At 42.4% G+C, this 54,050-nt stretch overlaps 1 protein-coding gene across 3 annotated transcripts; it reads right to left on the reverse strand.

The window, feature by feature from the left end:
• Positions 1-10,147: 10,147 nt before the first annotated feature.
• On the reverse strand, positions 10,148-41,702 carry GMEB1 (glucocorticoid modulatory element binding protein 1). 3 transcript variants are annotated; one of them, XM_082673587.1, is made up of 10 exons: positions 41,659-41,702; positions 34,794-34,951; positions 27,689-27,771; positions 26,793-26,917; positions 25,645-25,748; positions 23,337-23,494; positions 21,324-21,455; positions 19,844-19,981; positions 15,948-16,070; positions 10,148-13,399 (listed from the first exon to the last, which is right to left on the reverse strand). In XM_082673587.1, exons 2-10 carry the CDS (start codon positions 34,919-34,921, stop codon positions 12,699-12,701), a joined length of 1,692 nt encoding a protein of 563 aa, XP_082529713.1. In that variant the 5' UTR covers positions 34,922-34,951; positions 41,659-41,702; the 3' UTR covers positions 10,148-12,698. The 3 variants fall into 3 exon arrangements, with proteins under 3 accessions (XP_082529713.1, XP_082529714.1, XP_082529715.1); XM_082673588.1 differs by lacking the exon at positions 41,659-41,702 and adding an exon at positions 37,172-37,280; XM_082673589.1 differs by lacking the exons at positions 34,794-34,951; positions 41,659-41,702 and adding an exon at positions 29,558-29,763.
• Between the last annotated feature and the right edge of the window lie 12,348 nt (positions 41,703-54,050).

Here is a 54,050-nt window from a genome sequence, read left to right on the forward strand (position 1 = left end):
GGCGGCCAGGGTCGCACCACGAGGTTTTGACTAACAGCTGGAGGGAAGGGAGTAGCTCTAGCTTGTGGGAACCCACAAAAGCTGGGTTTTCAGTGAAGAAGCGAACCCCGAAGGCTGAGAGGCCTTAAAATAAACCTGCTTCCCACTTGCAGATGGCACCCCACCCCCATATGGGGGGGAACACGAACAGGAGTCACAGAGCCCTCAGGGAAAGTTCAAGGGGGCCCTGCCCTGAGAAAGACACCCCCTCACCTGGTTATCCTCCTCTGTTAGCAGGCTACAGAAAGAGGGCCCAGAGAACAAAAATATCCAGAAAACATCCGGTCCCCTGAGAAAGAGATTCACCCTTCGGCGTTGCCGGGAGGAGAATCCACAATTCTTTTTTAGGGATGTCGCTGGCCCCCATGATAATCTGTTTAACTGTGGACTTTATTTCCAAGAAAAACACACTTCACACATCCACACAAAATTTTACATGTTCCTTCAACGAGTCCTTACTGGGGAAGAAAGGAAATAAATGCTATTTGAATACCTGCTGTAGACTAGGCTTTGTTGTTAGGTGCTTTCAAACATATTAAAGGCTTTCAGCATCTTCAATGTAGCTGTCAGCCAATCCGTTTTATAACTGAGGAAACAGAGAGGTTAAGTCATGTGCCCAAGGTCACAAAGCTATTAAGTAGTGAGGTTTGCCTGACACTGAGAGGAACATAATAGTGTCCCTCCACCTCCAAGAGAAATCCTGTATTCAGGAACCAGAATCCTGAGGCGATCTAAAAGATGGATGGGCAGAAGCATTTTTAATCAGAGGCAAACCTGACTCCTGCAGGGATATTTGATCCCAGGACAGTCCATCTCCTAATAGCTTTTGTTATTGCAAATAGTAGTAAACAGATAAATAATGCACTCAAGTGTCAACTTGATACCATCCCCTCCCTGGATACAGGAGGCTTGGGTGGACTCAGTAGTAAAATAAATAACACAGCATCTTGGATTTTGCATCATAATTTTGCTTAAAGTGCTCAACGCATTTTTTCTGCCCATAATCACATTTATGGTTGGAATGAATAAGGTCAGGCACCAAATGTGATAGACTTCTGGCAGAGTCCAGGTTCAGAGCGTAGATCCCACCAAGGGAAGAGAAGAAACATAGTAATCCTTTTTTTTTTTTTTAATATAAGTTAACCAGTTAACCCCATGGCCCAGATTTATGTGTAAACTGTAAGCAGTTGCCTACACTTACCCTTGAAGGCGGCAGTGGTATGGTGAAAAAAGGATTAGACCAGGAGTCATAATCGGGGAGGGGGAGTGACGAAACACTGGCCTCTCCAACAGATTGGCGACATTAGGTAAATTACTAAACCTTTCAGAGATTCCCTCATTTGATAAAGGGGATAATAAAATCTACCTAACAGGTTTGCTACAAAGATAAAGTTCAAAAAAATTAAAAAAAAACATTAAAGTAAATCTGGTACATTGTAAACTTCTTTCCTATAATCCCATTAAGGGATGATAGTGAAAATTCCCTCCTTCCAATATTTTTATAGTGCCTGAAATTTTGATTAGTTCCTTTGAGATTACTTTCTGTCCTACAGGATTTCCCAGTTAAAACACAGACATCCTGGGGGAAGGGTAGTCTCTAAACCTGGATTAGTTCACTAGATTGGCTTTAATAGGCCCCTGAACAGAACACACAAGACTGATAACATTTAATCACTGGGAAGAGGGAGAGGAAGTCTGGAGTGTGGGATATCATCTTAGGGGGCAGACCGCTCATGGTTTGAGAAAAGAATACCATATCAGAAATGAGTTTGGGTTCTAGTTCACCTCTGCCACTAGGTGCATAAAGCACTCAATCCCTCTTCTAACAAGCATTTATTGAAGGCCAGGCAATGTGCTAGAGAGAAAGTCTTAAGAGTTCACTTCTGGGTTTCCCTGGTGGTAAAGTGGTTAAGAATCTGCCTGCCAATGCAGGGGACACAGGTTTAAGCCCTGGTCCAGGAAGATCCCACATGCCATGGAGCAACTAAGCCCGTGTGCCACAACTACTGAGCCCACGTGCCACAACTACTAAAGCCTGTGCACCTAGAGCCCGTGCTCCACAACAAGAGAATCCACTGCAATAAGTCCACACACCGTAATGAAGAGTAGCCCCCGCTTGCCGCAACTAGAGAAAGCTGGCACACAGCAATGAAGATCCAACACAGCCAAAAATTAATTTATTTATTAAAAAAAAAAAGTTATTCACTCACAGTTGTTACAGTGCAATGAGAAAGCACAGACGGACCTCACTTAGTCAGAGGACCAAGAAGTTTTCCCTGAAGTCCTGAGCTTCAGCTAGAACCTGAAAGATGACCAGAAATTGACCAGACAAGGAGGGAAGGGATGTGAGAGACAATATGTGCAAAGGCCCCAGGCGGGGAAGGATCTTGGTACTGGTGAAGAACTGAAAAAAAGGCCAACGTGACTGGTGCATAATGAGAGAGAGGGTGGCACCAGATGAGACTCAAGAATTGGGCAGAAAAGAGAAAAATAGGGCCTTTAGTTGTTAGCTACAAACGATGATCAGTTAGTAAAGGGTTAATAGAAGCACAGCATTCTCAGATTTATGTTTTAGGTTCACTCTGATTGCAGTGTGGGAGGTAGATTCAGGGAGAAAAGAGTAGACTAGGAGTTAGAAGAATATTGCAGCAAGTCCAGGCAAAAGATAATGGTCTATTATAGTGATGATGAAGACAGAGTGAAGTGGACAAAATGGACATTTTAGGAGGCAAAATGAGAGGTCTTAGTGATTGATTGGATTGTGGGGAGGGCATTAAAGGAGGAGATATCAACATAATATCTAGTAGTTTGATTTGAGCGAGTCAGTGGGTAAGGTGCCATTTTCTAATGTGGAGAATCCTAGAGGAGATTTTGTGATCATCAATTTATCTTTGGACATGTTGGGTTTCAGAAGAACATAAAACATCAGATAGGAATGTTCTGTAGACAATTAAAAGGTTTGGGCTTAGAGAGTAACATCAAGCTGGAAATACAAACCTTAGAGTCTCTGGTATGGGGATGTTAGTTGAAGCCAAAGGAGTCCCTGGGATTTCCTCAGAAGAGAAGGAGGGTGGGACTTCCCTGGCGGTCCAGTGGTTAAGACTCCACGTTTCCATTCCACTGTGATCCCTGGTTAGTGATGCAGCCAAGCAAAACAAAACAAAACAAAAAGAAGAGAAGGAGGAGAGGAACAGGCCCAGCACCAAACCAGAGATGGAAGGGGAGACACGGAGAGTAAATCCCTTCCTAATCACAGTCTATTTCCAAGACTGTAAAATAGGGAAGTTGGACCAAAATAACTTCTGAGGTTCCTTCTAGTTCAACCATTTTAGAATTCTGGAAGGTAGAAACCAAGCGGATCCTTCTGGATATATGAAGGGGGCAGTGGGGATAAAGTGAAAAGAAGCAGGAAAGGAGGACAGATTTTACGTACTCTTCAGAATTTTGCTATGGCCTGGGCTGGGCCCTAGAGCTCTGGTTCTCAAACTTTTCCAGCCTTCAGCAACAGCAGACCTCGCTGCCCAAGTCACTCCCTTAGTAAGGCAGGAATAGAAGGGACCTCCTTTGAGAAATGTTTATATACTTTACACAACTGACAGTGTAAAAACCTATTTTTAAAGATTTCTGCTGGTTCTCTGTAGTCCACACAGTTTTCAAAGCTTGTCACTCCCTAGCCCTGTATATTTCTCACCATGCACTCCATGCTCCAGCCACATTGCATTTTTCTCAAATACACATTTTGTTCTGGAACCCATGACTTTGCACATGCAGTTCTTTCTGCCTCAAATGTCCTTGCCATCCCCCCTCCCCAATTCCTATCTGTCCTTCGAGACCCTGATCAATGAAACCATATTTTTTTCCCTCAAGCAGAAAGAAAGTGTTCTATTCTTTGTTCACCCATAATATCGGTCACATTTCCTTATGGTAACTTAGTGTATTAAAACTATCTGTTTGGGGCTTCCCTGGTGGCGCAGTGGTTGAGAGTCCGCCTGCCGATGCAGGGGACACGGGTTCGTGCCCCGGTCGGGGAAGATCCCACATAACACGGAGCGGCTGGGCCTGTGAGCCATGGCCGCTGAGCCTGCGCATCCAGAGCCTGTGCTCCGCAACGGGAGAGGCCACAGCAGTGAGAGGCCCGCGCAAAAAAAAAAAAAAAAAAAACACAACTATCTGTTTGGGCTTCCCAGGTGGCCCAGTGGTTAAGAATCCACCTGCCAATGCAGGGGACACGGGTTCGAGTCTGGTCCGGGAAGATCCCACATGCCACAGAGCAACTAAACTAGACCCATGCACCACAACTACTGAAAGCCGCGTTCCTAGAGACTGTGCTCCGCAACAAAAGAAGCCACCGGAGAAGCCTGCGCACCACAACAAAGAGTAGCCCCTGCTTGCTGCAACTAGAGAAAGCCCTCATGCAGCAACGAAGACCCAACACAGCCAAAAATAAATTTATAAAAAAAAAAGTTTACATCAATATTTTCCCTTTAGAAGTCTTGGACTCAGTTGAAAATCTAATGAGAATAATGAAACTTCTCAGAAAAAGGAACATACACCCAAATTTTTGCCTACAATCTCATTAAGCACTCCCTTCCCCAAGCCCATCCATCCCACGGACTCCAGATTAAGAGAACCAACTCTCAATTTATATATTGCCTCTTTAATAAATCTATGACTGCTTAGACGACAAAGAACTTTTTTATTATTAATCTTTATAATCCAACTCTAAGTAAATGTTTGTTGAATTAATTTATCTCATTCATTTTCAAAATTCTCCCTAGTAATGTCAATCCGCATTTTATTAATGAAAACCTGGTGGGGTTAAAAAGTCAAATGTGCAGATTTAACTAGCTTAATTGAATGTTAAAGGAAAGGCACTGTGGAGATCCCAAGATAAACTGATGGTTGGCTTTTAACTTGCAGGTGTGTTTTATGACTTGCTGAATGGAGTTTTGAAAAGAGCAACGTGAGAACAAAGCTAAAGGAAGAAAAGACCTACAGCTGGACCAGGTGGCCGAAGGACACTAGGAATCCGCAGCTGTGTATATACAAGGGACCCTGTTGGAGATGTCGTCAAGGGCAGAAAAGAACAAGAACCAAGAAAGAGCCAGCAGGAAAGGAGCCTTGAAGTTTCAACTTAGAGTCTAGAGGTGAAAGCTGAAATTTTCACCAGTCCCCCAAGATATAAGAAAAGTAATGATAATGTAATGAGCTTTTCATAAAGCCAAATTTTCTCAATGCAGAAGACTGTTCTTTATTCTGAGATTATTTCCCTCCTAACTTTTTTGATGTGAAAATGCCCTTTCTTCCCAAATGATGCCAGTAAAAATTAGCCATTTTTTAAAATATCCTTATTTGGTAAAATGTAATGCAGAGAACCCCATGTTGGTTCCTAAGACCTTTTTTTTTTTTTAATCTCTTTTATTGATCCATGGGATCTAAAAGTCTGAGCAGCACTGTGCTAGGAAACAGCTTACAGTCTCAATCTAAGACAATAGGCCAGAGAGAAAAATGGAGTGTAAACAAGATTTCTGGAGATAGTGCCAAGGGGAAATGAAGCCAGGGAGCCCCAGAAAGCGCTGGTTCAATTTTAAGTCTGTGCCAAGAAAAAATAGTTAAACCAGTGAATGTGCATCTAAACTATTTGTGACAATGTTTTATAGATAAATCCTTCCCTTTCGGTCCTTGGGTGGCAGCTACAGAATGTGAGAGGCAAGAATATGAGAAGCCCTGTCCAGTTTGCTCAGAAAGGCTAACCAGAATGTCTCAGTCATGGAAATGTTAACTTAGCATTTCTGAGGCATAGTGATTCCATTTTTGTTCCTGGAGCAGGGGAATATCTTTTTGCTCAGTGGGCAAAGGTTTTACAATATTATCAATGTTCTATGGAATAGGTTCCCTGTGTAACAAAGCACATGGGGTTGGGCTCTACACAGTAGGAGCTTAGCGAACAAATGAAGGAGTTCTAACCAGGGACCCTGACATCAATGTCATCTCAAACAAGACAAGACCACTTTTAACAAAGTGATAAATCAGTACTTCCTGTGACTGATGGACAGGACAGATGATCTGGGTTCTAAAATCCTTTCTCAGGTAACTGGAAGTTCCCTCCCTCCACCACTCCCTCTGCAGTACTGTGGAGAGATGGTGAACTGGACTGTAAACAAAACAACCTAAGTAGCGACTAAACATGCTATCAGCAAAACATCATCCTAATAAAATGGTTTGTTGAAAGTTTCCTTTTAGGTATTAAGCTTCTCTAGTACATTTAAAGACTCTGTTTAATAAATTTGATCCGTATACAACGTTTCAAATGTAGCTATGGTTTAGAGTAGAATATAAGTGTTAGTTTCCTCATTGTAAAATGAAGTAAATAATGCTTTTCACCACATAGGATTGTCCTGAGGATCAAATGGATTAACATATGTAAAGTGCTTAGAAAAATGCTTGGTACATAGTTACCCTTCAATAAGTATTGGTTATTATTGTTCTTCTTATTATTCATGCATCAAATATCTATCCAGTTTCCACTACATGCCAGGCACTGTTCCAGGGACTGTAGAAACAGCAGTGACTAAGAGACGAGAATGGTCCCTGCTCTCACGGAGCTTCGATTCTACTTGGGGGAGAAAAAAATACATGTATGTCAGGTGATAAGTAAAAGAAAGAAAAAATAAAGCAGGGTAAAGGAAAATAGGAAGCATAGTGCAGGAGGAAGTTGCCACTTTTCATAGGGTGGGTGGTCAGGGAGGTCCTCTCTGATAAGGTAACATGTGGATAGAGACCTGAAGGAAATGAGGTAATAAGCTTTGCAGTTATCTGGGGGGAAGAGTGTGCTTGAGATTATTGAATGAAAAAAATAAGCTACCAAAAATAAGTAGATCTGGGTTTGTAATAGGGAGTGACAGTACGTGAAGAAGCCATGGCCCACCTAAGACAGGCCTCAGTTCCAGTCAGGAACTGTGAGGAAATGTGGACCCAGTGTTGTCAGATCTTCTGGGCTTTGTGGGGTTTTTTTTTGTTGTTGTTTTAAGAAAAACTTTATCTTGAATTTTTCATGTGAACTGTCATAGGCATAATGCATATATATGTTCGTCAAAAGACACGTACAAGAATGTTCAGAGGTGGGCATTCCCTGGCAGTCCAGTGGTTAGGGTTTGTTGTTTTCACTGCCAAGGGCCCAGGTTCAACCCCTGGTCGGGGAACTAAGATCCTGCAAGCTGCACAGTGTGGCCCAAAAAAAAAAAAAAAAAAAAAAAAAAAAATGTTCAGAGGCATTATTTATAATAGCCCCAAACTGTAAGCTACCCAGCTGTGGCATAGTAAATAATAACAGTCTCTACACAGCAATGGGAAGCAATCAACTACACTTCACACAACATTATGGGTGAATCTTACAACATAATGTTGAGAGGAAAAAAGCCAGTCCCTAAAGAGTTCAAAATAGGTAAAACTAAGATATGATGTTAGAGAGCTAGATAGAGGTTACCCTGTCTGGGTGAGGTGCTGGTGACTTTTTTTTTTTCCCCTTGATCTGAAAGCTGATTTCATGGGTATGTTCAGTTTATCAAATTGTACAGTGATTTGTGCACTTTCCTGTATGCATTTATACTTCAATAAAAAGTTAAAATAAAACTAAAATGTGGGCCAAAGTAAATCTTAAGGCTGAATCAGAGCTGTGGGCTTCCAATTTGCTCTACAATACGTAGATTTCTTTAGAGAAAACAGCAGAGAAGTTTTTTTTTAAAAAAACTTATACTTTGAGGGGACTTCCCTGGTGGTCCAGTGGTTAAGACTACGTGCTCCCAATGCAGGGGGCCCGGGTTCGACCCCTGGTCGGGGAACTAAGATCCCACGTACCACAACTAGAGAAGCCCATGTGCCGCATCAAAGACCCAGCACAGCCTAAATTAATTAATTAATTAAAAAAAAACTTATACTTTGAAATGCAGGTAACATCCCCCACACCCCCTCTTACAGAAGCTCCTACAAAGCCCAATGAGGAACCCATCTTTCCTTCTGGGTCATTACCCAGCCTCACATTTTCCTTTATATGTGATCCAATACTAATGTCCGCTCTTGTTCTCAAACTAGAGAAATCAACCCATATATACCATATTATAAGCCCAATACTAGTAAAGGTACAGAATTGGAAACTATAGATACAGGAGGAGAACCCAGGGGCAATTTCAAAGTAGGATGTGGCCTACTTTAGGTTGAGAGAGCACCAGGAGTCTTCAGGTTGGGAGGCTCATAAGACATAACAGAAGAGGTAGTAGGAATCATACTGGGCTGAAATAATTTATCCAGGAAACAGGCATGTCTTAGCCTGGGCCATGGACCATAGGTAGAGAATCAATCAGGTGTAAAAGATAGGTTTTACAATCTGTGTGTTCTGGGGAACTTACAAGCACATCTCAAAGGTGCTTCAATTCAGGTGATGGATGAAGAAGGCTGTTCTAGGCAGTGAAGACTGCAGTCTATGGATGTATGCTGAGGTTTGGGTCTTGGGGGTTTCTTGGGAAGAAGTGATTGTCTCAAGAGTTGAGTTACTGACATAGCAGAAAGGCAGTTACTAACATGGCAGAATTTGGGAACTAAGTCACATTTGGTTCCCCAAAGCAAGGGCTAGAGAGGCAGGAGTACGATAAGGATGTTCAAGGAAAGTAGAACCTTCTAGGGGAAGTGAAATTGCATAGCTCAGGACTAAGAAAGGTGTTCCAGGATTGGGAAGGAAACCTAGAAATGACTGAATAAAGGCTAAGAAGAGAAATTCCAGGGGCAGAGAGTTCCAATCTAGCAGAACTGATCCCTTGTTTAGGGCAACCACCTTGGTTGTCATTGTAGTACATTACAAACTACACAAGAATATCCCAGGGAGGAGGCATCCAAGGTGTGAGGGATCTGTGATCAATTGTACTAGGTTAAGTTGACTGAAAATGCAGGGGCTAGCCTAGAATCTGAATTTTTGTCTCAGAGAGGACTATTTCCTCAGGAGTATTACCCAAAGTGAATCACAAACTCGTGCGTATTTTGAGAATTCAACCTTTTCTTTGTCCTTGCTACCGCCTTGATAGTGGTGGACCAATTATAACTCAATGAACTAGTGGTTCCATATTTCATGCTTGATTTTACTATCTTTATCATCAAGTGTTACCAGTACTTCCCACCATACAGACTTACCTTTAATGCTTTCATGAAATGGATTAAAATGCCACCACTAAAGGGTGTCTCAGACCACCTAAACTGAATATTAATTTCCAAGGTATTTGGATTAACTCTGGTCCTCCTTCCCAAATATGGACAGAAGCATGAAAGAAACTTCATATGAAGTAGCTTTAAATCTTAAATATTCAAATCTATTGTCCCTTTTTTACTTCAGAACGCCAGGGAGTTTTTGTTTTGTTTTAATTTGGGGAGGGGGGCAGGGATGGAACCTGGAAATTGAAAAGGGGAAGAGAACAGGAAAGCGGGGGTCAGACAGGGACATGGCCAAGGCAAGAGTTGACTCTGAGGCCTTTGTGGAAACCAGATGACAGGAAGGTTTGGGGCATTTACCTGCCCTGGATTCATCTGATGGAAGCTCAGAGAAACTGACACATGACTGGGCTTTCACCAGTGCGTTGCTCTCAGAAGAGACTGCCTGAGCTGCTGACTCTGCCTAGCTCTGGAGACAGAAGCAACAAGAGACTTAGGATTTTTTTCCCCTCTTGTATAAATAAGTGCAACTACTTGAAAATGGAATGCAAAACAAGTAGCCAAAAATGGTCTCTCCTAAATCAGGTTAGGTATACATCTTCTCCAGGAAGTACTCCAATATTTGCTGACCCCTGCCTCCAAGCTGGGTTAGATGCTTGACCCCTTGTTCTCTCTTCTCCCAGCCAATAGCTCTACCACTGCACTTACCCCAATATGATGATTTCAGTATCTCACTAGAGAAAGGCTTAACCATTTTGTAACTTTGGTAGCCTTCTGAAACCTACGGACCAACTCTCGGAACAATGTTCATCAACGCATGAAATAAAATACATAGCATTACAAAGGAAACCAATTATTATATTGAAATATAGTTCTTAACTCCAGACAACCTCTGGAGAATGAATCCCTTGAGTGCATGGACTGAGCCTTCATCTCTGTACTGCCAGTGCCTAGCACAAAGCCTGGCACATAGATGGTACTTACAAATGTTTATTTAATGAATGAACAGAAAGATTAGATGGCTACTGCCAACTCAGCCTGAGGAATGATTCATTGTAACTGCTTGTGTATATACCAGTGTCTTGCATGTGCCTCACCCTGTCTGAGATGTAGACCAGGGTTGTGAGGAAACCCACACTCAAGAATGGGTGCATAGCATCTAGCAATAATGACAGGCTACTGGAAGACCAGGAAAACAACAAAGCTCATGGATTTCCACCAGCTGGAATATCCAGGTAGTGAAAGTAAACAGGCTCTGTCTTTAGGAGGTGATCTCTTAACTTTGGAGGCATGACGCTCACACTACTTTAAAACTACCAACAGCTCTGATGGAGGAAAGAAAGGAACCTGAGCTAGTGGGTAGGTGTTCTCCAGGGCTCCTCCTCTGTCCTGATTTGAGCCTCTTGTCTCTGGGAAAGATAAAAGTGTCCCTAAAAACCGCAATAGAGATGACTTGTGCCTTTCTAGGTTCAAGTAGTAGTTTTAGGCTTAGGCAGAAATTTTGTTTTTGTTTATGTACCAACAGACAACCTAAAGAAGCAAGAAATAAAAGCCACTTCCTTCACTAAAGATATATAAAGGGCCAAAGGTTTGTTCTAAACTGATTGCTATGTCTATTAGATATTTTGAAAAGATAAATAAAACCCCAATTTTAAAGCTGAAAACCACAACAGTATGGGGTTCAGAAATCTCACCCATAAGGCTTTTAAGATTGACCCTTTCAAGTTAGAGGGCTTCTCCAGCTATACACAGCTATCTGAGGGATGGCAGGATGCAGTTTTCACTTGCTTAACAACAGGGTTTCCAACATCTGTTGGAAGAAACATAGCTTCAGGTGGGTGCCTTCAAAAAAAAAAAGGAAACTACAGGTTAAAGTTTTGTATTTAATTAAAAAAAAAAAACTCTCCCACTCCTAAAGTGTATGCTTTCTTTTTTGACCTATTTTTCTTTTAAATTGTCTGCAGTTTCCCTATATTTTTCCTAGTGCAGTAAACAATGCAATCAAAGAAACAAAAAACAGACTCCACTCTTGCCCCAGACACTGAAGATGGTCAAAGAGAAGGAATCACAGCATGGAAAATGGGCCCATCTCTAAATATACAAAAACATTAAAAAAAAAAGAAGAAAACAAAATAGCCCCCCAAAAGATATTATTATTACATTCCTGGTACATTTCCTATAATATAATGTTGCAGACAATGCTTCTTTCCCAGGGAGTCCAGCTCGCTCAGGAGGAGACATCTAGTCGGTGCCTCGGGATAGGGTGGGGTGTTGCCAAACCTAAGGTTTTTTTATGAGCTCAATATCTCACAGAAACATCTGTGGTATAAATGGTATATATGAATCTAAAAGGGGATGAAGGCAGGCAGGCACCTGTCACTGTTCTCTGAATCAGCCAAAAATCTGAAGAGCGTGGGATCCAGGAGACAGATGCCATTAACCACTGAGGAACAGAGGGTAGAACAGAGGAAGCACCAAATGAATGGCTGCTTTTGGTTCCAAAGCCAAAAAAGGGCCCCACAAAAAAAGGGCAGCTGGTCTGGAAGAGGAACTCTCCTGCTCCTGGAGTCATGCAATAAAAATGATGGCCTTGGAGCCCCACCCCGAGAACAGCCACAGTCCAAGAACCAGAGCAATTTACACCACATCACACAGTTTGCAAATGAATGGACTAGGAGGGTAAGTGTTTTGACAAAGTGGGGGGCAAGGTGAACCTGAACCCCAAAGCACAGCTGTGACGTCTCTGGATTTCTATTTCTGCCAAGCCACAGGCCTCTGACGCCACTTGCTCGGTGGAAATGTACCCTTCTTCTTAACACTGGCCTTGCCTCAAAATGGCAGCCATGGTAGTAACCCTCAGAGATATTAAGAGGCATCAGTTGCACTTCTGGAAGTAAGATAATTTCCTTGCCCCATCCTGGCCAAAGCACTTCCCTTTTTAAGCCGCTGCTGGTATGCCACCTTCCCCTCCAAGCAGAGTGCAACTTACTTTTGTTTCAGACTTTTGCATTGGCCTCTGAGGGCCCCTTCCAGGATACAGAGTAAAGTATCCTTCTGCATCCACGTGTGAGTGGATTGCCTTCCAGGGTCAGATTTGTGTTCCCTGGTTTGGTCAATGCACCTTTATGAGAATAAAACCACATGCATACACAGACAGACTAGCCTGGAAAGGGCTTTCTGGATAGGGTTTCTGGTTATCTTGATGCCTCCCCCAAAAGAAATCACTTTCTTGGTGTAAGAGGATTAGGACATTGAGTGACCTACTCTCAACTTTCGGAAGGGCAGCTTGTTTTGTCCATTTTTCAATGAGGGGGTGGAAGGGACCCAACCTGTTCAGTTACAACAACAAGGTTTTGTTTTTTAAAAAAAAGGATCCTATGTGGAAATGAGTGGGACAATGATAAAAATAAACAAATAATTAAAATTCCAAACCAAAACATATCTCCTGGCCCCGAGACCCCCAGTTAATCCTCTAAGACCACAATCTCCACATTGTGAACTTGATGCTGGTGTTCTTCCATCTCAGCCACGACTTTCTCCTCAGTCCTCAGTTCTGTCTCCAAAATGACTGCTTTGCCCTCAGTATCCTCAGCCTCTGGGTCTGGGGCTGGGTCAATCTCAATGATGGTCTGCCCATCCTCTGAGGTGCTTTCAACAGCCTGGATGGCTGAGGTCAGGCCAGACTCCATGGCCACCAACTCCACAGGGCTCACCATGGTGGTCATGTTGCCCAGGGTACTCCCATCCTGCATGGCGGTGGAGCTTAGCAGCGCCAGGCTAGATGAAGGGTGGATGGTCACTGTGTCTGGTGAGCTGCTCTTGGCAGATGAGACCACTGTGGCATAACGGAAGAGCTGAGGGCCAGAAGGAAGTGCGTGGACAGTCACAGGACTGGAGCCCTGGCTGAGGGTGGCCACTGGAATATTGCCCATGGAAAATGACTGACCCACGGGGGTGATGGTGATGGGTGAGATGACTGTGAACTGAGGCTGCTGGACAGGAGGAGAAGGGCTCAGGACGGTGGTAGAGGCTGGCCGCTGGAGCCGGGGCCTTTTGGGAGGCTTAGGAGTGCTCACAGGCATCAATACCACATTTTGAACCGTCTGGGATTTCAGCCTGTGATCCTGAGCTTGCTTCTTCTGCTCTTCCAACTGGCGTTCCAAGTCTATGGAAAAAAGACAGACTTTGTGTGGAGAGAAGTATAATCTTGGGAACAGTAAACTGGGAGTGAGGAGACCTGGGGTCTTGCCCTGGTTTTGCTACTATGTAGCCTCAGGCAAGTCATTTCATTGTTTTCAAGAAGAAACTAGACTGGATGGTCTTTAAAATCCCTCCAGTTACTACATGTCATTGTGTGATTATAGACAGGTCAATAATTCAGAATCTTTTCGTGCTGTGATCCTACTATAGCTCAACTCTAGAAGCTCCTGTGGCATTTTGTTACCTGTCACCAAAATGCAAACCAAAGAAGTCTCCAGTTGGTCTACCAGCTTATATATGCCCTGCCTGGCTCTACAGATGAAAATAATATCTGCATAATCCCTTTGCAACTGCCATGGACCCACAAAGGAGCTACAATGGCCACTCTGAAAAGCAGTGATTCCCAAACTGTCCTTCAAGGCAGGATCACTTGCTGGTGACCCAGATGGCTTTAGTCTACCATTAGCCCCCAGAGAAGTCTACAGAAAGTTATAGAGGAAGTCCCTAAGAATTACAGAACTGAAGGAGGTCTTAAGAGTTCTAACACATTCATTTTGACATAGATCCAGAGAGATAAAGCGACTTCCTTACGGTTACAGAGCATGTTACAGAGCGTCAACTTGGTGGCTTTTCCACCCCAATACATCTATCACTATCCCTCTCCCAAGGGTCCAATCCAACCTTGATGACCACTGGTGAGTCTGGTTCTACACCAGAACTTCTCTATTGCTTAGCACCTGATAAGCATCCAATAAATAACCAGTCACACCTGTAGAGCACCTTGCTCACTGTGGAACACCCAGAGCAAGCCAACTCCTTGTTTGGAATAAAAGGAGTAGGGAGTGATAAAGAACACATTCAAAAACTTTAAAACATTGCCTTTTACGGTTATAAGATAATGCATTTTTTCCAACTTTAGTAGTAATCAAAGAAATGTGAACCTAAACAAGATACCAAATCTATAATTTTTAAAAAGTTAAATCAGGGTGTATTGTAAAAAACAATGCCCATTGTTGGTGAGCTCAAACTTGTGATGTAAATTGGTATAATCTTCTTGAAAATTTGACAATAGGTCACAAGACTCCATAAACAAATTATCAATACCATTTAACCTCAAGCTTAAATGGTATTGATATTGTGAAGTAGTTTAAGAGAACATAAGAAGAAAAGTTATATTCATACAAGTTCACTGCAACAAAATAAGCTACTGAAGAAAATTTAAATTCATCCTTAAAAGAATGTCTAGGTAAAATACTGTGTAGCAACTTGGAAAAATATTAGTATGTCACAGTGAAAAAAGCAGAAAACACAACTTTATGTACACTGTGGTTATAACTAAAATGATATGGACAAGGGACCAGAAGCCTACATTTCTAACAAAAACCATTTTTCAGATGGTGTAAAGTTTCAAGGTGGAAGACAGCATTGGACTATAAATAAGAAGACAGAGTTCTACTCTGGGCTTCACTGTCAAGGAGTGATGTGGTCCCAGGCAAATCATTTATCCTCTCTGTGCCTCTACTGGGTTATCTGTAAAATAAGGAAACAGCCTATAATATTCCTAGAAAGATCAAATGAAAAAGGGCATCTCTGAGAACACCTGGTAAACCGAATTTAAAATATAAACTGGGCATAAAAATAAGTTTAAAACAACCTAAATTGTTCTTCTCTTACCAAATGATCTTTCTTGCCTCTCGTCTTCATGACCGACTATTATAATATATTCTATGTCATTTAAGACTGATAATCCATACCTCCAACTTGTTTTGCATCTTTCACTGCCTTACCTCCTCCAAAAGCTTCTCTTGATTCTTTTCTGGGTAAAAATGATAACTCCCTTTGTTCCACCACTATACCTGCTATATGCCTCTGTTACAAAACTGACTACTTTTTGCACTTATTTCTAAGTCTGCTTTCCCTTCAGTTCCTTGAAAGCCCTCAAGAGACTGAGGCTACCTTATTCAACATTTTATTTCTAAAACCTAGCTTGGAGACCAGCACAAAGTACTTATTAAAAAGAGTTAAATTATCCATGTGCTCATAATTTCTGATTACCAGAAATAATGAAAGTGCTAAATGTATATCAAAAGACTCAGTATTAATAATGTAAAAAAGACAAAGGCCAATTTTTTTCTTCTGCCACTTATATTACTGGACTAATGGAGCGATCTAGCAGACATCTTAATCCTCCAAAGATATAGAAGGAGGATCATGTTGCTGGCTTTCTTTTCTTTTCCTTTGTGCTTCCTCTGCTTCCCACCACTCCACCTCACCTAGGACTATGTACAAAGAAAAAGCCAAATCTGATACTATGTGAGTTGAAAGAAAGAAAGAGAGAGAGAGAGACAGAAAGAGAGATAGAGAGAGAAGGAAGAAAGGACAGAGGAAGGGAGGAAGGAAGGAAAGAAAGAAGAAGCAAGCCAATCCAGTCCCAACAGAAGTCAACAAAGGAATGGCAAGACTCAAGGATATTAGTATAATATCACCTAAGAAAAGAGAGAAGTTACACATACCTGTCAGAGTATAGAGAAACTGCTCTTCTCCCTGCTCTACTTGGTTCCTTCTGTTGTCTAAAACCTTCTTGACTGTGTCCATTAGGCCAAATGTATGTGCTACATTGTTGAGAACAGCAGCATCTATTTAAAACAAAAGACATGTCTGTCCAGTTAAAACAGAAATGTTCCACCAACTCCCTATTGTGCTGCTTATAAATATTAAACAATCCCGGGCTTCCCTGGTGGCGCAGTGGCTGTGAGTCCGCCTGCCGATGCAGGGGACACGGGTTCGTGCCCCGGTCCGGGAAGATCCCACATGCTGCGGAGCGGCTGGGCCCGTAAGCCATGGCCGCTGAGCCTGTGCGTCCAGAGCCTGTGCTCCACAACGGGAGAGGCCACAACAGTGAAAGGCCCATGTACAGCAAAAAAAAAAAAAAAAAATAGGGGAAAAAAAAAAAACCAATCCAGAAATTAGAATACTAATAGCATTTTCAAAATATTTTAACAAAGATTTATCACATGTGTAACTAATTATTATTTAATTGTTATATCTTTATACATGTTTCCATATAAATAAATACAAAAATAAGGAAAAAAATCTTGCATCTGGTTATAGGTTCTGACTTGTCTTAGAAAATATGGTCATTCTACTAGACAGAGCTAAGTTTGAACCTTGGTTTTGATGTTGCCTATCTGTGTGACCTTGGGTAAGTCATTTCCGTCCTTAGTTTTCTCATCTGAAACAAATGCGACTAATAATACTTACTCTGCAAGATAGATATGAAGATTAGAAACATCATATTTTAAGTGCCAAACATGGGAAATGACATGCAATATTATTAATAGTATTATCTCTGTTCCCCTTTATTATTATTATTTTTTTTGGGGGGGGCTGCACCACGCGGCATGTAAGATCTTAGTTCTCTGACCAGGGATTGAACCCGTGCCCCCTGCAGTGGAAGCACGGAGCCCTAACCACTGGACCTCCAGGGGAAGTCCCTCTGTTCCCCTTTAAACAAAACTTCTTGAAAGAGCTGTCAGTAACTGGTCATTACTTCCTTAACTCAGACCACTTTTCCACCTACAACTCTCTTCTACAGTTGTCTCATCCAGTTCCATGGTTTTGAATATCATGGACATGCTAAGAATTTCCACATGTAGATCTCCAGCCCAGACCTCTTTCCTGCATTACAGATTAATACTTCTGTTGAGCCAAATGACTTCTCCATTTGAAGCCCTCATAAGCATCTCAACTAAACAAGTCAAAAACCAATTCTGATTTCTTCTCCCAGTGGTCTTCATCTCAGGAAATTTTACCACCGCTCACAGCTCAGACCAAAAATATATGAGTCATCCTGGATTTCTTTCTTTTTCACCCTACATCCAATCCATCAGCAAGACTTGTCAGTTCCACATTCAAAATATAAGCCCAATATGATCCCTTCTTCCCAGGTCTACCACTACCCACTCTAATCCACGCTACCATCATCTCTTGCCTGGACTAATTCCTTCAAGAGTTTCCCAACTGGTCTTCTTGTTTCTACTCTTGCCCCATATAATCTATTCTCCCCACAGCAACCACAGTGATCTTTTAAAAATATAAATAAATCTGAGGGACTTCCCTGGTGGTGCAGTGGTTAAGAATCCGTCTGCCAATGCAGGGGACAGGTTCGATTCCTGGTCTGGGAAGATCCCACATGCTGCGGAGCAACTAAGCCTGTGCGCCTAGAGCCTGTGCTCCGCAACAAGAGAAGCCACCACAATGAGAAGCCCACACACTGCAACGAAGAGTAGCCCCTGCTCGCCGCAAACTAGAGAAACCCCACGTGCAGCAACGAAGACCCAACACAGCCAAAAATAAATAAATAAAATAAAAATTTTTTAAATTAGTTAAGACTGTCATGGGGTCATTAGAAATTGTCAAACGTGATAACTCAATTACAAACAAGTGAAGAAATAATCTTGAAAATATTAATGAGTTTGCTTCCATTAAAGATATAAAAATTAGGGCTTCCCTGGTGGCGCAGTGGTTGAGAGTCCGCCTGCTGATGCAGGGGACACGGGTTCGTGCCCCAGTCCCAAAGAGCCCACATGCCGCGGAGCGGCTGGGCCCATGAGCCATGGCCGCTGAGCCTGCACGTCCGGAGCCTGTGCTCCGCAACGGGAGAGGCCACAACAGTGAGAGGCCCACGTACCAAAAAAAAAAAAAAAAAAAAGATATAAAAATTTAAAAACTATATTAAAAATATATAAATATATCTGATCACTTTACTCCCCTGCTCAAAATCACTATGATGGCTTACCATCACCTTAAAATAAAACCCAAAGTTCTGACCAAAGCTTATTTAAACTGTCCCCTCTGCTCCTGTGCAACCTCATCACCTACCACTCTCTCCATTACTTAGTCCACTGGAGCCACGTCAGTGCTTCTCTAATTCTTTGAACCCACCAGGTTCATTGTAACTTCAAGATCTTTGTTCCCTCTGCCTGGAATGCAGACAATCGTTCTGGAGGCTTTAAACTAACAGAATATGAGAACTGTCTAAAACCAGGTGGATTTCTCCAATTTTCAGACTCTATATATCTACTTTGTATCTATATCGAGACAGAGAGAGAGAGAGAGATTGCTTTCTGGCACCATTTACAAGGCAAAAATTACCTGTGGAAAAAGCAATGCCAGACCTGAGTTCAAAACCTAGTTATGCTAAAAATAGAGCTACCATATATGATCCAGTAATCCCACTCCTGGGCATATATCCAGAAAAGATGAAAACTCTAACTTGAAAAGATACACGCACTCCAGTGTTCATAGCAGCAATTTACAATTTACAGTAACCAAGACATGGAAGCAACCTAAGTGTCCATCAATCAGATGAATGGACAGAGAAGATGTGGTATACATATCCAAAGGAATATTACTTAGCTACAAAAACAGAATGAAATATTGCCATTTGCAGCAAGGTGGATGGACCTAGAGAATAACATACTAAGTAAGAGAAAGACAAATTACACTTACATGTGGAAGCAAAAAATAATACAAATGAATTTATTTACAAAACAGAAACAGACTCACAGACATAGAAAAAAAACTTATGGTTACCAAAGGGGAAGTGAGGAAGGGATAAATTAGGAGTATGGGATTAACAGATACACACTACTATGTATAAAATACATAAGCAACAAGGATCTACTGTATAGCACAGGGAACTATATTCAATATCTTCTAATAACCTATAATGGAAAATAATTTGAAAAAATACACATAGGAGCTTCCCTGGTGGCACAGTAGTTAAGAATCCGCCTGAAATTGCAGGGGACACGGGTTCAAGCCCTGGTCCGGGAAGATCCCACATGCTGCGGAGCAACTAAGCCCGTGTGCCACGACTGCTGAGCCTGCGCTCTAGAGCCCATGAGCCAAAACTACTGAAGCCCACGTGCCACAACTACTGAAGCCCACACGCCTAGAGCCTATGCTCCGCAACAAGAGAAGCCACCACAATGAGAAGTCCGCGCACCACAACAAAGAGTAGCCCCACTCGCCGCAACTAGAGAATGCCCGCGTGCAGCAACGAAGACCCAACACAGCCAAAAATAAAATAAATTAAATAAAAATAAATTTAAACACACACACACACACACATACACACACACACACACACACATATATAACTGAATCACTTCGCTGTACACCTGAAACTAACACAATATTGTAAATCAACTATACCTCAATAAAAAAAAAAAAATTTTACAATTCAAAATAAAAAGCCCTAGTTACGAACTTTGGATAGTAACTTTTTATGAGCCTTAGTTTCCTATTCTGTAAAATGAGGATAATAATACCTATACCTCAGTGTTTCATGAGGCTAACATGATCTGCCTACAATGACCGCTATTGTTGGGATTAGTGTGTTTACCTGTGACCTGGAAGGGAGCCTGGATAAGCCGCTGCTGAACTCCCCTGAGTAGCTCCTCTATTTCCTTCTGTATATTGCAGACAACCTCTTCCATCAGTCCTACATCAGCTATTCCTTTCCAGAACATCAAAGTGTCCTCTGGCAAAAGAGGGATAAGACAGAGGGTAAACAAGGGACACTACATATACTTAAGCATATCTCTTCAATGTTAAATTCAAAATTATTTTGATTCAAAATGATTTTTTTTTTCCGTGCTGCGCAGCTTGTAGGATCTCAGTTCCGTGACCAGAGATTGAAAACGGGCCACAACAGTGAAAGCCCAGAATCCTAACCACTAGGCAACCAAGGAACCCCCCTCAAAATGATTTCTTATTGGGCTATTTCTGGGAAAAGAAAAAAAGCCTTTGGAACATTAGCTGCCTCCCTGAGTTGGTATCTAATTATTTGAACTCTGCAGCAAAATAGGGACTTGTGATAATTGCCTCAATTTGTCATGCCTCTGGCTACAGGGAACAGGTATCTTCCACCAATAAAAATATTAAATTAAATATTTAATAAATACTAAAGCATTTATTTAAATAATTTAATTTAAAATTAAATAATACATAATATTTTAAATGTTAAGTAATAAAGAAATTAAATTAAGTTAAAGATATACTCCCTCTAATCCTATACTTAAAAAACCAAAATAAAGGGACTTCCCTGGTGGTCCAGTGGGTAAGACTCCACGCTCCCAATGCAGGGGGGTTTGGGTTTAATCCTGGTCGGGGAACTAGATCCCGCATGCATGCCGCAACTAAGAGTTCACATGCTGCAACTAAGAAGTCCACATGCTGCAACGAAGATCCCACGTGCCGCAACTAAGACCCGGCGCAGCCAAAATAAATAAATATTTAAAAAAAAAACCCAAAAAACAATAAAACAGTTGAATAGGTGGGGTTATAAGCTCCCTGGGGGCAGAAGCTATGTCTTTTCATCTATCTAGATCTAGCAACAGTACCAGCTAAAAACAGGCAGCAATAAATATTTGTTAAATAAATTAATGAATGAAGGATGATGTGAAGCTTCTCCTGTCCCCTCTAAGTGAATCATCATTAATCACCATCCTCTACACCACCTGCTACCTAATTTTTTCTTCTAACATCTTGCAGCTTGGTTTCTCTAACAAATGGGCCAAAGTTGGAGTCAGTGTGACAGGATAAAAAGCATGGACTTCAGAGTTAAACAGATGAATTCAGTTAAACAGCTGAATTACTGGTCTTAGGCAGGGTGCTGACCCTTTCTGAGTCTCAATTGCTTCATAAAATCTGACTTTACAGGGCTATTGCTTGGATTAAAATAAGGTGTTTGCAGCTGTAATTAGTATTAATATGCATAAGAAAAACCAGCACAAGTAATGAAGAGGCCTTCTCTGTCCATAATCGTAATGGTGATAAGAGTCACAAAACCTTACAAGAAATCTGAGCCCCATAGAAAGTACCTGAAATTTCCTCTGAGTCTTTCTTCATGCCCTCCTCTGTGGCCATGCTGACAGCAGCAGTGAGAGCCGAGTTCCATTCCAGCCCTGCCTCTTCCATGCTCTCTTCTGAGATGGCAATCTGTGTGATGCTACCTAAAAGCAGTCCATTAGAGGGAAGGCCCGTGAATTTTATGAAAAAGTCACAACTATCCTCTATCTCAGACAGCCAAAGAGATCCTGTTATTTAACTTTCTAACCTTTTGCCTGCATGTCCCTATATTTAAAAACTAGAATCCTAGGTAATCCAGGATGAATATTGGATTTCCTAAATAAAACCTGCCTTGCAAAAGAAAATGTTTTCTTCTTACTCTGAATAGAAAGTGAAAGATAGGGGCTTCCCTGGTGGCGCAGTGGTTGAGAGTCCGCCTGCTGATGCAGGGGACGCGGGTTCGTGCCCCAGTCCGGGAAGATCCCACATGCCGCGGAGCGGCTGGGCCCGTGAGCCATGGCCGCTGAGCCTGCGCGTCTGGAGCCTGTGCTCCGCAACGGGAGAGGCCACAACAGTGAGAGGCCTGCATACCGCAAAAAAAAATAAATAAATAAAAATAAATAAATAAATAAAAAAAGAAAGTGAAAGATAACTTACAAAATCACAAAAGAGCAATCTGCTTTCTGAGCAGTTATGTTTTCGAAAGAGACAGAAGGTGGGCACGATTGCCAGGCTGCAGGCCCCAGACTTGGTGAGGATGAGGAGGACTTGAAATAATTTAAAAGAAAATTATAGTCAAGAGCCCTACTACAAGCATGTTTGATACTAACCATCTAGAATTCATGAAGTTGCTGTAATTTATTTATCAGGCTATGTAAAAGAAAGCAAGAGAAATGAGACCAAAATAAATCAGATAAGAGATCCATGAATAGCAGATTCACAGAGGAAAAAACTACTGCTATCAATTTTATATTAAGGTTTTAAACAAAGAGAATTGAGAAAAATCAAACTGATCCAGACAGAAATATAGACAAGTGTGGACTCTCCGCATTGAAGGATATCAATAATCAAGCAAACAAGTAATATCAATATGGATGATCAAGTAAAGAAGTTTCGGCAAAATGAAAAGGAAGTAGATAATTTCACAGCATTTTTCACTTTTCAAGTGAAAGTGTCACACCACCAAATATTCAAACTGCTAGATATTGTACACTTTCCTGAAAGGAACTTAGGTTCCAAGAAATTTGGCTTCTACTCACCCAGTGGTTACTCACAGAACATTAGGACTGACCAAAAGAAACCTTGATAAGTCATTTTTAAAGCACAATACTTCCCTTACATCCTTTAGCGTTCTTGTGTCTCTGTCAGGCATATTTATAAGTCTCCTGGAAGTAGTTTAGACATATTCTATCTAGGAATTTTAGCTGTGCTAAGTCTCCAGCTGAACTAAATCCTTAATAATAACCTCATACGGCTATATCTTTCCTAGAGAGCCCTTGTCCCAAGCTCAACAATACTGAAGTTAAGTGTGTGCCCATCCTATCTCATTTGTGAAGAAGCCTCAGCTTGCTTATCTGAATTCCTTACAGACAGAGCTCTTTGATCCTTACAGCAGTCTCCAGAGTCCAGCCCAGCCAATGACACACTGTCTCTGATACATCTCAGTTCAACAGCTGAAAACCCGTTCTCCGTTCTAATCCACCCGCTTGCCTTGCCACTAGAAGAGCAAAGGATTTTTAAAACAATCTGATTTCAAAGATATGTCAAGTGGCACCAAAGTGAGACTGTTAAATAAGCATTATTTGGATCACCTTTCTAACGTTTACCATGCACTGTAATAAAGAAACAAGGAAGGAGGTCTGGCCAATAGGAATCATTTGGGAGAAAACAAAGAGAGTTCTTTCTAAAGCATGGACTCCCACCCAAGATTACCATACCTTACATTAACGCTCTCGAGAATTGAAAAAAGAAACACAAAGAAGAAATGAGGGGAAAAGTGCTACTGAAAAACACAGTGGGTTTTCAGGTGGTTTCCTACCCCCTACCATCGGCCGAAGTGGGTGTCTGCACCACACTTGTCTGCTGTCCTGGCACTGGAGCTCTTGCACTGCTGATCAGAAGATCAAATTTGGTGCTTCTGCAGGTATTGGAGCAAACCTTGTCATGTTGGTAAAAATCAATCTGTCCGGAGTCCATCATTTTCCTGTGCAAAGAGAGACAAGAAGTACCAATTCAGCCTGCACTTCATCTTGAAGGGACAAATAGAGACAAAGTTGCTGAGTCCCTTCTATATGTTAATGAAACCTAATAGTATTAAAAGTCATTAGGTTGCAGAAATTCTAATTGGGGCTATAAAATGTTCATTGGTCCTGCCCACATTTACAAGTACTCCTCTTCCCTCCTTCCTCTACTCATTATGAGTACTCTCTTGTATTTCCCGTTATCACTAAGTTTTAGACATATACTCCTGACAATAGCTAAATTTCCCCATAGAATCTCACTGAAACAAAGCCCAAAAGGGGAAAAGACTAACTCATATCCCAGCACAAATGAGAAATGCCACAGGGGGATTAGAATTTTGTGATTAGATTCTGATGTATTAGTACTTGTAGACCAGCAAGATCTGTTGCCACTTCTGGAGACATAAAACTTCAGCACATTTCTTTCCTTAAAAAAAAAAAAAAGAGATAACTCTCCTATAAATACAGAGCAAAGTTGATTATACTAAACCCCCACTATAAAATGTCCTTATAACTAGATTCACAAGACGCTATTATAGGCCATGAGCAAAGCCATGAGGTATTTTAATTACAGTAAACTCTATGTTATAGTGTTACTTGGCTTTCACTAAAGATTTTTTAGACACTCTGAGTCTTTTACATTTGGGGAAAGTTGGCATACACTTGTTTTTCTGGGCAAGTAAAACAAGCCAAGAACAAAAAAAAAAAAAAGAAAGTTAAAGGTATTCACCCCCAATTTCATTCAACTACTGATTAATGCACACAAATCATCTGGAATGAATTTTTTTAAATTATGCCTCTGACTATAAAAATCATACGTAAAGAAAAAAACATTTTCTGTGGAAAATACAGAAAACTATAAAGAAAACAACTGCTCTTTAAAAAAATATCCAACACAGAGATCATATCAACATTTCAGCATATTTTTTCTACTAAATTTACTTACATATGTGTGTTTTTTAAAACAACTATATTAATTGATATTACATTTTGTTTTCTTCCTTACATTACATCATAAGCATTTTCCATGTAAAAACTCTTTAGAAATATTTTAATGACCTCATAATGCACCATAGTATAAACTCATATACATTTAGATGAGCCATAATTTACTTTAGATACACCCTGATTGTATATTAAAGCAGACTGTAATTTTCACCATCATAAATTATGTTGCAATGAACTTTTATACTTGAATCTCTACAAGCACTATAGATTTCTCTTAAGACAGATTCCTTAAAAAAATTAAAGACAAAAGGTAAGAGGTTTTTAAGGCTCATGATACATGTTCTGTGGGGAAATTTTAATTCTTAACCACATTTTAAAATTTTCTATCAATAGCTGAGTGCTCAAGAAACACCAACTAATGTTAATTTCACCGAGGAGTGGGGTGGATTACAATGATAAACTTGCTGCATAAAGAGATGGGAGTGGGGATACTATACATTCTAAAGTTTATTTCTGGGACTTCCCTGGTGGTGCAGTGGGTAAGACTCCACGCTGCCAATGCAGGGGGCCCGGGTTCCATCCCTGGTTAGGGAACTAGATCCCATATGCATGCCGCAACTAAGAGTCTGCACGCCGCAACTAAGACCAGGCGCAGCCTAAGTAAATAAATAAATATTTTTTAAAAACAAATAAAGTTTATTTCAATGGTACAGTGACGGCAAGGATTGCATTCGCTGTGCATAATTGTTACTTACAAACAGCACCCTTCTACTCTACCAGATTATCCCAGGATTTGTCCATCAGCCCACATCTCCGTTGTTGTCAAGCTTTCTTAGCACCAGGCTTAGCTCTGCCTATGCTGAGTGATCTCAAGCTGGACTGTCATCTACTCCTGAGCTTCTCTGCCCAGAGAAGATCCTGCCCAACATTCTGACATCAGAAGAATTTGTCCTAGATGCTGGGAAGAGTCAATTTAATTCAATTTTTCTTCTCTCACAGGGATTTTAAGAACAAGTCGATGAAGGTCAAATAATACATGGATTGTTTAAGCCAATCCTTCAGACAGAATAAAAATTCAAATTAAGAAGACTGGATTCTCTGGATTCCACCATGATTAAGTGCCCCACAGTCAGCTGAAAGGTATGAACTTGCTATCAGAGCTCACCTGAGCATGATTCCACCCAGACGAATAGCTCTCTTCCAGTCCTTCAGGGTGGACTTGCCAGCCAGATGAACAAAATGCTTGGGGCTGATCAACTGATCATTAAACTAATGTAAAAAGTAAAGTCCAAAATAATCCAATGTTAATTTAGGCAGGCCAAGAGGGAAAGAAAGACATAACTCTACTTGTTATGAACAAAAAATACCCAAATGACAGACATCTTTAGTCATAGCCTTGTATTCTCCATCCTCCCACCCTATTGTGCTAGAGAAGATGATCCTTCTCTGGACACAGTGCCCTGTCCTGGTACGAAGCTACAGAAGACACAAGGAGGGTCAGAGATTAATATACTGATTAGGATCTAAAATCCATTTATGCCCTGAATCAAGCAGACAGGTCCAATGTTGCAAAGGCTATTTAAACTGAAGTAATCTATCCAGCCCTAATGACAAAATTCAGGATCTGGTAGAAAGAATAAGGATGGTAGAAACCAACAGCACTACAAAGCCTCGAAGCTCTGTAATTCTTAATGATTCTAGGATGATGCCACTGATGGTGACTACTATCTACATAGGTCACCTGTGGCTACCAGTGGAGACAGAATAAGCAATTATTTCCATATTGTGCTCTCATGAAGATTACTTATTTTTATCAGTAATAATTTTTAATAAACTCTACCAAATTACACACCAGTGTAAGGCATTTTACATATATGATCTCACTTCCTCTTCTAGCAACCTTACTGTGTGTGTATATAATTATTTGTATTTTAACATATGAGGCTCTGAAATATTAAATAACTTGATCAAGGTCACCTAGCTAGTCAGTGATAGAGATGGGACTCCATTCATTCAACAAATATTTACTGATAAATATGCCAAGCCCTATTCTAGGTGTTGGGGATACAATGGTGAACAAGATAGACAAATTCTCAGCTCTCAAAGGACTTATATTCTGGTGGGACTTGAATCCAGGTCAATTTCACTCTAAAGTCCCTTTTTTTTTTTTTTTTTTTTTTTACTGTGACACAAAGGGACACCACAAAATTAAAAACATTGACATGGTGGAAGAGAGAGAAGAGGCACTAAAACCATACCCTTTAAAAACAAGGAGACCCAAAATAGGCCCCAGCAAGGAGAAAAGACAATTACCTTGACACACTTTACATTTATTCCTGGGCATACAAACTTCTTCCAAAGGAGAATGGCTTTGCTCTCCCCACAAGTTATGGGGTAAGCAATTTCCATATCCTCATTTGCTTCTATAGTGCTTGCATCTTGAAAATGGAAAAAATATCATTTATTTATCAAACACTCTTCCCCAAAGCTTAATTCAGAATCTCTAGTCTCCTGGTTCCTCTGAGGGGCTAATAGTTCACACTGGTTGGTACTGTTTAGGAATCTTCTGGAAGAAGTTTGGCATAACAGCTCTCTTACCAAGCTCCCACTATGTGCCAGATGCTGTGCTGTGTGCTTTTATAGACTTAATCTTTTTTAGTTCTTAAAACAATCCTGTGAGGCAGTGATTGTTTCCTATTGTCCCTGTGTAGGACTCAGAAAGGTGAAGGGACTTTCCCAAGGACACACAGCTAAGCAGTGAGAACGTGGGATTTAAACTCAGGTTTGTCTTACTTCAGTTTCTTTCTACTCACTGCCTTACAATCAACACCTCATCAGCAACTTCCCTAATGACAGAGTTCAACCTTGAGGCTCCAATTTCTTTGAGGGATTTCTACTGATGAAAAATCTTTTCAGCAACCCTAGCAAATTCACGTTAAACATCAACAGACAGCCCTAGCATCTTAGGCAGCGGTGTCTCTAGATGTGCCATCATCAGATTGATGGCTACAGCACTGGGTAGGGGGGGAAAATAAGGCACAAGAGGCAAGAAATCTCAACCAAGGAAGCTAAGGTCAAAAGTACTAGAACAGGGTTTCCCTGGTGGTCCAGTGGTTAAGACTCCCCGCTTCCACTGCAGGGGGCACGGGTTCTGCATACCTCGAGGTACGGCCAAAAAAAAAAAGTACAAGAACAACAAAAAGACTTACCAATCCCTTCTTCAATTTTGTGTATCGTGTGAGTTTCTACTGCCACAACTGCCGTGTTGTTCTCGGATCCGGCTTCATAAATCCTGTTGTAAAAGTGTCCATCGATAAACAAACTACATAAATCATGAAAAAATTAATATTCACAGCATGGGGTTAAAAAATTTGTTTTAATCTATCTCAAAAGGAATAAAATAATATACTTTACAACTCGATGTTAGTGCTTTGACTAGTGCCCCAATGTATTTAAATTCTAAGCTGCCCGGGACTGCTTAGCAGCTACTACCATGGAAATGAATCAACTTTCCTCACCCCAAAGGAAAGTTCCTCTTGCTACTGTATTTACACCGCCACTTGCTACTCTTCTACACCAGACTTTTCCCTTCCTAACTTTAAAAGCTCATGACATAAAGTGCTGCTTCAAGTATAAGATTAAGTCACATTGTAGATTTATCCAAATAAGACTAAAAAGTAATACTGTTAGTTCAAACCAGGAAGAACCTGCTGACCACAGAATTGATGTCCCTTGTTGGAATCTAGGAACTTTAGTCATTTTTACACTTTAGCATTTTTTAAGTCACCGTAATCAAACTACAGACATGAGCAGAACCTCGTTAAAAAAAAAAAAAAGTAAGAGAGCCATTATGCCCAAAGTAACTAGCAGTAACTAGAGGTACCACTTAAGGAAAATCTCTCTCCAAAACGTTTCAACCTTCTAAGAAATGGGCTCAGAATACCTAACATGATACACTGACATCCTTTGTTCAATTTCCATAATAAACCTAACATGTTAATTATTGCACTTGCTACCCTAAAGCACTGCCTGAATAATCTCCTTTGCATCAGTGATTAGCCACCTGCATGGTGACACCTCTAGCACAGACCTCCCTTCTGAATTCCACACCAGGACACAACTAACTGCTAAATAAATAAATACATACATTTGGATATCCCATAGGACTTTATTGAATTCATTATGTCTAAAATAACCAAGTTCTCTTTCCTCTCCCACCTCCCAAACTACTCTTCTTCCTATATTCCCCATCCTTGTAATGGCACCACCCAGCACACAGCAGCCTAAAACAGAAGCCTGGGAATTACACTGAATTTCTCCCTTTTCCTCCTCCTCAACTCCCACATAGTCACCAAGTCCTGCCAGATGCATCTCCTTAACACCAGCCATCCTCCCTGTCTATTTCCACTACTACCGCCTTAATTCAGGCTGCATCATCTCTAGTCTGAACTGGTCTCCTTGCATCTACCTGATCTTCTATATTCCTTCCACAGTGATCATGTAACACCCTCCTCCAAACCCTTCAAGAATCCTCTCCATGCTGCTAAAATAAAGACCTCAATCCTCAATATCATATTTAAGTCCCTCCAAGATCTGGCCCCTGGTTTCATCTCTCACCAAATCCCACCAGACAATCCAAGCCCCAATCATACCAAACTATTTGTAGTTCCCAAAATTGCCACCTTCTTTTACACCATCTATTTTTGCTCTTCTCCCTCTTCCCAGAACATCCTTCCCCATCTTTTGTTTTTTTAATGAGTAGCCTGTATGATGCTTTTCCTTCCATCTCAATCCTCCAGTATAATCACCCACTTCCTCCTTTGTGATGCAACTGTACTTTAGTCACAACAACTATAACACTTCATACTATATACTTGTTTACCTATCTCTCTCTCTCCTTGGGCATAGTCTAAAAAGGTCCCTGAGAGGGAGTTCCCTGGTGGCCTAGTCGTTAGGAGTCCAGGCTTTCACTACCATGGCCCGGGTTCAAGCTGAGATCCCCCAAGGCACGTGCAAAAAAAAAAAAAAAAAAAAAATGTCCCTGAGAGCAGAGATTACATTTTATTCATTTTGTATACCTGGCATGTCGTGCGCTAACTGGAACATGGCACAGCACATAATAAATGACCGGTAAATGAATGAGGAATGTGATACACATGAGAAACTGCTGCTTCTGGAATTCCGTGGTAGTCCAGTGGTTAGGACACGGCGCTCTCACTGCCAGGGGCCCAGGTTCGATCCCTGGTCAGGGAACTAAGATCTGGCAAGCTGCAGCGTGGCCAAAAAAAAAAAAAAACCACTGCTTCAAGTAAATTTGATAAGCTCATTCTAACTTGACCAGTATGTGCAAAATTCTTTAAAAGAATAAATTCTTGTCTATACATAATTTCAACAACCGGAAAATTGCACTTGGGGTGGGAAGTCAGGGAATAGTCTATATTTTTACGGTCAAACAAGATTTTATCAGGGAAAATCTTTCTAAAGCAACTCAGGATAGTGATGGATTTAGCCTAATTCTCTATACCTACTATGATTATGGTAAAAAATCATAAAATATGTTTAAAATGTTAAGGTGTTATGAGATACCGACATACCTTATGAATCATCGAAGTGAGGTAAAATTATATTTACTAGAGTTTTAAAGTTAAGTCTACATCATTGTATTCTAATTCACTGAAAACTGAAAATCCACAGAGTTAAGTTCTTTTTATCTTGAATGATAAGGATAAGGATAAGGATATTCTGATTAATTGAATGGAATGTGGGATTATTACATAAACTAATGGGTACCCTACAGATCTGAAAGAGTTTATACAGCTTCCTAAGGCCTTAAACTTACTACTAGGGGGCTTCCCTGGTGGTGCAGTGGTTGAGAGTCCGCCTGCCGATGCAGGGGACACGGGTTCGTGCCCCGGTCCGGGAAGATCCCACATGCCGCGGAGCGGCTAGGCCCGTGGGCCATGGCCGCTGAGCCTGCGCGCGTCCGGAGCGGGAGAGGCCGCAACAGTGAGAGGCCCGCGTAGCGCGGGGGGGGGGACGGACTTACTACTAGGGAGGGATATGAGCATGATAAGGAAAGTAAGGTCACTACTCCTCAAATTGAACTATTCCACTCAGCACACTGAGTAAATTTATGTAATACTAAAATCACCAGTCCCTGATCTCATTGTTAAAAACTCTGTTATGAATCCAAAATGAATTAGAAAGCCAAGAATGGTGATGGAATCTTAGTACCTTCATTCCTCCTGAGGACTTTTTAAGTATGTTTTAAAGGTTTTATTTGAAAAAGTTAATAACCATCTTTTTTTGTTTTTAAAGAGAAAGCATAGGCTGAACAAGCCTTCTTTGTTGAAAAACCCCCAGAATTAAAAGTCTTCTTAGTATCTTAGTACCTGAGTACCTCAGTATCTATGTTTTTTTTAAAAAGTTGAATGTGGACATATTTTAAAACCAATCTAGGGACTTCCCTGGTGGCACAGGGGTTAAGAATCCGCCTGCCAATACAGGGGACACGGGTTCCATCCCTGGTCCGGGAAGATCCTACCTGCCGCGAAGCAACTAAGCCCATGCAACTACTGAGCCTGCATGCCACAACTACTGAAGCCCATGCACCTAGAGCCCATGCTCCACAACAAGAGAAGCCACTGCAATGAGAAGCCCACGCACCAAAACAAAGAGTAGACCCCGCTCGCCGCAACTAGAGAAAGCCCGCGTGCAGTATTGAAGACCCAACACAGCCAAAAATAAATAAATTTATAAAAAGAAAAAAACCAATCTAGTATTATTATGAAAGTATCACCTTACACGTCAGGTTCTATGTATTCATATTAAAAGACTGTTACCAGACACTCTACTTTTGCTTCACAATGTATTCCTGAAAATGTGTATATGATGAAAATTTGAGACAGTATTAAATGTCATATATGTAAAAGCTAAAAAGATGGACAAGAGGAATTATATATTGAAATCTAAAAATACTTATATAAAATCCCTAATTATTTCTTGCCTTTTAAATATAATCTTTACCAATTTATTCCCAGCAATTCATATATACTCTTTGATTGTTTCTCTCCTTCATACTTGAACTGTAGCCAAGCAGGTTAAGTGTGATGAGGCTGAAGACTGACACCTGATGATTTCCATCTTTGTCTCAAGTGTATTAAAATTATGAGACCAGTATTTCTTATCACTAGAATCACTGCTTTTGTACCCTGCTCATTTTTATAAAATGAGGCTAAAATGCAATAAAATATTCAAATAATAAAATAATACAACTAGAAAAATCAACTGACAGGCATCTCAAAATGCAATACCTCAAAAAAAAAAAGAATGTAATACCTCAAAATGTTTATTCACTAGCTCATGCACTAAAATTCAGTGTAAACAGTGGAGTGGGGAGTCAATATATGTTGTACAAAGATCCTCTACCTAAGCAAGCAATGAGAGGTTTCCAGAAAAGGCAATATCATTTGGAAAATAAAAAAGACAAACAGAAAAATAAGTGGAACCAAATCTTCAAAAGAATTAAGTCTCTAAGTAGCAGAGAAGTTTCTTCTGTCTCTACTGGGGATAGGACAAATGACAACTGGAGTACTTTAGGAAAGACAGAAGAAATGATGACTCCATAAGAAAATAAATTCTAAAAAAAAAAAAAAAAGAAAAAGAAAATAAAGCTGCGGAGAACTAAAGAACCTGCCCTTGGGCTTCCCTGGTGGCGCAGTGGTTGAGAGTCCCCCTGCCGATGCAGGGGATATGGGTTCGTGCCCCGGTCCGGGAAGATCCCACATGACGCGGAGAGGCTGGGCCCGTGAGCCATGGCTGCTGAGCTTTCGCGTCCGGAGCCTGTGCTCCACAACGGGAGAGGCCACAACAGTGAGAGGCCCACGTAATGCAAAAAAAAAAAAAAAAAAAAAAAACCTGCCCTTTAATTCTTCCTGATGTTACCCTACTTCAAAAGGTAACAACTACAAGTATGTGTATGTGTATCAAACAAAATTACCAAACAACTGAGTTTGAATAAGCATGCATAATCTGTTGGTGCCAATAAAAATTTAAACCACTCTATAGGCTATATGTTAGGCATTATTTATATCAACTTTCCCTTATAGACCTTAGAATATTTCCTTCATGCTCAACAATATTCAGAAATGTCAGCAAACTATGTTTATATTTTAAAAACTAAAAAGTCCTTATCTTTTACAGATACATACTAATGTCTGGGATTTGCTTCAAAAAAATTCAGGAGTGGGTGGATGTAGAGATGAAATAAGACTGGCCATGTGAAAAAAAAAAAAGGACTGGCCATGTGTTGATAACTGTTGAAGCTGGGTGATGGATGCTTACATGGGGGTTCATTATATTTTCTTTATTTTGGGGTATATTTGAAATTTCCTATACTAAAAAGCTTTTTAAATTATCAAGATAGGTTAACTGTTTTTCTCCAGAAATTTTTAAGGCAAGGTACATTACTTAGTAGACTGGAATTGGAGTACAGCCATCCCTTGGTATCAGTGGGGGATTGCTTCTAGGACCCCCCTGCAAATACCAAAATCCACAGATGTTCAAGTCCCTTATAAAATGGCATAGTACTGAATATTTGTATATAACCTACACACATCCTCCCATATACTTTATTTTTTAAATTTTTTATTAAAATTTTTTATTTTATTTTTGGCTGTGTTAGGTCTTTATTGCTGTGCATGGGCTTTCTCTAGTTGTGGCGAGCAGGGGCTACTCTTCATTGAGGTGCACAGGCTTCTCATTGCAGTTGCTTCTCTTGTTGCAGAGCACAGGCTCTAGGCACGTGGGCTTCAGTATTTGCAACACACAGGCTAGGTAGCTGTGCCACGCGGGCCCTAGAGCAAGCGGGCTTCAGTAGTTGTGGCCCATGGGCTTAGTAGTTGTGGCTCGTGAGCTCTAGAGCACAGGCTAAGTAGTTGCAGCACGTGGGCTCTAGGGCACACGGGCTTCAGTAGTTGCGGTGCACGGGCTCAGTAGTTGTGGCTCGCAGCCTCTAGAGTGCAGGCTCAGTAGTTGTGGCGTACGGGCTTAGTTGCTCCACAGCAAGTGGGATCTTCCCAGACCAGGGAGCGAAGCTGTGTCCCCTGCATTGGCAGGTAGATTCTTAACCACTGAGTCACCAGGGAAGTCCCTCCCATATACTTTAAATCATCTCTAGATTACTTATAATATCTAATACAATGTAAATGTTATGTAAATAGTTGCTTTCATGTGGCAAATTCAATTTTGCTTTTTCAAACTTTCTGGATTTTTTTCTTTTTTTAATATTTTTTATCCAAGGTTGGTTGAATCTGTGGATGCAGAACCTACAGATACAGAGGGCCAACTGTATATGTTTGCCCAAGAACACTTCTGATCCTTGAAGAATCTTTTATACATTCCCCAAAATAAAATAACTACCCCCCTGGGACTTCCCTGGCAGTCCAGTGGTTAAGACTCCATGCTTCTAATGCAGGGGGCACGGGTTCCACCCCTAGTCAGGGAACTAAGATCCCACGTGCCACGCGGCAAAGCCAAAAAAAACCAAAAAACAAAAAAAACTATATTTGACAAAAAAAAAACTTTAAAAATAAAAAAAAATTATTTTAAATAACTACCCCCCGCTTCCCTCTGCAGATCTAGTTCCCATTTAACTTTCAAGACCACCAAAAAATCTTATATCTTCTTTCAAATTCACAGTGATCCTCTGAATTCAAAAGCACATCCTAACCATGCCACTCTGCACTTCTTAGGTTTTGCCATGTAAGTGATCTCTTTATTTATAAACATGTATTTTTGCCTTGCACAACTAGACTACAAGCTCCATGATGGCTGGAACCATGTGCTATATTTCTTTCAACACCTTTGAAATACGTTGTGTAATCGTAGGTGGTTGATAAATATTTTTTTGATAGACTAAGCTTAGTAATTTGCCCATCCACGAGGGTCCAGAGAACTTCTGGTAGGAATAATTTTACAGTTGCCTAGTCTCCTCTGACTCTAAATACACTGTCTTTTGGTAAACATGTACCAAGGCCTTGTGCTAAACAGTGTGGATAAGTAAGATGAGGGAACCATGTAACTTACCCCCAAGGAACTCACAGTAGAGAAGACGGAGAGAGACAAGGAAACAGCAAACTGTTGTAGTAAGTACTGAATGACAAATATAGCACACAATACATTATAGAGATGAAAACTTAGCTCTGAGAGTTTGATGTTGAATGTTCCATTATGCTAAATCACCTTAAAGTTATAATTTCCTCACTCTTTGAACCTCCCAAATTTTTCAAAATATTCAAATCTCTAGTCACTTACCCTTGTTGCACAGGCTGTAACTGCAAGATCACTTGGGTTTTGGTATCTTCAGCGTTCTCCCCTTCATTTCCTTCAGTGGGTACCACAACCACATCCCCCACTGGGACACTCACTTCCGCATTAGCCATCTTTCACATGAAGTCAGATAGCTGGAGCTGCTGTCAGAAACAAGAAGCACCAGTAACTTTGTCTGGTTTGAAAAGATGGCAACCATAGGAAAGGAACACCAAGATAATAACTATTAATTCCCAGGGCATCCTGCAGATCATGGTCCTCTGAAAAAGATGGGAACTGTGAGAAGGGGCTGACATAGGCTCTGATCTTTCCAGAAATGCCTTAGTACTCACTTGTTATTGTAGTTTTTCTTAGTATGTGTGATTCACCCCGTGGTGTGCTGGAGCCAGCTCTACCAGCTCCTGAGAACCAACTGTGCACATCTCTTCCCAACTCCAAGTTTAGTGACGTCAAGTTGGTAGCTTGAAATCAGTTGCTGGGAGAATATACACCACAGAAATTGACAAACATTACAAATCAGGGTATTTTTTCTTCTAGAGAGCTGGTTTACAGCACACCACTAGTTCCATCCCAAACTAAGCTCCTAGGAAGTAAGAATCATCTGTTTTCTTTGCAACCAGCCTTTATACCTCATCAAGTGCTCTGTCCTTTGTGAGTAGATACTAATAAGCAGATACTAATAAGTATCTGCTAACTAAACTAAGTTGTATGGGAAAAAGAAAGATGGTTCGCATCGTGTGGTTTTTTAATAGATGCTGAATCCAACTGTATGACCTCCAGGAACGTCTTAATACCTCTTTGCCTCATATTGAATGGAGATAGGGCCTTGCCTGACATCTCCCCTGCGGAGCTGTTAGGGAAACCACTGTCCAGTACCACAAACTCCTTGACTCTAAAGTAACTCAAAGCATTATCTCAATCTTAATGAAAACTCAGAGGGCCCCAAGTTATTCTGCAGCTGTTAGTCTTCATAGCTGAAAAGAGTCACTTAAGAGAATATGGATAAGAACACTCCATTTACTTAGATATGTGAGTACTTGAAGATGATTAGGACTGTGCTGAACTGTGTTTAGACAGACAATGGATGCAAGTGTGAATATGTAACTAGTACTCAGATGACCGAATCCACATTTCAGCTCTGCCACAGCAATTGTTTGCCTATAATACACACATTTAACATGGCACTCAAAATCTCCCTCATTTGGCCCCCAAATGTTCCCAGTTTCATCTGCAACTACAGTATCCCAAGAATCTTAAGATCCAGCCACACCAACCTCCCACAGATTTCTGAACATGTAATATGTACCTTCAGGTTTCTCTACCTTTGTTATTCCATAAGCCCAAAACTCCTTTCTACCACATCTCCTTCTCCCTTCAAGGTCCAGCTCAAAGCTCACTCCTCCACAAAGCCACTGCCAAACCACTTTCTTTTCTGAGGTCCCCCAATACTTGCTTGCAGCTCTCCTCTAGTGTTTATCACACTGTGCCTTGCACTGCAGTTAACTGAATAGACATCTACCTCCATGACTACACTATACTCTCTGTGAGGACAGGTGCTGCTTATCTAAAAATCTTGCCTCTTTCATGCAGTGGCACAGCCAAAAATTTTTTTAAATTAAAAATAAAAATCTTGTCTCCCACAGCCTTGCTCATCATAGGCAGTGACATACATTGGTTCAATCAATTTTTGTTTGTGTTTGACCTAGTTAAAATTCCTCATATATGACTTAGACTTCTGTCCTTTATGATTCTCACATTCAAACTTTTTTCCTGGATTCAACACCTCCTATATCTAAAAGCCTCTTAAAATATCTTGTAGGCACCTTAAACTGAAAGCCTGTTCCCTCTCAAACCTGCTCCTATGTTTCCTGCCTCAATAAATGGTGCTACCCTCCACCCATTTTCTCAAGCCAGAAACTAAGGAGCTATTTTCGACTCCTCTTTCTTCTCTTTCTAAATCCAACCAACCACCAAATCCTATCCATTCTATCACCTATATATCTCTTTTAACCAACCCCCACTCTCCATCTGTGCTGCCATCATCATATTCTGAGCCACCACACTGTTACCTGGATTTTTCCAGCTGCTTCTCATCAGTACCCTAATCTCTGGTCTTGATCTCCAATTCATTATCTACAGAGCAAAGTCATCTTACTAAAGGCCATTTTCCCCCACTTAAAAATCCTTCAGTGCATTCCCTTTGCTGCTATTAAGGTGCAAAGACCCTAATACGGCTTTCAAAACCCACCAAATCTGTCCCCTGCCCACCCTGCTAGCCTCATTTCTCACAGTTCTTCCTCTCACATTGTGGGCTCCTGCCATTGCATTTTTTCCAATTTCTCAACTACGCCATATTTCCTCACCTGAGCCTTCACACTTGTTTGCTCTACCGGGAATTCTCTTCTCTTTCCTCTTTGGCAAGTCACTGCTAAACTTTTATGACTTATTTAAAACATCGCTTCCTCAGAGAGGCCATCTGTGACATCCCTGACTAGATCTGAGAGGGTCTTCTTGCTTCCTCAGCGCCTGCAGCATCCCCGTCACAACCATCAACCCCCTTTGTCAGCCTCTCCCCCTCAGACTACATCCTGGCAGAGAAAGGATAGCTTTTCTTTTTCAACAGGCTCCCCTGTGCTAGCTCAGTGCCCAGGACTCTCGAGTGTAATAAATAGTTTTCAAATATCAGACTTCTATTTACAAAACTGCCCACCTAAAACTTCCTAAGAAAATCTGGCACATAGCATGTATGTAATAAATTTTTGTGCAATGAGTAACTCACTTTACCCTAAAAGACTTCTAGAATTTTCTCATCTTTCACTGAGGGGATATAAATTTGCTTAGACAGCTCAGGCTAAGCTGCCTTGCTTACTGCCCATCATTATGGCCAATATGTACTGAGTCCCTACTCCACATCGGACACAGACTTAGGCTCCCTGGATATGAAAAGGGATGTTATCTGCTCTTAAGGAGCTACAGAAGGGAAAGAGATGTGTGACACTGTCACATAGTACAGAAAAAAAGTAATTGCAAGATACTACAATATACAATCTAAACTTATGTTGGGCTTCCCTGGTGGTGCAGTGGTTGAGAGTCCGCCTGCCGATGCAGGGGACACAGGTTCGTGCTCCGGTCCGGGAAGATCCCACATGCCGCAGAGCAGCTGGGCCCGTGAGCCATGGCCGCTGAGCCTGCGCGGCGTCCGGAGCCTGTGCTCCGCAACGGGAGAGGCCACAACAGTGAGAGGCCCGCGTACCGCAAAAATAAATAAATAAATAAACTTATGTAAATTGAAGGTTTAAAACTGGCGGGGGTGGGGATTAGAGAATCAGTGGACTGGTGTGGCTGGCTGCCAGCAATAGAACCTAAATGATTAGGACCCTTGAGTTTAGAAAAAGCCAAAACGGATATGATGAAGTATAAAATGCCATCAAATCCTAGAATAATTGAACCAGTAGATATCGTCAAAGTTTGAACCATAAAAATGTAGGGTGAAAAAAGAAATGTAGGGTGAATTAAAATAATCACAGCTAACAACTGTCGGACACTTGTTTGTTGTCAAGCACTATTCTGTTACATATTTAATGAATTTAAAAGATGTAATACTTTAGCATGTAACAATCGTAGCGAATTTATTTCAAAAAAATGGTTTAAATGTTAAAAAATTAATAGCATAGGTAAATTAATGGGTTAGAGAAGCAGAATTAGGATGCTTCTAGTTCAACCTTCTACCCTAAGGTTGAGTCCTCTCTACAATACTCTGAATAAGTGGTAGACTAACTTCTTGATTAATACTTTCCTCAATAAGAACTCATATACTCCTTACCCCCCACACACCTCAGAACTCAAGAGGAAGGTTCTGGCTGCTTCTCTAACCTTCTGAGAATTTATCAGCGAAGATAATTATAATCATCCACGATATATCTCTCAGTATCAGTCAGAGACACAGGTCTGGTCCAACATGGCAATTCTTACATTCTTTAGAGAAGCAAGTTTGGGTTGCATATCTCTTATTATCCTAAATACCATATTCCTAGCAAGTAACCCGAATCAGCTCTACAGACTACACTGGCTAATTGCAAGGTCATCTCTTCGAGCTGAGTGTAAACTGAAAAGTAGCTCCTGTTTATAGCAACCAAAACTCCTAAGGCAAGATGAGTGAGTTGCTCCTTTGGGTATTTCATGGAAGGGGACTTAGAGTATTCATTGTGGAATCACACAACACTCTGTAATTCTAGGAGCACACATGAAGGAAATATGTCAAACTTAAGTGCAAAGGAAGAATTATTTGTAGCTATTTTCAAAGACAAATAAGACACCTTGAAAGTAAGCACGACTACTCACATAAACTATCAAAAAACTAAACATATGATAATCTGACTTACTCTGGATTAAATTCACTGTGTCCTGAAAATCGTTTAAAACATGGCAAGATGTAAGCATAAGTGTCACATGATCATAGGAACATCAGAGTTGGTAGTTGAAATGGACTAACAGAAATACTAGATATCCTGAAATTTTCTAACTCCAAAATGTATTTATTCCATACTTCACTGTAATTTTTGTAGACTGTGTGGTCTATTCTTAAGAAATTTCCAAGTTAAAACTTTATTATTACATGAGGCCAAAACTCCTGGATTTTTTTTTCCCTTTATTCCTCCTCATGTATTTAGTAGGTGATCCAGGGTGCTACCAGATGTAATGAAGCCAGTAAGATCACTACATAGGACCACTGTGAGGAAAAGTGCCAGGGCAAATGAAGTTTGGGATAAGTCACATATTGGTGACCACTACGTAGGTGTTTAGGGAAGCAATAGCATAAAAGGGTTTTTTGTGGGTGTGTGAATGTTTTGTTTTTTCATGTCTATCTTCCCTTTCATGATTTTTCTCTTCAAGTGTGTCAAATCTATTGTTTATTCTGCAGTACGCGGGCCTCTCACTGCTGTGGCCTCTCCCGTTGCGGAGCACAGGCTCCGGACACGCAGGCCCAGCGGCCGTGGCTCACGGGCCTAGCCGCTCCACGGCATGTGGGATCTTCCCGGACTGGGGCACAAACCCATGTCCCCTGCATCGGGAGGCGGACTCTCAACCACTGCGCCTCAAGGGAAGCCCTATTCTTTTTTTAAATTAAGTTTTAAATTTCAATCTTTTCAGTTTTCATTACTAGGAATTTTATTGTATTCTTTTCCAAATCTGCTTGACAGTAAAAGGGTTTTTTGAAGGGTCACCGTACTATAGTTGAGGAGACTTCTGCTTAGGACAAGACCAAAATACAGCCCAAACTATCCCAATGAAGTTGAGTACAAGTTGGCTATTCAATATGTTTGTTGAAGTAAATGAATAAGTGGTTGACTAACAACTAATGACAAAAGTCATCAAGTCAGTAGACTAATTTAAATACACATAATTGATAAAAGGCTGACAAATTAGGGGAGTCAGTCCATTTAATGAAGAAGTCTCCCCAAGAGAGAAAAGAATCCTCTGTGAGACTCGAAATATCTGATCCTCCCTTTTCCTAATCCTCCAGGTTAAGGAGGAAAATGCCACTTCCAGGTTCTCCTAAACAAGACACCAGTTAAGGCCCCTGCTGTGTCTGTTAGGAAGGGTTTTTGAATTTCTCACATCTTGAGAAGAGAATGCAGGCCTCCTCCAGCTTCTTAGACGGCCAAGCCTTCCCTTGATCCCTAAGTCAAGACTTGTGCCTTAGTCTGGGTGGATCACACTCCAGGACCTTCAAGCAAGAGTCTGCCCTCACCTCTCCTGCCCCTCAATTAGAAGACAGCAGGCCAATTCCCCTGTCATTTTAGAAAGCAAGGGTACTTTAGCCTTCTTCCCACCAATTATCTTCTCTCCCGTCCTCAAAAACACGGGTCTCCCCACCCGCGACAGACCAGATCACCCTGCTCTCCACCTATAATATCAGGAGGTACTCCCAGCTGTTATTCTCTCACAGATCTGGACCCTTCTCATTCCTTCCTCTGGAGGCTCTGAGGTGTCTTCTTACCGCCCCCTCATCTAGGGGACGGTAAGGGCCTGCTCACTTCCCCTTAGAGCTCTTCTTCCTTGTCCCCTGCTCCCACTACCGGACCTGTCACCACGCCTTCGGGGAAGCACCTGCTTCTTTCCCCCTGGACTGAATGGCCGAGGCCTCTAACGCGCCCCCGGGTGAAACGTGGACCCTCCTTTCTTCAGCAACCCACTCTCTGCTCTTGCTCCCCACCCCAAGGCTCCCAGGGATACTCTCGGGCGGGCAGCGGGCTTCCTTCACCCTTCGCCCCACTTTCACCACTATTCCCTAGCCTGAGCGCGACCCAGGCCTCTCCCCAGCTCGACCCAGGCCTCTCCCCAGCTCCTCATCGAAGGGCCTGGTGCTCCCTGGATCCCGCCTCTGGGGATACCCCTGGATCCCCGGACCCCTCCCCAGGGTCCTGGGCGTTCGGGCCTCCCAGCCCGGAGTCGCTCCGGCCCCTCCAGGTCCCTCGGCCGAGGACTTCCGGGCCCCTCGGTCCGGGGCTCCGGGGGCCCCCAACGCCAGGCTCGCCGGCCCCCGGCCGCTCTCGGCCGGGGTCCGGACCCGGGCGCCGCGGCCGGCCGCGCTGGGGGCGGCCCGGCTGCTCGGGCGGACCCAGCGGCAGCGTCCCCCCACCCCCCCGCGGCGCCGCGACGTCCGCTCGCTCCCCGGCGGCGGCGGCGGCACGCACAGGGCGTGGGGAGGCGCCCGCGGAGGCAGGAGCCCCCCGCCCCCTGCGCGCCCGCCCGCCCTCGCCGGCCGCCGCGCGGCCCCCGCGCCCGCCCCCCCGCCCCCACCCCACCCCGCGCCCGCGCCCGCGCGCCCACCCCTCCCCCTCCTCACCGTCTCCGTCGGGCGGGCGGGCGGCGAGCGGCCAGGGCGGGCGGGCGACGGAGCATGCGCAGACGCCGCCACGGCCGCTACCGCCACCGCCGCCGCCAGGCCCAGCTTCAACACTTCCGGCCGCCGCCGCCGGCGAGTTGGCTCCTTAAAGGGGACGCGTCCCTATTGCCGGCCCCGCGGAGGATGAACTTCAGCCGGAGGGTTTGGGGCCTTTATCAGAGCAAGAATCTCCTGCCCTGGAAAATTAGTGTTGGGAGGGACTCCAGGGATCCTGATAACTTTTCTAACCCCACTTTACGGGTGAGGAAAACGAGGCCTAAATTAAAGTCTCACCTCATTCGCAATCGGGGGCAAAGGCATGTCTCTCAAAGGCAGGACTCCCCTTGGAGGACTCTGCCCCTCTTACTTCCTCAAATCCGGTTATGAAGCTTACGTTCATCAGACTTTCAGAAGTGATGATACAACTATCATTTTGGAATCAAAGATCTGGTTCAGGATAGAGTCAGTAAGCAAACTCTGCGTTCTCACCCATGCATGTTTGTCAAGCCTTTTCTGGTTGTGAGGTTTGTTCTGGGTTCAAGTCATAAATTCTTTGGGGGTTACTGGACAGCTCTAAGCCCCTATTTTGCCTAGGAATTAGGTTGTTGTTAAGTGTTAAGAGAAATGATCCTTGAAAATGCTTAGGAAAGTTCCTGGGGCCAGTAATAGTAATTAGCAAGTGTTAAGACCTTTCTATGGCCAGGCCTTAGGGAAGATGCCTTTGTCTCATATAATCTTCTTGGCTTCTCTACTAAATAGCTTCTTTTCACTCCCGTTTTACAGATAAAATACAGGAGGCCAAGAGAAGTTAACTAATCCCTCAAGGTCACAAAACTTATAAATGGTATAGCCGGGATGTAAACTCAGGCCCTTCTTTCTGCAGAGTACATGGTCATAACCACTCATATGGTTGCTACCGTTATTAAGAACGAATGAGGTAGTGGCATGCAGGCACTGTTTTGGAAGGGGAGAGAGAATTGCTTCCCCATCTTACCCCTTCCTATGAGTCACATCTGTGATCTCTGTCCCCTCTGTCATGACGAGGTGACAGGAAGTTTTACAGGTTCTTGATTCAAGAACAGGTAGTCAACCCAGGAGTCGAACAATACAATAGGATTTGGGGGTCAGACAACCTGGATTCTAGGCTTGGTTATCGCAGCCCAGGGATCTTGGCCAAGTCACAAGTCCCTTAAGCCTTGATTTCCTCATCTGTAAAATAGAGATGATTTTCCCACTGTGCCCACCTCTGAGGGCTGTTTCCAGGATCAAATAAGGAGACTTACACATTAGTAGGTGATTTTGAATATAATAGGGGCTGGTCATGAGTGGACTCCTGACCTTTGTGAACTATTTCATAGCAAGATCATCTATATCTTTTGATTATGCATCATGCACTCATTGAACATTGACCAAAACCCTGTCCCTGCCTTCCAGAAGTTCTCGGTCTACTTCTTCAGAGACAGAATTGTAAACATACAAGACAGTACAGTGTGATAGGTGTTATCATAGAGTTATAAACAAAGCACAGAAAAATTGCAAAAGACTCTCCCTGGAGGACTCCTGAAAGGCTTCACAGAGGAGGAGGCATTTATGCCTGGTCTCAAACAATGAGTAGGAGTTCATCAAAGGGAAAAGTGGGGAAGAGCATTCCAAAAACAACATGTACAAAGAAATACAGGGAAATGTGGCTGAAGAGGGGGGCTGGAACCAGATGGTTCTCATAAGGGGTAAGGAGATATCCTACAAGGACCCAAGGGAGGTTTAAGTCCTCTTCAGCTGTAGTGCTAACACCCAGCCCCAGCCCACAGGACTTATCTGGACCACTGAAGTCATTTTCTAGTACTCAGCAACCCTATCCACCCACTTGCAAATGTTAACCGCCCTAGGCACCTAAAGGGAGTAACCCTTTAAAGAAATAACGTCAAATTATGTGACTTCCCTGTTAAAAACCCTTCAGTAGCTTCCTATTGCACTTAGAATAAAATCCATACCTCTCACTAGGGCCACCCTGTGTGATCTCCTTCCTGCCCTCCTCTGCCCCTCACTCACTGTGCTCTGGATACTCTCTTTGTGCCTGGAACTCTTCTCAGGGCCTTGTCACTGGCTCTTCCCCCTAGCTGGGAAGCTCCTCCCTCAGGTCTTCAGAGCTCACTCTCATCTATCCTTCCTCACAGACCTTCACTGGCTCCCAACCTTAAAGTGGGGTCCCCAGTCACCTTCTTCCCTATCATTGTTGCTCCCAGTTCTACCAGGGCACTTGTCAGGTTCATTTGGGGGACTATTCAGGGCACCATGTCTGAGAGAACTCCCATCCATGTCCTAGTCATTTTCTCTCAACCTCCCAGCTTACCTTCATAGCAATCCCCACAATGTGAAAGCCCCTGGATTATTTATTTATCTATTTTGTGTCAACCTGTAGAGTTTGGTGCACAGCAAATGTTTGTTGATCGAATGAATGAATGATCCGAAAAATTATGATACGGACTGGAGAGGATAAAGACCAGGAAAAGGAAACTATGTGAGGGAAACTAGGATCATCTTGCTAGGATCACCCCCACAAGAGAGAGAGGGGCTCATGCAGGGCAGAGTTCATGGCTGTGCTCCAGACACAGTTCCAAATTGGAACCAACAGGTCTTAGTGACCAAGCAAATGTGGGGAGTGAGAGAAAGGGACAAGGATGACCCCAAGTGAAGGAACAAAGCAGGAAGAGTTTGTTGGGGATTGAGGGAAAGTAGAAATAATGAGTCCATTTGGACTTGTTGAGTCTGCGGTGTTTGAGGGACATCTAGATGAAGGCATCCAGAGGAAGTTGGATTGACTGGTCTGAGGCAAGAGTCCAGGACTGGATTTTGGGACCTGTCAATGTAGATGGGCCACAGAGGCCAAGAGTGGATGGGTCATCCAGGAAGAGTGTGCAGGCAATGTGGGGCCCAAACCTGGGGAACATTAAGCCTTGAGGAACCTGAAGGAACCAACCAGAAGTGGTAAGAATGCTTAGCTCCCTGGACAGAGAAGAGAAAAGAAGCCCAGAGAGCAGGCAGGGCGCTTCCAGAAGGGGATGGATGGCAGGACTTCTCTGGTGGTCCAGTGAGTAAGACTCCGGGTTCCTAGTGCAGGGGGCCAACATTTGATCCCTGGTGGGAGAACAAGATCCAGCATGTGTGCCGCAACTAAGAAGTCCTTATGACACAACTAAGAGTCTGCATGCTGCAACTAAGTCCCATGCTGCAACTAAAAGAGCCCACACTCCGCAACTAAAGATCCCGCATGCCACAACTAAGACCTGGAGCAGCCTAAATAAATAAATATTTTTTTTAAAAAAAGAAGAATAAGATGGCACCAACAATGCCAGATACTGCAGAGAGATCAGGCAAGGAAAAAGGAGAAGTCATTGGACTTAGCAGCTAAGAGGATATTGCTGATCCTTCCAGGGTGGGTCACCTCTGAGGTTAGGGAGGAGGCCAGATTGGAGTGAATCAAATGGTAAGTGGGAGAAGTAGCAGAAACAGTGAGTGGAGAAAATTCTTTAAAATTTTTTGACAAAAAGAAGGAACTAAGGCATAAGGCAAAAAGATGATTATTTTAAGAGGCAAAAAGGTCATGTGAAGGCTTTCCTTTTTTATTTTTTCACTTAATTGTTTTTCCTGTAATTACCTGTTCACTGCAGAAAATTGTAAAATGCATAAAAGGATGAAGAAGGAAAAAAAACCCACGTATTTAACATGTGGTATATTTCCTTCCAATCTTTTTTCTATGCATTTTTTTCCTTTAGCTTGAAGAATTGTCTTGAATGTGCAATCTGTGTTATTCTTCTTTTCCCCTTAAACACTGTTTCCTAAACATTGAAGAGAATAATTTTTCTTCTCCTCTTCCCACACCCCACCTCACCCTCACCCCACCGCATCCCCCTCCCTCTCCCTCTTTTTTGGCTGGGCTGAGCAGCTTGCAGAGTCTTAGTTCCCTGACAGGGATTGAACCCACACCCTCCCTTGGCAGTGAGAGCATGAGAGTGCAGAGTCCTAACCACTGGACCGCCAGGGAATTCCCTTTTCCTTCTTCTTTTCAATATGAGACATACTTGAATGGCCAGTCTGGTTCTATCCTCCCCTCTAGCATTCTTGGGGTCTCTCTGATTTCTGAGCAGACAATTTTGTTTGGGAGATAATTCTGTTCATTTTGGGTGACTAAAAAAGATGAACAGTGGAAGGGCCAAAAATAACTTTGGGGGTAGCTGGCAGGGTTAGGAGAGGCCTCCGTGTGGGACGTTCAAGGCTTCCAGGCCCCCTTGGGGACACTGTGGGTATGAACTGGACAAGGCCCACAGTGGCTGCAATCAGTTTGAAAACAGCAGGGAAACTGAGGGACAGTGGTACCCAGATCTGCTGAGAGCTTGCTCTAAGCACATTAGATCTATATAACCTCCCAGGTCCTGTTATTAACCCAGTGTAACGTGAGAGATTAAGAACATTCCCACATTCAGAGAATTCCCTGGCAGTCCAGTGGTTAGGACTCTGTGCTTTCACTGCTGAGGGCCCAGGTTCAATCCCTGGTCAGGAAACTAAGATCCTGTGCAAGCTACACAGCCAAAAAAGAAAAAAAAAAAAACTTTCCTACATTCATATATCTATTTGTTGGCTGTGTTGTATTTGAACTTAGGCAGTTGCACTGCAGAGCCCATGCTCCTAGTTACCCCACCATTGTGGCCCTCCTATCCCTGGTTGCACATAGAATCACTTGGGGAGATCTTATAAAATACTCATACCAGAGTCCCACCCCAGATAAATTCAAGTGGAATCTGTGAAGCTAGAGCCTGGCCATGAAAATTTTCTAAAATGTCCCTCAATGACTCTAATGGACAGCCAGGTGGAAGAACTACAGCTCTGCTGGCTCTTGACTATGTTTATTTCAAGCCAACTAACAACAACAGCATCATGAATAATAACAGCTAAAGCTTACTAAGTGCCAGGCCATTTAACTTATTTATTTATTTTAATTTATTTAACTTATTTTACTTTTGGCTGTGTTGGGTCTTCGTTGCTGTGCGCAGGCTTTCTCTAGTTGCAGCAAGCAGGGGCTACTCTTCTTTGCACTGCGCGGGCTTCTCACTGTGGTGGCTTCTCATTGCAGAGCACGGGCTCTAGGCGTATGGGCTTCAGTAGTTGTGGCATGCAGGTTCAGTTGTTGTGGCGCAGGGGCTTAGTTGCTCCACAGCATGTAGGATATTCCCAGAGCAGGGCTCGAACCTGTGTCCCCTGCATTGGCAGGCAGATTCTTAATTTTTTTTTTTTGAGATTTGATTGCAAAGCAATGTTCATTATTATTATTTTTTAATATCTTTATTGGAGTATAATTGCTTTACAATGGTGTGTTAGTTTCTGCTTTATAACAAAGTGAGTCAGCTATACGTATACATATATCCCCATATCCCCTCCCTCTTTCGTCTTCCTCCCACCCTCCCACCCTCCCCATCCCACCCCTCTAGGTGGTCACAAATCACCAAGCTGATCTCACTGTGCTATGCGGCTGCTTCCCACTAGCTATCTATTTTACGTTTGGTAGTGTGTATATGTCCATGCCACTCTCTTACTTCGTCCCAGGCTTACCCTTCCCCCTCCCCGTGTCTTCAAGTCCATTCTCTACGTCTGGCAGGTGGATTCTTAACCACCACGCCACCAGGGAAGACCCCCAGGCCATTTTAAACACTTGTTATTAACTTATGGAATCCCCACAAGGTAGGTACTAGTAGTGTCCCCATTTTACAGATAGGAAAACTGAGGTCGCATAGTTGGTATGTGGTAGAACCAGAATCTGAGCTCTTGACCTCAGTCTATGCTATGGCCTAACCATTATGATTTCCTGAGACTAACTGCTCATAGGATTGAAGGGAAAAGAAACTAACATTGCTTAAGCCCTTTCTCTGTGTCTGCAGTGTGCTAGGAGCCTTTCCATAGATAAAATTCCAGGCAGGAAATTTCCTTTCCAGGTAGGGAGTGTTATCCCTATTTCTCAGAAGAGGCAAAACAGGCTCAGTGAAATTAAGTGGCACAGCCTCAGGTTGCAAGTCTAAGAAGTTGCAGAGCTGCCACTCCCAATGGATCCGTCCTAATTCCAGGCTCTGTCCACTTATTTGAAGTAACTAAAATAGTCAAATTCATAGAGACAGAAAGTAAAATAGTGGTTACCAGGGGCCGAGGGAAGGGGGGTTTGGGAAGTTAGTGTTTAGTGGGAGTTTCAACTGAGGATGATGAAAAAGTTCTAGAAATGGATGATGGTGATGATTGCACAACAATGTGAATGTACTTAATGCCGCTGAACTGTACACTTAAAAATGGTTAAAATGATAAATTTTATGTTAAGTATATTTTAACCACAATTTTAAAAATTAATAAAATAAAATAAGATAATTTAAAGAATATAAGAGACGGTGAAGAGTGAGGTTTTGGGCATGCCTATGATGTCCCTGGCACTGGGCAGGAAGCTGGTCATGAGCTGAGGGAGCTTACACTCTAGTGGGCATAACAGTGCATATGCCAAGCGCCTGGTAGAGAGAATGTACTCATAAGTGTAGCTACTAATAGTCCCTGCCACAGATGGGGAGACTGAGGCCCAGAGAGGGCCTTAACTAAGGTCCTGTAGCCAATGGAGGCAGCTGACTGGGCTCTATTCTAAAAGGCAAGTGGGTGGTGCCAGTTGGAGTATTAATAATAATACCAGCTGGCATTTCTTGAGTGCTTATTACATTCCAGATATGATACCCAGTCCTGTGAGTGTGGATTACCACATTTACTCTTCCCAACCTGCCTGTGAATGAGGTACCATTATCGTGTTCCTTTTACAGATGAGGAAACTGAGGCCAAGGCAGAGACTGATTCAAGGTCACAGAGCAAGCAGGACTTGAATTTTATCCTCTCTGGCTCCAAAACCAGCAAGTTAGCCTTTTGCTTTGGTGATGGTGGAGGACAGTAGGGGTGGGTGGGGCTGGTGTGGGGAGGAGGTGATTCACTTAACTGTATCTGGATTCATCCCCAATATATTTTTTTTGCACCCACGGGCGGAACTTCCTCCCTTCCAGATTCAGTCCCCATCTATTAGTGGCTTCTGGCTTCCGAGAATGTGATACAGAGGGTGGGGTGAGCTGCGAGGGGTGGGGAGGTAGACACAAAAGTGCAGGCAGTCTTTAGTAAACACAGATTTTTGAGTGCTCTCTATGTACCAGGCAATGTTCCAGGGGCTGGGAGTCCCATGTGAATAAAATAGATTTTGTCTCTGTTCTCATAGACATTCTATTGCAGAGTGTATACATTGTGGGGGGTAGAAAAAGAGGGGAAGTGGGGGAGAGAGGAGGGAAGTGGATATAGACAAGGGACAGGATATGCCAGGTGTCAGTAAGGGCTATAAAGGAGATGTGAGAGAGACAGTGACTGGGGAGGGGATATAACTAGACACAGTGAGAACAGGAAAGGCCTGGCTCAGGAGCTAAGGCATGGAGGATGAGAAGGAGCCAGCTGAAGATCTGGAAGCAGAACATTCCAGGATTCTATGGGGAAACAGCACAGGCAAAGGCTGTGAAATCCATGTGTTGGAGGAACTTGGAGAAGGCCAGTCAGGCTGGAGCAGAGTGACAGAAAAAAAAGGAGTAAAAAGAAGATCCCACTGCCAGCTCATGCAGGGTCTTGTAGACCACGATGAGAAGCACAAGGTTAATTCTAAGGGAAAGGAAGGCCATTGGAGGAGTTAAGAATGAAGATGAGGGCTTCCCTGGTGGTGCAGTGGTTAAGAATCTGCCTGCCAATGAAGGGGACATGGGTTCGAACCCTGGTTCAGGAAGATTCCCACATGCCTCAGAGCAACTAAGCCCGTGCACCACAACTACTGAGCCTGAGCTCTAGACCCTGAGAGCCACAACTACTGAGCCCACGTGCCACAACTACTGAAGCCTGCTCGTCTAGAGCCCATGCTCCACAACAAGAGAAGCCACCTCAGTGAGAAGCCCGCGCACCGCAATGAAGAGTAACCCCGCTCGCCGCAACTAGAGAAAGCCCGCGCGCAGCAACGAAGACCCAACGCAGACAAAAATAAAAATAAATTTAAAAAAAAGAATGAAGACGAGAAGGCAGCATGACAGGGGACTTTCCCGGTGGTCCAGTGGGTAAGACTCTGCGCTCCCAACGCAGGGGGCCAGGGTTCGATCCCTGGTCAGGGAACTAGATCCCGCATGCATGCTGCAACTAGGAGTCTGAATGCCACAACTAAGAAAGCCCACATGCTGCAACTAAAAGACCCCACATGCTGCAACGAAGATCTCGCATGCCGCAACTAAGACCTGGCGCAGCCAAAATAAATAAATATTAAAAAAAAAAAAAGAAGAAGGCAGCATGACAGGAAGTCAAAAGACCAATTAGGAGGTTCTGGCTGTAATATAACAGAACAGGTGATGACGGTGGGGATTCAGGAGGTGGTCTTAGAGTGGTCTTTTGGAGGTGACTAAGTGATGGAGGTGCCATTCACTGAGGTGGAGGAAACAAGAGGAGAAGCAGGTTTGATGGGGGGATGGGAATCTAAGGGGAAGTAGGGATAAAAATTATGAATTGAGTTGTGGACATGTTGAAATTGCAGAATTAGTAGCTGGCCAGGCAGCTGGAGACAGTGTCCCCAGCTGGAAGTAGATACCTGGGAATAGAGACCAGAGGCTACCCACTCTGGGGACCCATAGGGCATAACTCTTCACAGATGGATAATGTAGAGTCCAGAGGATGCCTGAAGTTTTTTTTGTTTGTTTGTTTTTGTTTTTAATTGGTTATCAACATTTACAACTCCAGAGATATCAAACAAAAGGATTTCCTCCTCCTCTTCCAAATTCGCTGTTCTGGTCACACTGGGCCCTGGGCCCGCTACTGGGAAGGCCACAGCAGGGTGGTAGGGGAGCCCACTGCTCCTCCAGCTCAGGCATGAATTCTTCAGCTGGTCCCACCACAGCAGGCCTGCTGCAGATTCCACTCAAGGCCTGGTCCTGACAGCCCTAGAGTTTCATCCTCTGGCACGGGCAGGAGGTGACACCATAGAAGAGGAAAAAGTTGGTCTGGGACAGAGAAAATAATTTCTCCCATTCTGTAGTGGTTATTGTTAGCGGTTATTGATACACAAAAGTTGTAAATTCTGATGAAGTCCAATTTACTTATGTTTTCTTTTGTTTCCTGTGCTTTTGGTGTCATATTTAAGAAATCATTACGAAACACAATGTCATAAAACTTTTCTCCTGTTTTCTTCTAAGCACCTTATAGTTTTAGCTCTTAAGTTTAGATCTTTGATCTGAGTTATTTTTTGTATGTGGTTTAAGGTAAAATTTCAACTTCATTCTTTTGCATGTGGATATCCAGTTTTCCCAACACTATTTGCTGAAAAAACTGTCCTTTCTCCATTGAATGGTCTTGGCACTTTTATCAAAAATCATTTGATGCCACAATTTATTTCTGGACTCTCTATTGTATTCCATTGGTCTATATGTCTGTTTTTATACCAATACCACAAAATTTTTACTTAGTTTTCTTTGTAGTAAGTTTTGAAATCGGGAAGTTTAGTCCTCCAACTTTGTTCTTTTTCAAGAGTGTTTTGGGTATTCAGGGTCCCTTGAGAATCCAAATGAATTTTAGGATGGGTTTTTCTAAATATTTCTGTAAAAAATGTCATTGGGATTTTTATAGGGATTGCACTGAATCCACAGTTTGTTTTGGCTAGTACTGGCATCTTAACAAGATTAAGTCTTTCAACCTGTGAACATGGAATGTCTTTCCATTTGTTTCTGCCTTCTTTAATTTCTTTCAGCAATGTTTTGTAGTTGTAATGTACAAGTTACACTCCTCCTTGGCTACATTTCACCTCCTTGGTTAAATTTATTCCTAAGTATTTTATTCTTTTTGATATTATTGTAAATGAAATTATTTTCTTAATTTCCTTTTCAGTTAGTGTATAGACTACAATTTTTGTGTGACCTTCATTTCTTATCAGTGGTCACTGATCCCAACATCCGAGATAGGGGATCTCAGGAACCAGATTTGGTTGGTTTCAAGAGAGGAGCTATGCTGGCATCTGCCCATCTGAAGGATGGAAACTTCCTCTTCTCTTCTGACAAATTGACACCCTCTTCTCTTCCATCCTTCAAAATACCAAAGCTTCCTAGCCTCTCAAAATCCATCTCCCTGAACCATCTCCTCTTCCCCCACCCGCCTGCAGTAAACCCATCCAGTTGGGAGTCTCTGATATTATTTGAAGTAATTCTATTTTAATTTCAGAAGGGTCTGCTACTTTCTTGAAAGTGGTGTAATCTTCATTACCTGTAAAATGAGAAGACTGTTTTGTCCTACATAGGAGAGTACAGTCAACTCTCTAGAATGGACAGAAACACGCTATCTTGTTTACTCCTATATCCTAGGACATAGTAGGTGCTTAGTAAATAGTGGCCAATGTAATTGTATATACACAAGAACTTCATGGATTGTGAAATGCTCTACAAATGTATTGAATGTCTATTATGTGCCAGGTACTACACCAGAAACCATGGACACAAGTGGTCTATAAGACATAAATAAGTTCCCTGCCCTCACGTACGTGACATCTGGCTGGGGAATATAGATATTGAACAATTAACTTTGCAACTAATACATTAATAACAATCATGATAATGTTCTGCAGAGAAGTATATGGTGCCATGAAAGAGTGTAATAGAGTGTAGGGGAGCTAACCTAGTGAGGGTTGGAGGGATCAAGGAAGCCCTCTCTGAGGAAGTGACATTTGAACTGACATATGAAGAACGAGGAGGAGTTAGCCACTTTGGGAGAAGGGGAGAGGAAGACAGGCCGTTGAGAAAGAGTATTTCCAGGTGGAGGAGAGAAATTTCTGGAGGTCCTAAGTTGAGGAGAGTAGTGGCTTCGGAGAAGCCGAAAGAAGACCAGTGTGGCTTGAGCCCTGAGAACAAAGAAGGTGGTGGGTCACTCAAAATTTACAGGATGTTAACCCAAGCTAGTTAGGTGCCATTAAAGGGTTTTAATGAGTGAGTGAAAAGTTTTCAGCTAACACACAGAAGCTCAAAATACAAGAAATCTACTTAAGTCAAGTTTCTTAGGGACTTCCCTCATGGTGCGATGGTTAAGAATCCGCCTGCCAACACAGGGGACACTGGTTCGATCCCTGGTCTGGGAAGATCCCACATGCCACGGAGCAACTAAGCCCATGTGCCACAACTACTGAGCCCATGTACCCCAACTACTGAAGTTCGCACACCCTAGAGTCCGTGCTCCGCAACGAGAAGTCACCACAATAAGCCCGATCACTGCAAGGAAGAGTAGCCCCTGCTCGCCGCAACTAGAGAAAGCCCGCGCGCAGCAACGAAGACCAAACGCAGCCAAAAATAAATAAATTTATTTTTTTTTAAAGTTTCTAAAGTAGGGAACTTATTCCATAAACTGATTATATATTCTCAGGCTCCTAGCTGAGTGAACTTTTCTCCTTTTAGCCCTTGATTTTTTTTACAGCTTTATTAAAATATAATTTATATATCATAAAACTTATCCATTTTAAGTGTACAATTCAATGATTTTAGTAAATTTATAAAGTTGTGCAACATAATTTACTTTTAGAACATTTCCTTCACCCCAAAAAGATCCCTCATGCCCATTTGTAGTCAGTCCCTGCTCTCAACTCCAGTCCCAGGCAATCTCTAACCTACTTTCTGTCTCTATAGATTTGCCTCTTCTGAACATCTTGTGTAAAAGGAATCATATAATATATGGTCTTCTGTGACTGGCTTCTTTGTGAGTCTGATTTTGTTTTTCATCATTTGTATTCCAGTGACTATGTGTCCTCATTATTTCTCTAATCTTTTCGTGTACTCCATATTTTCTTAGAAAACTGGAAAATACGGATAAGTAAAATGAAAAAAGCTTCACTTTCCTAATAAATTTTCCTTCTCTAACAGATGTCACTCTAGTTGACATCCTCCTTGGGTATTCTGTGCTGTGAGAGCAAAGGATTCCTCTCAGAAGACCTGAGCTCACCTCTTGACTGCTACTTTCTAGCTCTGTGATCTGGGCCTCTCAGAGCTTCTGTTTTCTCATTTGTTAAGTGAGCAAAATAATACAGCCAGCCCTCTGTATCCCCAGGTTTTGCATCCACAGATTCAACCAACCATGGATTTAAAAAAAAAAAAAAAAAATCCAGAAAGTTCCAAAATTCCAAAAAGCAAAACTTGAATCTGCCACCTCCCCGCAACTATTTTACATAGCATTTACATTGTATTAGGTATTATAAGTAATCTAGAGATGATTTAAAATATAACTGGAGGATGTGCATAGGTTAC

Source organism: Grampus griseus (assembly GCF_964374135.1).
Source record: "Grampus griseus genome assembly, chromosome: 1".
Taxonomy (NCBI): Eukaryota; Metazoa; Chordata; class Mammalia; order Artiodactyla; family Delphinidae; genus Grampus; species Grampus griseus.

Excerpts from the sequence above, each read along its gene's own strand:
- GMEB1 (XM_082673587.1), bottom strand. The coding sequence starts at position 34,921 with ATGGCTAATGCGGAAGTGAGTGTCCCAGTGGGGGATGTGGTTGTGGTA. Across the intron at positions 25,749-26,792 it reads TAAATGTAAAGTGTGTCAAG|TTTAATGATCAGTTGATCAG; the intron begins GTAATTGTCTTT and ends TTTTTACATTAG. Across the intron at positions 23,495-25,644 it reads CTGGGTGGAATCATGCTCAG|GAAAATGATGGACTCCGGAC; the intron begins GTGAGCTCTGAT and ends CTCTTTGCACAG.